This window comes from Nothobranchius furzeri, chromosome 11, assembly GCF_043380555.1.
Source record: "Nothobranchius furzeri strain GRZ-AD chromosome 11, NfurGRZ-RIMD1, whole genome shotgun sequence".
Taxonomy (NCBI): Eukaryota; Metazoa; Chordata; class Actinopteri; order Cyprinodontiformes; family Nothobranchiidae; genus Nothobranchius; species Nothobranchius furzeri.
This window is the reverse complement of record NC_091751.1, coordinates 40,014,864-40,079,496: the sequence shown is the minus strand read 5'-3', so window position 1 is coordinate 40,079,496 and position 64,633 is coordinate 40,014,864. Positions and strand designations below refer to the sequence as shown.

Below are 64,633 nucleotides of genomic sequence, written 5' to 3'. Positions count from 1 at the left end.
TCACTGGTGTGTGAAATTTGTCCTCTGCATTTGACCGATCCCCCGGGGGAGCAGTGAGCTGCAGACACAGCCACGCTTGGGACCCATGGTTTATTTCTTCTCCAATCTGAGTTATTTTCCTGTGATTCTTTCAGCCATTAAAGTACTTTAAACTTACAACTCTCATTCTAAGTGCTGACTGTCATTAATTTGTCTCTCTACAGGTGGGCAGTAAAGGAGTTGGAATACTGACCCATTCAAAGTGTGCAGATGTTGCTCTCTCACTCTCAGCATTTGTGCCCGGTGTTGAAGCTGTTGTTTGGGTCAATGGCTGCTCTGCCAATGCAGCTTTCCCTCTTTACTACAAGAATGAGCTCATTCTTCCTGCATTAATGTATGATGTCAGTAAAAGGGTGCCCACTGAGTCAGGGGCCTTCATTTGCAAATATTGTCTGAGGAATCCTCTAGAAAGAGAAAACAGGGCCACCATGATCCCAATTGAACAAGCCTCTAGTCGTTTCCTCTTTGTGGCGTCAGAAGACGACCTGAACTTGGACAGCAAGACCTACATGGACCAGCTGGTGGAGAGGCTGAGGAGTCATGGGAAGCACAATTTTGAGACCGTGAGTTACCCTGGCGCTGGACACTTCCTGAATCCTCCTTATGGACCGTTCTGCTCCTCAAGCTTTCAAGGTACTACAACCATCCCAGTTCTGTGGGGGGGTGAACCCAGCTCCCATGCTGCAGCTGAGGTCCATGCATGGAAGAAGATCCAGGAGTTTTTTAAGACTCACTTGAGCTGTGATGCTGCTCAGAGTAGATCCAAGTTATGATCGGTAGTTACTATGCTGCACACAGATGGAATCAGCTTCCCTATCACCCCAAATTTGCCCCAACTCTAGTAACTTTTAAATCAAAATTAAAAACCTTCATGTATTCATCCGCCTTTGAATAAATGTTTCTTATGCTGCACCTTCTGCACTGTAGCTGCTAACATTTTGGCTTTGCCTTTTATCTGTGCTCACATGGTGCTCTCACAAGGATGGACTTGGGCATTTTCAAGACATCACCTGTGTGGTGGCTGTGGTTGGCACTAAATGCTCTATGGATTATTATTGTGTTTTTCTCAGCAAAAAGTGTTACTTTTATATATCCTCATGTAGTTGGCGCAGTGATATTTTGGTCTTGTTGTATTTTGTGTCCCATTTTTTTCTTTCTCTCTCTTTCTGCAGGTCTAGAACTAAATTCTTGCTTGTCATTTATTGTTTATGTTTGTGAACACTCCTTCACCACCTCTTCCTTTGGTCTCCCCCTTTCTCTTGCACTTATTTCTCCATGACCGTTGGTATATTAAACAACCGAAAATATTTCAAAAAAGTTTTGGTATCAGGAGTGGTGTTATAGCAGAAGCTATAGTGCTCTGCCTCTGAGAATTAAACTGCAAGGCTTGTCTTTGGCATTCAGACATTGATTTTGATTACTTCACTGCCAGACAGGACACGGTATGTATAAAAAATAACAATTGTCAGTACTGAAGCTTGATGACAATTCTATTGAAAAAGTTACTGAACCATATTATCATGAGTGTGAATAAAAGTGATGCTTGTTTTAATGTCAGTAATTTTCTGAATAAATAAGTTGCTGGACTTGTAATTTCAGAAAAACCTAAAATAAATTAATGATGTAAATATGTTTTCATTATTCTTAGACAACTACACATCCACTGCCTGGCCAAAAAACTTCACCGCCTGGATTTACCTAAGCAAAAAGGAATGCGCCTCTTGAGCTAGCAACAAGTTATTTAACCCAACTGGTGAAATGAGCTGCTTCTCGTACAACCATGTGGAAAGACACATCTGGTGGTTGTGGAAAAAATCTTAGTCTGTGTGAGAAGAGTCAGATCATTGGCATCAAGCAGAGGAAACATCTAAGGAGATGCAGAAACAACTAAAACTGGGTTCAGAACTGTCCAATGCTTTATTAAAAACTGGTCTGATGAGTCCAGATGGACCCTGTTCCAGAGTGATGGTGCATCAGGGTAAGAAGAGAGGAAGATGAAGTGATGCACCTATCATGCCTAGTGCCTACTGTACACGCCTTTGGGGGCAGGGCTATGATCTTATTGGGTCAGATGGGTGCCAAATACCAATCAGAGGACAGAGATCAGCCACAGGCCATGCCTTCAGAGTGCCAAAACCCCCAACAGCCGATCGAGCAGAATCAGAAACCGAGCGTGCAGAAAGGCTGCCAAGCGCGCAGTGAGGCTGCCGCGCGCATGTTTTCCTCTGCCGTGTGCTCGTTGGCCAATGCGTGCATGCAGGTTTGTCGCTTGTGCACATCCTTGTGCGCTCACAGACACAGTTTACTTCCTCTCAGTGCACAAATGACCTCTCGCGATGTATATTTTCACTCAAATGTTCAAATTTTCACGAGTGAGTCACATTTGCGCTTGCATCTTTGGACCTGTGCACGCGGAATATGCGTGCACGGGTTTTGGCACCCATCTGACCCCATATAATCTGGGCTTGCTGCAGTTAGCCAGGTTCAGCAACAGGATGGGCTCCAAGAATGAGGTCAGCTGACCACCTGAATATCCTGAATAACCAGGTTGTTCCATCTTCCCTGATGGCACGGCCATAATCCAAGACGACAATGTCAGGGTTCATCGGGCTCAGATAGTGAAAGAGTGGTTCGGGGAGCATTAGACATCATTTTCACACATGGATTGGCCACCACAGAGTCCAGACCTTAACCAGAGGTGGGAGGGAGATCCAGGGTGTGTTGAGCACATTGACTCCTCAGGTACAGGGTCTTTGCCAGTAGGAATGGGTACCTTTGACATTTGAATTGATTTGGTACTAATTCCCAGTACCTACGAATCGATACCGGTACTTAATGGTACCAATTTTCGATACTTTTGAGTGTTTAATATTTTAATTCTCTTTTATAAATAAATATATATTTTTCTCAACATATACCCATATTTGATAAATATCACAATAAATAACATGCAACTGTTTGTATTTTAACATATTCCTTGTAGTTTTATAAGCTGATAATTAAACTGAAGCAAACATCTTTACTGTGAACTAAATTTACTGTGTATCTTCATTCCTTTTGCCATCCTTTTTCATTTTATTTTTCCTACTGGGAAGTTAGAATTTCCGAGGAGAAAGCGAACGCACCATTAGCTGATAACAATGGTGGCAATGGAAGCTAACATAAGCTAACGTTATCTTAAACAGTTTATTTAACTGCTGGAGCAGATTAAAACGATGTTGCCTCACACTTAGATCGTTGTCACTGGTTTCATCTTCACCCAATCACCCATCGCATTTAGTAAAGTGAAGCCAAACTTTAGAGCGCGTTCATGTTCTTCTAGTCGGAAATTCGGAGTTATGAGGAGAAAGCGAATGCACCATTAGCGAAACGGAAGCTAACATATCAAGCTAACGTTATCTTAAACATTTTATTTACCTACCGGAGCAGATTAAGATGAGGATGTCTCACTTAGATCGTTGTTGCTGGTTTCATCATCCCCCAGTTTCCCATCACATTTAGTGAAGTGGACCCAAGCTTTAGCGTTCGTTCTTTCTACCATGCTGCTCTGTTTACAACTTGCTCGCAGCGACCGACGACATAACGCTCTTGTGCATGCGCAGCTGTCTAGGCAAGTTCTCGTTATGAAGGACGGGTACCGAAACAAGGCACCGTTTCAAATGACGTGAATCGGTGCTCAGTCAGTACTATGGAATTTGGTCGGTACCTTAAAAAGTACCGAATTCGGTACCCATCGTTATTTGCCAGACCTTTTGATACAGGTTGTTAGGTCCCTGACCCGTGTCAGATCTTGGTCCATATTGCCAGCAGTAATTCGGGCTCATTCCCAGTGAGAGTTGTTACCCTGCCAAGGCTGCTCTTTGTCACCAATTCTGTCCATCACTTTTATGGACAGGATTTCTAGGTGCCACCAAGGTGTTGATGGGATTCAGTCTGGTGGCCTATGGATCAGGTCTCTGCTTTTTGCTGAAGATGTGGTCCTGTTGGCTTCATCAAAACGCGATCTCCGGCTTTCACTGGAGCGGTACACAGCTGAGTGTGAACCAGCTGGGATGATAATGAGCTCCTCCAAATCTGAAACCATGGTCTTGAGTCTGAAAAGGGTAGAATGCCTTCTCCAGGTCAGGGACGTGGTCCTGCTTCAAGTGGAGGAGTCTAAATATCTTGGGGTCTTGTTCAAAAGTGAGGGGAAGATGGAGAGAGAGATTGATAGGCTGATTGGTGCTGTGTCTGAGGTGATGTGGGCTTATATCGATCTGTCATGGTGAAGAGAGATCTGAACTGAAAGACGATGCTCTTGATTTACCGGTTGAGCTACGTTCCTACCCTCACCTACGGTCACAAGCTTTGGGTAGTGACTGAAAGAAGGAGATTGCGGATACTGAAATTAGTTTCCTCCACAGTGTGTCTCTGGCCAGGGAACGCTTTGGGATTCCCCTGGAGGAACTGGCCAAGTGGCTGGGAAGATTGGCCTCCCTGCTTAGGCTGCTGCCCCCACAGCCAGACCCCGAATAAGCGAACAATAATGGATGGATGGACTTAGAAAACACAGAATAGACATTGTAGCGGAATATAATTGGTATATTCTTACACTTTTATTAAGGTCCAGAGATATCACTGATCCAAACCTGAGCTGGATCATTAATCTTTGGACCGGGCCCTTAGAATCAAAAGAGGTTGTTTTTATTGCAGGGAATTTTATTCAAACACCTTGTATTGAATTAGAGACAAGAAGAGAGAGATGGGACATTTAAGAATATTTATTTTATAATTATTTGAAACAATCACCAGGACTAACTCTCTAATGATGGATGCAGATGAATGTAATGCTGAAGTGTTGGTGTGTGTGTGTCAGTTCAGAATCTCCATCTGGTGGAGGCGAGTCTGAGTGCGAGATGTTGTTTGCTCCTAACTGACCGACGATGGACTTCAGGAGGAAGACATGAGACGCTATCTATGTCGATCTATGTACCGTGCAGAGACTTCCGTGTTAGATCCGGATGCCAGGTCCTCGGACCCTCCTTGGTGCTGGAACTGGTGAAACAGCGTCGGCAGCACGACAAACCAGTCTATGGATCGTCTCCCGGTACAACGGCAGGTTTTCAGCATCATGTAGAGACCCCCCTTTTTGGGTCAGAGAGTTCAGCTTTTATTCTGAAGGAACCGTCGTCTTGTTGTAAAACGACAGAATTTTCCAGCTTGACAGTTCTGAGCTTAAAAGTAGAAAATACAGCTGGCCAGTCTGTACTTCACTTAGCGATGATGGACATAAGATGGATTTGAGAGCTGGTTGAGTACTTGGTTGGAACTCCGTTGGAACTGCGTTGAACTCCGTTGGAACTAAGTTAAAATGGCGTTGTTCTGTTTTATTAAGCTTAGTTGTTTATGATTCTTAGCTAATCGGAGTGGACAGATTAACTAAACACCACAGAACTCTGCCACGCATCAGAAAGGAAGTTCTGATTAGATGAGTGAACAATCTATCATGTGTTTACCTTATGGGAATCAGGATGTCTAGCTCAGTTAGCCCAAAGTCCTGTTATTCATTAAACACATAAATCATAACATTGTGATTTCACAGATCAGTCACCTGATTATTATTGACCAACAGTTGTTTTGATCAGCTTTATTAGAAATAAAGTTCTTCGATTAACTAATTAAAAGCGTTCTTCGTCCTTCTTCTGTCTTCTTTGCTGGAATGTAAACATCAGAAGCAAGCGCACGACCCAGGCAATTTATGCACACACTGTCACTGTGTTAAAGGGCAGCTGTTAAGGGCAGAAATGGCATATTCATAACGCTACAACATTTTGTGTGTAACATTTTTTAGTGTTGCAACAAGGTGATAAAGTTTATGTTGGGAGGAAGGTCGTGAATGGTGCCAGTCAATATTTTCTTTACAACGACCTTGGTTAATGATTCTGTTGAATTAAGAGACGTCTGCTCAATTTAGACAGAAGCTGCTCTCTAGAGCCAGGTGTTTGTATGATTAACCTGTTCTGGTGAAGGTGAGCGGGCTGAGTTTGGAGGTCACCATGGGAGCCAGATCCACCAATGAGAAGGCAGAAAAGGGAGTGGACTTTAGCAGTCCTGGGTGTAAAAACTAGGCAAGTGAAAGCATGAAAGTTGTCTCATTTAACAAGCTGCTAACAAATAACCCAAAATGTCCATTATGCACGGACGAAACATGATTTATTACTTATGTTATTTAAAATATAAAACATGCATTTACTGTAGAACCAACCAACTCACTGTAAAAGTATATTCATGTGGACAAAAAGCTAAAAAAGAACATTTGTGGAGAGAAGTTTTGTAAACAAATTATTTTTATGAAGGTTTTTTTTATGATGAGTACTTTAAGATAAACCACATAGTTTATGCATTTAAACAAAAAATTGTTAAATTGTTTCTTCACTGTGATCCAAATTCACCTAGAAAACACTGAACATGCTCTTAGTGTAAGTCATAACGGAAAAAACTTCATCATTGTATAGCAAAAGTCACATTGTCCTTGTCACAAGCTAACTAATACCATTGTATGAATCTTTATGAAGCCAAGTACATATTGTAAATATTCAGAAGGACATTCATTCTCTGGCACTTAAACCAATCTACACTGAACCCAGCTTAATGCTCATTTTGAAGTCCAAGCCAAATATGTAAATACTGACTAACCTTTAAGGATAAACTTTTAACCATAAGCCACATTCATCTTCCAGCTCTACCATTCTGTAACATCACTTCAGTTAAATATTGATTTCTATAACATCAAGTATCAGTGGAAAAGTTAAAGCCGACGTTGGTTCAAGTTTCTGTTGATTCCAAACAGAGATGTCTGCCCAGGTCAGACTGAAGCTGCTCCCTAGAGCCAGGTGTTTGGATGATGACCCCGTCCAGGTGAAGGTGAGTGGGCTGAAGTCGAGGCAGGTGGTCGCCATGAGAGCCAGATCCACCGATGAGAGGGGAGTGGTGTTCAGCTCCTCGGCCACCTACAGAGCTGATGGTAACAGGGAGATCGACCTGAACAGAGACACCTCACTCTGTGGGAGCTACTATGGAGTAGAACCCATGGGTCTGCTGTGGTCCATGAGGTCAGAGACCATGCACAAAAGGTTTCAGAAGACTAATTCTTCAAAACCACATGTGGTGAAGTTCTCTGTTCATGAAGTGAAGGGCAGGATGCTGGCTGAGGCCACTAATGAGAGGTTGTTCATGGGAGATGGATTCAGCCGGGTTCCTGTCAGTCAGGGGAATGTTTCTGGTATCCTGTTCACTCCTCCAGGTTTGTAAAGGATTTTCTCTTTTGGTTGTTTAAATAAATAAAAAATATCTGAACCAGTGTTGTTTGTGGCGGCCATTTTAGTTTCAGTCTTTTGGACAGAAATGCTTTTAGTTTTGGGACAGCGTTAGCTCAGGAGGTAGAGGGGGTTGTCCACTGATAGGAAGGTTGCAGGTTTAATCTCAGCTCCCACCAGAGCATGCTGCCGTTGTGTCCTTGGGCAAGACACTTGGTCAGAGGGACCGGTTGCACCTGTGCTTGGCAGCTTTGCCTCTGTCAGTGTGCCCCAGAGCAGTTGTGGCTACATCGTAGCTCATCACCATCAGCGTGTGAATGACTAATTGTGTTGTGAAGCGCCTTGGGGTGTTGTAGAACCCTAAGAAGGCGCCATACAAATAAAGGCCACTTACCATTTAGTTTTAGTTCACTAAAACTGAAAAAGATTTTGGTTTTAAGTTTTACAAAATCGAAAAAGAGTTTTAGTCTTTAACAAGTGAAGGTGAGGGTCGAACACATACACTGAGCTACTGAAGTGAAATTCTCACCATCATCACTTATTTCAGGGCTAAAGGAGTGTCACGTTCTAACAAAACAAACCAAAGTCATAAAATCATAATGATCTCAAAACAGAAATAGATTAACATCAGAAAAATTAAGTCATACATTTATAAAATATCATGAATCAAATGAAAGATGATTACAAACTTGAGTAAAAAATATGAAAACAAGAGATGTATGTGTTTAGTTCATTTTTAAAGGTGTCCAGATTGTTAATGCTACGCTAGGATAAAGGATGATCATTCCAAAGTCGGGGTGCAACAGTCTGCAAGGAGCGATCACCTCAACTTTTATATCTGGTCTTTGGAACTTCTAGAAGGTTCTGGTGTGTGGACCTGAGGGTTCAGGTTGGAGCATAAGGTTTTAACAGTTGAGTAACATAAAGAGGAGCTTGACCATGTAGAGCCGTGAAAGTTATAGTAGGGTTCTAAAATGAACTCTAAAGTTAACGGGTAACCAGTGTAGAGACATTGGAATAGGAGTGATGTGTGCTCTTCAGGGCCGTGCAGAGACCTTTGACGGGGCGGGTGCTCAAAGTAAAAAAAGGGGCACTTATAGAGCAATCCAATAAGTTAGAAAATTCAGATAATGAGACCCTTGGGTTCAAACAACATAATATAAATAAATCAGTTAGTGTCATTAGTGTTAATGTTAGTTCATAAATAATAGTTTTAGTTTATAAAGCTGACTTATACCTAGAGATGTTACAATCACATTTTTGCCCCTGATCCGAGTCCAAGTTGTTTGATTTTTGATTATCTTCCAATACTGAGTCCTGTTCTGATACCAGGTGGTGATGCAACGCATTATAAAAGAAGAAAGAAGTCGTCCTTCTGTCTGTATTTGTCATTTTGTTATTTTAGCCTGAAAAGGTCACTCATTCAGGAAGTACATTTAACAGGAATCAAGATACTTTATTGCTATTGCACATGTGTACAACCAAAGATATTTTGTGCTTACTAAAGACAGCTCTAGCAAGAGGTAGTAAAATAAATGTAAAATAAATGCACCACAGAGACTTATCCAGTGTGATCTACAGCTATGTTAGTTGAGATCTTTTTCCTGTCAATAGAAAATTCTTGATCCCATTCCATGATCTCACTGAACTTAACACTAAACATGAGAGCTCTGCTACCAACCTAACAACAACACCCTTTACACAAAGGCACCATCATCACATACGTGGCAGGAGTCGCAGAGAAACTTAGAAGAATCTTCTCCAAACACAACATCCCGGTAAACTTTAAACCCAACAACACCCTCAGACAGAACCTGGTCCATCCAGAAGACAAAACACCCAAACTGAAGCTCAGTGGGGTAGTTTATGCAGTCCAGTGTAGGAGCACTGTCCAGATGTTTATATTAGAGAAACTAAACAACAATTACACAAGAACATGTGACGACCTCTGCCCTGGCAAGCCTAACGCAGCTGACATACTCTCCTGGAGTCCTGAGAACCGCCACAAGAGGACAGCAGAGAGACTGATAGACAGCTGACTCCAATCACATCATAAACACCTGGATCCTATATTAAGTATCGCGTCAGACCCGTGCCACAACCCGTGCACGCGCATTGGGTCCACAGCGCGCGCGTGAACGGGACTCGCGAGCGAAAATATACATGGCGAGAGGTCATTTGTGCACTGAGAGGGAGCAAACTGTGTCTGTGAGCGCACAAGGATGTGCACAAGTGACAAACCTGCGTGCGTGCGTTGTCAACGAGCACACGGCAGAGGAAAACGTGCGCGCGCGGCAGCCTCTCTGCGCGCTCGGCAGCCTCTCTGCGCGCTCGGCAGCCTCTGCGCGCTCGGTTTCTAATTCCGCTCGCTCAGCTGTGAGGAGTTTTGGCACTCTGGAGGCGTGGCCTGTGGCAGATCTTCCCTGTCCTCTGATTGGTTAGTTTACCCCGCACTTTACTCTCTAGCTATCTATATAAAAAAATCTGAGATTCAGCAGTTGCTGTCATAGCTCAGCTGGGAGAGTGGGTGACTCTCACTCTGGAGGATCCAGGTTCAAGTCTGGCCACAGAACATAGAGTTGATGTCATATTATTCTTTCCTAATTCCTGTGATATTATTTTACAGTTGTGACCGTTCAACTGTCATTAAACGTCCGAATGTTTGCTGGGCAGTGTTTTAAAAAGTGCACATAAGCTAGATGGTTTTAACCAGGTAAAAATAGACTTGTGGGTGTAGGTATGATCAAGTTTAAAAAGTTCTTGCCTCATTAATGTATTGTTTATTTTTTTCAGCATTTAATTGACAAATTATCCTTTCAAATAATTAATTGATGAGTTACATAATTGTCCATTTAGAATTGTTGAATGGACTGAGTCAAGTTTGGTGCACTTTATATATTTCAAAACATGTTTTTTTTAAATTATGCATATAAATAATTTTAATGTTAATTTATTGAAATATTTCTATTTTTTCATTACCTCACCCTTGTTTTGACAAAAACAAGACCTTGCTGGATAATATCACGGAGAAACTATTTGTTCACAGTACTTGGCTCAGTGAGGATCTGTATACCAAAGGAGGAGATACTCAGAAATCTGTCTGCAGATTGTTACAACCCAGACTGGAAGTGGTGGGCTGTAATAAGAAAGGAGACCAAACAGAGGAGTGGGGGTTCAACAACTGATTTATTTAACCATTGGCAACGCGCGCACGCAGGTTTGTCACTTGTGCACATCCTTGTGCGCTCACAGACACAGTTTGCTCCCTCTCAGTGCACAAATGACCTCTCGCCATGTATATTTTCGCTCGCGAGTCCCGTTCACACGCGCGCTGTGGACCCAATGCGCGTGCACGGGTTGTGGCACGCTTTAAACGCCATAGCGGACGCCCTTCTCCAGGCGGATGGGATAATCAAACATCCTCCGGAAATAGGCCAACGGCTGTGGGTCTGGCCGCTGAGCGGTCATGCTTAGAGGCTTCTGGGCTGCCGCATGATGTGGTCGCCACGATTCAGAGTGCGCGGGCGCCCTCTACCATTGCGTCTTACGCTGCTAAATGGGCAGCTTTCCAGAACTGGTGCGCAGAACGGAATGTTCAAGCGCTCTCCTGCCAGCTGGCGGATGTCCTATCGTTTCTGCAGATACTGATGGACAGGGGCCTCGCATTCAGCACTGTTAAGACATATGCTGCAGCTATCTCATCATGTCATCAGGGTTTTGGAGATAGATCTGTTTTCAATCATCCCCTCACAAAACGTTTTCTAAAAGGTGTCAGGAGGAACAGACCTGTGTCCCGCCCGCTTTTTCCCCAATGGGATCTAACGGTGGTTCTGCGTGGCTTATCTGAAGCTCCATTTGAACCCTTGGACCAGGTCTCACTCAAGTTCCTGTCGCTTAAAACTGCATTGCTGCTGGCGCTAGCATCAGTTAAGAGAGTGAGTGACCTAACCGCCCTCTCAGTGGCTCCCGCATGCCTCAGGATCCGGGAGGATGGCGGGTCTGCTGTTTTATGCCCCAACCGAGCCTTTGTGCCCAAAAGCATTAATGCTTCCTTCAAATCCAGGTCAATTTCATTGGCTGGACTTTTTCCTCCTCCCCATAATTCTGAGGAGGAGGCGGCTTCTCACCTTCTCTGCCCGGTGCGCGCGCTTGCACGATATGTGTCACGCACTTCAGGGATTCGTCGCTCACAAAACCTGTTTGTGCACTACAGGGAGTCTTCCCTTGGTCAGGCGCTGTCGGCCCAGCGCCTTTCACGCTGGCTGTGTGACGCCATTTCCCTCGCTTACACATCATCAGGGCCGGATCCCCCCTGAGGCACTCAGGGCTCACTCAGCCAGAGGGATTTCCTCTTCGATGGCGCTCCTCAGTGGTGTGTCAATGGAAGACATTTGTCAGGCTGCTTCATGGGCTTCACCCTGTTCCTTTACTCGTTATTATTTACGAGATGTGTCTTCAGGATCCATCACTCGTTCAGTGCTTGGACCCCAGCAGGCTAAATGAATGCTTATGGCACCTCATTGGCCTTGCTGAGATAGATTTCATCCTCTTGTGGATGATGTTTTTTAGTGGGGGCCCCTGTCTTATCGTGCCTGCCTCAGTCTTTAAGCCTGGTCTGAGGCTGAACGTCCCCCACTAGAGGAGATTTGATTGGGTGTGTCCATTGGTTGTGTTAACCAGTGGGGCGTAAACCCATCCAGCTGCGCTTTATTCCAATAGCAGCTAGCTTAAGGGCTAAGACTAGACGAAATAGAACGTTGGTTACGTATTGTAACCCCAGATTCTATGAGTCTAGTCGCAGCCCTTAAGCCACTGGCCCCACTGGTTATGATGGGAATAAGAGCCATTGGAGGTGAGCAGTGGGGTCACTGCGGTTATATACCATGAGGGGGCCCACTATTGGTGGGCGTACATTTAAGCTCTTCATGATTGGCTGATGCGGAGATCATCCTTCCAATAGCAGCTAGCTTAAGGGCTAAGACTAGACTCATAGAATCTGGGGTTACAATACGTAACCAACGATATTTGGGATCTGATCTGACCTTTATAGTCGCATAGTAGTGACGTCATCAAAGCAACCAGTGGTCACGTGACGCCATCAAAGCAACCAGTGGTCACGTGACGCCATCAAAGCACCCAGTGGTCACGTGATTTACGTTGCCCTTAGTTGCTAATGCTAACGCTAACAGCTCAGCGCTGCTAGTCAACATTTTTTTAAACAAACCTTTATTAACAAAAATAGAATATACAATGTGACAATGAGGTTACAAGCTCACAGTTGACAACGAATAAGACAAGTGAGATGACAACAAAAAAGAAAACAAAAGTGCCAGGGGGATATAAAAAAGGTGGGTGTACAGAAAAATACCGATTACAGTAGCATATATCTAGAGAGAACATCAACACAGAAATAGTAATAAATCAGGATCAGATTATCTTCCAGCGGGTACATATTTCAGTAGTCTTCTGGTTTTGTGAGAACCAAATAGAGTCCATATAATGCTTGACCTCCACTAAGAAACAGTTAAAGTTGGGTTTGCTTTTAGGAAATTTATATTTATGGATATGAAATTTGGCCAAAAGAAATAACAGATTAATAAAAAAATGTAATAGAGTTGCTGTCAGCGGTTACTGGCCGGACTCGACGCTAAAACGACCCTTTTCTCATTTCTACAGATATTTTTGACCAATAAGGTATGTTTATTATTACACTAATTATGTATTTTATCAAAGCATTTATTTTTTGGAGCGCCACAAACATTTATCAACTTTATAATTTTAAAAGATATATTGCAAACAAAACGTAGAAAACACATGGGTTACAGATCGTATTTAGCTAAAATAGGTATAATTGTATAAAAATAAGTGTTTATAGAAAACACCTATCAATGAAAGAATGTGGTTTATAATTTGAGCACTTCTGTTCTCTGCATGCTAGCATAGATGCTCTTCTTTTTGTCTTAATATAAACTTTAATGTCAGTAGTTCCTTCAGATCTACCAAGCAGGAGAGATAACTGTTTCCAGGATTTAATCTTCAGTCTGTCTGTTCTCTCTGCCTGCTGTCAGATGGAACATGAGATGATCTAAACTAATTTAAAACACGTTTTTAATAACTTGGGGGAAAACATGTGATTGTAAATACATCTATAACCCTGCTGATTGTCCTTCCAGCCTAACAACTAGTGTAAAATAGTAACTAATTTATTAAAATGTTAATTTAAATAAAGCTATTTCTGGTTAAAACCTTATTAGAAAACAGCATATGTGAGTAAAAAAAAACATTTTTTTATTTATTTCTTTATTAAAAGCCAGAGATCATAACAACAGAGAACTGTGATAAGTTCAACCTGCACAAACATTTTAAGTCAGGCATTGACATGTTTTAGTCTCACGAGACCCCACAAAAGAACTGCTTCAGTGAGGTCAGCAAGCTCCAGACTTCTTCAGGACTAGAGGATCCCTCTCTCTGACACCAGAACCCGGATGAAAAGAGACAAAAACAAAGAAACACATCATTTAGCACCACAACAAGCAAACCCCCACCAACGCTCCAGCACCAGTACAGATGGGTGGTGTTTTTGGAGGGATTTTAGCTCCCTTACCATTCCTTTTAATACCAGTGATCCTGGAAAAGGCCCCATCACCTAGCCAGCTGCACCACTCCACTTACCAGCATTTACTCCTTCCCTGACCAGACCAGATGCTTCCACCCACCTGATTGTTGCTCATCACCACTCAGGATCATGTGAATACATGAAGATAGACATGAATGCAAAGGCAGCAGTTTGACCTGAAACTTTTTAATTAATGATCTAGTTATTTATTTATGCTGATATTTCATTGTTAATAATTCTTCTTGTTCTGTCGTCAAGTAAAGACTCTAATCCCAACCTGACCGTAAGTGATAAATTATTTAACAGATGCAAATGAACAGTCCTGCAGTAAGTACCAACGTTGTGAAGGTTCTGTTGTTCAGACGTCCTGATTCAGCTCTGGTTATTCTGGAAGACATGTCGTGTTACCATGGTTATCCTGAGTGTGTAGCATGCTTCAGCAGGTCACGGAAGTCAGCATCATGTGGCTTAACTGAAAAAATAAAATAATTACTCATGTTCATGATCACATTTTACTTTACTGATGATATGCCAAATGCTGCTGCTGTCTGTCAAATGATCCACATCTCTAACTAAACTCACCATGGCCATCTCAGAATAAAAACAGCTTCCTCTAGTTGGGATGGATTAGTAACTGGAGTTGGAGCGAGTAAAGAGCTGCATGGACAAATGAAGTTAAAAATGTTTCTCATGAAGATTTGTTTGTCCTCTACCACTCTGATGTTCACAGACGGACATTACTGTAATAGAATTCTTTCAAATATTTAAAACTGCGCTGAAAGTTAAAAAGCTGAATCAGACACTAGTTTAAACTCACTAAGAATTTATTCTGTATCTTTACGTGAAGGGAAAGATAGAAATTTATTAGATAGAAATAAAAGTTATTAAAACTTAAACTGCATCCTAATTATGTCTTATTACTCTTTCCCCTTGACAGATGGTGACATCCTCAAACTAAAGGGAGTTCTTTTGAATGCTTTCATTCTTTGAAGTTTCCTCATCAGAATCAACCTCTGTATCCAAGGTCTGTGTAACAATGAAATCTGGTGTATTTTGATTTGTCTTCTTCCCTTTTTTGAGTTCACTCAGATCCAGCAGGTCGTGGGCAAACCACCTGGACTTGACTGACATCTAGTGGTTCCCCCTCTCTCATTTGAAATAAACCAAATATATTCATGTAATATGTTTCAAACACTAAACAGAAGCTGTCATTATATTCAAAGTGATCGATTAACTTAATCAATGGTGATAAACTTCAGAGCCACTGCTTCAGCTGTTCTCTGTTTTAAACCCTTGTAAACTTCACCAAATGCACCGTTTCCCAGAAATTTCTGAAGAATATAAACTCCTGATTGCCCGGTAAGGCTGCATGGTGGTGCAGTTGTTAGCACTGTTGCCTCGCAGCACGAAGGTCGCAGGTTCGAAACTCGGCTATGGCCTTTCTGCGTGGAGTTGCGTGTTCTCCCCATGCATGCGTGGGTTTCCTCCGGGTACTCCGGTTACCCCCACAGATCACAACATGCCCTATAGGTTATAAATTGTAAGTTGCTTTCTTCTATACATTGTTTATCTGGTTTTATGAATGTTAAAAATCTCCTTCACAAGATCAATCCATTGTCTACTGTAATCCATCTTATTTATTAACCTAATCTATCTTTTGATTATTTCCTAACCTTTTCAGAAAGCATTTCCAAAGAGCTTATAATTAATAAATGAAAGTCAATAAATAAGAAAACAAAAGTTAAGAAATAGTGAAAATACAAAGTAATTTGCTGGGTGAAATTTTATTGCTAGTGGGCCGATTCCGGCTGACAGATTTGGGGGTGTTGGTTGTCTTACTTGTTAGGGTGCACATTTTGTATCTGTGTTCTGTCAATGTGGGCTTTACCTCAAAAGAACCTTGAAATCTCATCTCTACACAAATCGTATTTCACAAACCAGGAATACGGTATATATATATATATATATATATATATATATATATATATATATATATATATATATATATACATACAGACAGACAGACAGACAGACAGACAGACAGATAGATAGATAGATAGATAGATAATGGCCTGTTTATACTTTAAGTTGCTGTAGCTTATTAAATGTATTATCTATGAAAGATTAAATGCTTTGTGGAGTAAAATAACAGGAATTTCTGGGCCAAACCCATCCTATTTCATAGGCACATCTCTGGCGTTTATAACAAATCAAACCTTTTGAAAATCGGTTTAAAACTGAGCAAGTTAGTTTTAATTAAATAGTACATGCACCATTCACCCTAGTGCAAAGAAAGGGGTCAGCTGTATGAGGTAAGATGGCCGCCACGTTCCTGCGTCGCATCCCATTGGCGAACAGCGGGGAGGAGGCGTCTAGTGTTTTTATACATATCTATGCTGCTAATCTCGAACAAGGCCACTTGCTCGGCTGGAAATTGAACCGGAAGTTGTAGACTAGCCTCCCAGCGAAAGTGCTAAGTTTAGCTAGCCTTATGTTCAGGTATATATGTCGATGGTTCAGGCCCACCTTGTGCGCATTTTCTTGTTGTATAAATGAAAAATATTGGACCCCCAATTCAGAGTCTGGTCGTATACATTTTTCACCTATTCGTCTTGGCAATCGCAGTTTTGTCATGTAACCATACAAGTTATGTCGTTGTGCTACAAAAACATCGCGGTAACATTCAGTAAACACTCGACTTTTCCTTCACATCTTGGTAAAATTAATCGACATGAGCTTTTTACCATTTTTACATTTATTACTATTTTGGACTCACTAATCCTCACCGTAGAGGACCGAGGTTTCTGTCTGCCTCTGAATCCAAGGACGTGGATATGCCTGGTAGTTGCTGCTGCGTCAAGGACTGTCACAGTCGTTCACACGACAAGACGGGAGAGAAAGTGGACAACGGAGTCAAATTTTATCGCTTCCCGAAGTGGAGAAAACATCACGGTAAAAGTGTGGAGGAGCTCACAAGGAGACGCCAGATGGCGTGGATAGCTGCAGTGAGAAGGAAAGATCTGACTTTCAACTACATTCCTCCATCAAAGAGGGTGTGTTCTCTTCATTTCTACTCAGGTAATTTCATTTAACACAACTTTTAAAGGCTACACGTGAAGCTAACGTTATAAATGGCATATTACGTTTGTCGACAACCAGAAAGTAAACAATGAGGTGGTGAGTTCGTTCCCCTCATCTAAAAAAATGAAACATCTTCCCTTGGTGTGTGCGTGCGTGTGTGCGTGTTGTACATACTGATGACCATTTTGACCGTTTTCCCTACAAAGTGAGGACATTTTCTTGAGGTAAGATTATTAAACGTGAGGACATTTTCTTGGTCCTCACGTTTTTCAGAATCTTACTAGTAGGGATGGGCGATATGGCCCAAAATTGTTTTCACAATAATTTTAGGTATTTATTATGATAGCGATAAATATATGTGTGTGTGTATGTATGTGTATCTAGGAAGATATATCTTCCTAGATTTGTTGTATGAAATACAGTTGTGGTCAGAAGTTTACATACACTTGTAAAAAATATAATATAATGGCTCTACTGAGTTTCCCGTTATTTCTAAAACTGATTTTTCTCTGATAGAGTGATTGGAACAGATACTTCTTTGTCACAAAAAACATTCATGAAGTTTGGTTCTTTAAGGTCTTTATTATGGGTTAACAGAGAAAAGTGATCACATTTGCTGGGTCACAAATATACATACAGCAACATGAACTAGCAATTTAGGTGACTTAGAAACGTGTCAGTGAACTGAGCTTCATAGCATGGCCTCTTAACTTCTTGTGAGTGATTATGAGTGACTACAGCTGGTGACTTCTCTTAGGCCAGGTAAATAGGGCTCACTGGATACAAACGCCCCCAAACGATACAATGGGAAAGTCAAAGGAGCTCAGCATGGATCTGAAAAAGCGAATTATTGACTTGAACAAGTCAGGAAAGTCACTTGGGGCCATTTCAAAGCAGCTGCAGGTCCCAAGAGCAACAGTGCAAACAATTGTTTGTAAGTATAAGGTGCATGGCACTGTTTCATCACTGCCAAGATCAGGAAGAAAATGCAAGCTATCACCTGCTGCTGAGAGAAAATTGGTCAGGAGGGTAAAGAGTGAACCAAGAATCACCAAAAAGCAGATCTGCCAAGAATTAGAAGCTGCTGGAACACAGGTGTCATTGTCCACAGTCAAACGTGTTTTGCATCTCCATGGACTGAGAGGCTGCCGTGCAAGAAGGAAGCCTTTGCTCCAAAAGCGGCACCTTAAGGCTCGACTGAAGTTTGCTGCTGATCACATGGACAAAGACAAGACCTTCTGGAGGAAAGTTCTGTGGTCAGACGAAACAAAAATCGAGCTTTTTGGCCACAATGCCCAGCAATATGTTTGGAGGAGAAAAGGTGAGGCCTTTAACCCCAAGAACACCATGCCTACAGTCAAGCATGGTGGTGGGAATATTATGCTGTGGGGCTGTTTTGCTGCCAATGGAACTGGTGCTTTACAGAGAGTAAATGGGATAATGAAGAAGGAGGATTACCTTCACATTCTTCAACATAACCTAAAATCATCAGCACGAAGGTTGGGTCTTGGGCGCAGTTGGGTGTTCCAACAGGACACTGACCCCAAACACACATCAAAAGTGGTAAAGGAATGGCTAAATCAGGCTAGAATAAGGGTTTTAGAATGGCCTTCCCAAAGTCCTGACTTAAACCCATTGAAAACATGTGGACAGTGCTGAAGAAACAAGTCCATGTCAGAAAGCCATCAAATTTAACTGAACTTCACCAATTCTGTCAAGAGGAGTGGTCAAAGATTCAACCAGAAGCTTGCCAGAAGCTTGTGGATGGCTACCAAAAGCACCTAATTGAAGTGAAAATGGCTAAGGGACATGTAACCAAATATTAGCACTGCTGTATGTATATTTGTGACCCAGCAAATGTGATCACTTTTCTCTGTTAACCCATAATAAAGACATTAAAGAACCAAACTTCATGAATGTTTTTTGTGACAAAGAAGTATCTGTTCCAATCACTCTATCAGAGAAAAATCAGAGTTTTAGAAATAACGGGACACTCAGTAGAGCCATTATATTATATTTTTTACAAGTGTATGTAAACTTCTGACCACAACTGTATATGCAGGGATTAGAGCTGAAACAACCAATCGATTTAATCGATTATAATCGATTATTAAAATAGTTAACAACTTTTTAGTCATCGATTAGTTGTTTAATAATCATATTTTACTGCTAAAAGTCTATTTTTTACCACAGTCTGACATCGGTTACAATCTGTTAAATTTGCCACCAGTGTGTGGCAGTAATGAGCCACTGATCTACCAGTGGAGCTGTAGAAGAAGAAATGAGCCAATAAGTGCCCTCGGTTTTCATGACGTATCACGTTACTGATGCTCATCTTGCTGTGAGAGATGGCGGATCAAGAAGAAATACGGAAGAAAAATAGAAGCGACAAAACGAGAAATCCCGGACTAAAACCTCACGAGTATGGGAGCACTTCACTCTAGATGCCTTGAAAAGACGGGTGACCTGCAAAATATGCAAAAACCATGGCACGACGGAAGCACGACGTCCCTAAGTGAACATTTGAGACGAAAACATGTGGGGGCTGATGCAGCAGAGGAAAGTCCGGTAAGTAACAGAAAATAAACAAGCTAACGCAGATCAAATTTGGGAGCTGAGTTTGTTATAGTGGATGTTAAACATGTTTTTTTGCCGCGTCAGTCTACGGTGTTCTACTTCTGATTGACTAGATGCAATTGTGAATCTCCTCCGTGTTGTGTATCATGCGCTTGCCAAATTTAGCACGTCTGTTTATAAGAATGTTCTCGTTAAGAGAAAAACGGCACAAACCCATAACTATGTTCCTCATTCAAAAAAGGACAACTCCGCGGAGAAAAATATACAGACGAGCTGTGTCCAGGTGAATATAACGCAGCAGTTGTACGCTTTCAATTTTTAAATACAGGAGCTATTCAGAAAGTCCTTTTTTTACTATTAAAAGGCTGTTTTACTGTCTAACGCTATAAAACGCCTCACAACGCATTTTTATCAAAATAAATGATCACTGTATATTGTTAATTAATTCAAATAATGTAATATTGATTTAGTGTTGTAGTGTGTGTGCTGCTTTATTTTATGTGTACTTATTTCAGTCTATTTGTGTTTCTTATGCAGAAAAAAACAAGCAACGATGGACAACTACATGGGGAACAAGACACTCACCCCAGCAATGCATACCACTTACAAACTCTATTCTAGATTCTACATTATTTTTTATGGAATTTACCTCTTATATTTTGATGCCAAAAAATTATTCTGGACTGATATTTTGCACTGTTTAGCTCATTTGACACCGCTGACTGTGTTCATGTGCAATAAAATAGATTGCAGTCAACTGCACAATTCTATGTTTTTCTTTTTCTTAACTGAAATGTATTCATCACTTGTATAGGTTAAATAGCTAAACAATAACAAACCGATTAATCGATTAATCGAAAAAAAATAATAGACAGATTAATCGATTATGAAAATAATCGTTAGTTGCAGCCCTAACAGGGATGATTACACAATGGTTCAGATAATGACAAGTTTAAAATGTATACAGCTTCTGTATTTATTTGTACTTTTACTGTGCATAAACAGTAGCAAAAATAGTACAAAAAGCAAAAGAAAACCATTTCTCCAGTGCCTTCAGTTGTTTCAAAATTACAACGGAGTGCCACCGTAAGTGAATTAGGGCTGCATGATATTAGGAAAACCTGCGATATTTGATAACAGTGCTTAATATTGCAATATCGATATTACTTGTGATAAATGAACAAATACTAAAGTATGCAGTGTTGATGTCGTCTGCTCTGGGTTCAAAGCAAACAAAAACTAATGCATGAATTCCATTACAACATAACATTTTTATTGCAAAAATATGCAGCTGCACGTGCTACTGTATTAGTAGCAAAACAACAAACTGCATGCATGCAGTTTCTCAGTAACTTTAAAACATCACCACCACCATAAAACTTTTTCTGATGCTCCAAATACAGAAAACATCCCTTACCAGGGTTTTTGAATAAATAAAAAAACTCAGAAAATAAGTTTAAATGTTAAATAATAGTTAACATCACTTAAATGCCACAGCAAATTCTCTCATTGCTACTGAACATTTTCTCCACTTATGTGGTTATGATATAAGGCTGTTGCTGCAATTGGGAAGTGATCTGTGCTGGGCCAAACTAGGAGAATATTAAGATTTTTTGAGGGAAAGAGAAAAACAATTTACCTTTCAGAAGAGGAACTGGCAAAATCTACATGGAAAATATGTGAAAACGTTTGTTTTTAACCCCAAATTGAACAAGTTTACCTAGATCTTAAAAAGCAGCTCAGAGGATGAAACTGCAACTATGATTCTGATAACAAGCTAACAAATTGAACTAGCCCCTCTTAAGATAACCGGCTAGCAGAGCTTCTGACTGACAGTTTATGTGCAGCAGCAAACCAACTATCCTGATTAACAAGGTTATAAAAGCTCATAAATGAAAAATCACTTTGATGTGTGGGGGAACTTTTCCAGGCCCTCTTTAGCAGGGTGGGACTGGGAGGAGAGTGCTGTAGCCTTTTAGCTGGAAGCTAACCGGAGCCTGGGGCTTATGGAGCTAGGATTGGGACAATATTCAGCGTAACTTGTACCAAGTTTTGTAACTTCAAACATGTTTCATCACATGTAGCTTCGTAACTTGTAACTTTGGATTCGTAACTTGTAACTTTAGTTTTCTAACTTGTAATTCTCAATTCGTACTTGTATTTGTTGTTTTGTAACAGAAACATTGTGTTTTGTACATGTATTTTTTATTTTGTAAAATCAAACTTTTATTTTGTACATTTACTACTCATTTTGTAACGTCAAACATTCATTCAGAAACATGAAACTTTCGTTTTGTAACTAGCAGACTTCCAAATTGAAAAAATCAAGGTACAAGTTTGAAATCAAAACTCTCAAAACACACATTTCATTCTACAGGTACGCACCTCAAATCTACAGTGTTACAGATCTTTTTGTCTCGATTCTAGTGTCAGTGGGAGGAACTTGGGTGGAACCAATGAGAGCATGAGTCTTAGCTACCAATCACGTTTCTCGAATTCCTGTCCAATCATTGGGAGAGGAGGGCAGGGTTCTGTCAGAGCTGTAGAAAGAGAGAGTTAGGACACGCTTTGAACTCGCCGACTCGCGGTCACGTGGTTCAAGGAGCTCTCAGTTCCAAACATCCCACAGCGCCGTAAGTCAGTTTGAACGGCGTGTGGTGGGACAAATCACAAAAATTTAATATAATCACATTTCCCCTGGTGATTTGTGGTAATTATTGAATAATATTATATATTATTTATATATAATATAAATATAATATATATATTATGTCCTAACTCCTTCGTAAAGTAGCCTATTTATATTTTTCCGAGCATTTGTAGGAAGACAGACACCCGTGACTGTTCTACATTACAGGAACACGACAGTCCTAACACACTGTAGAACACATTTAGACCACATACATTACTATAATATACTATAGCAATAAATTTGATGTAGTAATGCAACACACTGCTCCAATATAAGCATATTTAATAATTTTAAGTCCTACAAGAAGCCCTAAGCTCGAGTTGTAATATCCATTTTGAAGTGTTTATTAGGGCTGGGGGTAAACGATTATTTTTAAAACGATTATTCTGACGATTATTTTATCGAATAGTCGACTATTCTAATGACTATTTAGAAAATTAATCTAATGATTATTTTTCTATTGCACAATTAACAAAAACCAGAAAATCTCAAATAAATTCCTCAAAAAAATTGATAAATTCTTACTGTAAGAGAATAAACACTACAGGCCTTCCATTTTGTATAACACTGCTTTTATTGTGTTGCGGTTGGTTATGTTCTGGTGACGTGTAGAACTTGGGAGTGCAGGCTGCTGCCTGAGAGGTGGTAGAAGATGGAGTGTCTCCATGCTGCTTTGTTTTGGTCACTTATGTGCGTGAGGCGAGTGGTCTTACGGGTTAAACCAAACTCAAGGTGATATTTTAAACTAAACCGAAAACCCACAACACTCTAAATGTAATAAAAAGGGAGATCTACACCACAAAAAAGATTAACTCTAAACCAAAACGTAACAGCTTATCCCAACGCAAGAAGCTGTTAGCGAAGATGCTAACAGTAGCTTTACCAACATTAAGTTCAAGTTACCAAGTTTAAATAAACCAAAAACACCCAGCAGCAAACAGACCAGCACGGAGGAGAGACTGCTACCACCAAAACAGCTCTCCTCATGTCTGAAAGAAGCTCCTTAATGAAGGGAGAAACGCTCCCGGTGATTTTCTACATCTGCGATAGACACGAAGCAGCGCGTCTGACCCCGGAAGTTGTTGTCCGTTGCCGGGAGACGAAGGGGCAAAACAGGAAAATAATCTAGTAGTGGACGGACGTTGTTCCGGGTCTTCGGTATTTGGCGGAGATGTTAGTGAAGGCGGAGAAGAGGGCGAACTACAGGAAAAACAGGCAGATTCCTCCTCTATTTACAAACTCCTGGGGATGCAACATGTGGGCGCGGTGCGTCGACTTCCGGATCTGACGTCGACAAATTTTTAGAATCGAGCCGTCGACTTCGTCGAGGCTTCGCTACAGCCCTAGTGTTTATTGAAAGCTAGAATTCTGCTCTAGCTTACCTTGAAGAAAATATGTATCTGTTTATGCTTTGAATGATGATCTATTATGTTCAGTAGAATACATTTTACAATCATTACTTTATATTTTTATGTGAAGACAGTACATGCATCTATAACCCCGTTTATCTGACTTCTATAGCAACTAATTAAAAAGAAATTTTCAATAAAACTGTATGATTCATCACAGTAGATAAAAAAGTGCTAACTGTGAAAAAATGAATACCAAACTTGTACAACATGTATAATAGCATTTTAATAAAGCTTTTTTACCAACATTATGTTAAGTCATTACATATGCACAAATAAGCTGAATCATTAATTATGAGCAATGTACTCAAGACCTAATGAAACTCTCTTGAATAATTTTATTTTGATTACTATTAAAATAAAATGTGTCTGTGGGTTAAAATTTGAAATGACTAATTTTAGGGTTGGATAAAATTTTGAAATGTAATTTTACATCTCTATATTTTTGGTTTAGTTCAATATTTCTATATGTACAAAAATAGTATTTTAATAATCCCTTTCTAGGTTGAATATCTTACATGGTTGGCTGCCTTGCATACAGCAATCGGTCTGAGGGAGGAATCAGAATTATGGCTTCCCCAAAGACGCAGAGACAAGAAGAAAATGGTTGGCTCAAGTCAGCAGGAGCAACCTCACCATGACCAGAGATCACAATAACAAAAAGCTGTGTGCAGTGAGTTTAACGTGCACTCTCAAATGTTTTCTATCGAGGCTCTACATGTTCTGCTCTCAACTGCACAAGGCTGCAATTAAACTGTTAAATGTGGCAGGAAATAAACTAATACACCACTCTACAGGCACATTTTGACGAGGGACAGTTTACTAAGCTTAGGCAAGGCAAGGTGAGACTCAGGGCTGATGCTGTGTTTGTTCCTCGCCCTGAACCAAGGAGGAGGAAGGACCCCGCAGTGAGAAGTACAGCAGAACCACTGCATGTTGATCCACTGACCAGTGACCACACATGTTGTACTCAAGTAAACTGTGGTACAAATATTTTGAAATATTAGACATTTGTATTTATTTTGTTTAAAAATTATTCTTTATTCTAACAGTGCCATTATAATTTCAGAGAATGAGGAAAGCAGCAGCAGCAGTGAGGCAAATGAGATGAGGGAAAGTGAGAGGGGACATGAGATGGTATCAGGAGAGAGGGACATCCCAGGAAGCCATGAGGAGCCGGCATCAGGGCCAGGAGGAGAAAGGAACAGGCTATGCAACCAGGAAACCCAGCTGGAAAACCTAAGGGAGGAAATAGAAAGTCAAAAAGGCATGACAAACACAAGAGGCATTAAATGGAGTAAACAGACAATCAAAAAGGCCGTACAGCTCTGTTTTTCAGTGGGTTCAACAGGCTACAGGTTTCTTCAGGACATGAGTATCCCTCTGCCTGATGTTAGAACCCTGCAAAGACAAATGCAGCCCATTAACTGGAACCAGGTGTGTTAGGAGAGGTGTGTGACATGCTCAGTTTGAAGGTAAAAAATCTGACAGAGATGGAAAGTGGCAATGGCAATCACTCCAGGCGTGCATCACTCCATCACAGACCAAACTGGGATTTGCCACCACCGTTGTTTCTGGTCAGCTCTCCGCTCAGCCACTATGAAAACATGAAGATGGACACACAACACAGTTTAACCTTTAATGGTTACATACGATTTTTGTTTTAGTAACTCTTTGACATTTATTTATTGATAATTGTGTTATTGTTAATTCTTATTTCTTGTCATTCCTTAATAACAAAATTGCAAATGCTAATATTATAAAGCAAGTGGAAATGAGCAGTTTTATGGAAAATTACTAATTTTTAAAAGTTATTGTTCGACTCCTGTTCTTGAAATATCATAATTTTATTCTTATTACTTGAGTCTACAAAACAGAACAACATATCCTCTTACGATCGTAATCCTGTTTGTCTCATGCTTCAGCAGTTTGCTGTAGTCAGTGTTATTAACTGAAAAATATTAAATAATTACTTGTCTTCACAATCACATTTTCTTTATTATTGGTCTCTCCATTTGTGCTTCCATTTCTGATGCATGTTCGTGTTGATACAGCAACCAGCAACGTATTGTACAAAAATCCCAAATAAAACTAATAATGTAAAAAGTTTATAACCTATTTCAAACTGTGGGGAATATTATTAAAATGTAGAATCAAACAAGCTGAAAGAAACCCGTCTACAGCTCGTCCTCCTGCTCACAATCAACAAGCTGCACACAGTTAGCTCATTAAAGGTTATTTAGCTAAAACTGGCAACATAAAATATCATCGTTGGCTTATTTTGGTACGAAGCGGTTAGCTAACGCTTCACAATGCAACAAAATGATGACATTTCATCAACTTACCGGAGAGAATCCTTCCGAAACACCAAAAATGAACTGCAGTCAATGCAGCAGCGGGGGCTGTTTGGAAATATTCGAAGCTACATGAACCACGTGACTTCCGCATTCCGTGTCGTAACTCTCTCTACAGCTCTGACAGAACCCTGCCCTCCTCTCCCAATGATTGGACAGGAATTCGAGAAACGTGATTGGTAGCTAAGACTCGTGCTCTCATTGGTTCCACCCAAGTTCCTCCCACTGACGCTAGAATCGAGACAAAAAGATCTGTAACACTGTAGATTTGAGGTTTGTACCTGTAGAATGAAATGTGTGTTTTGAGAGTTTTGATTTCGAACTTGTACCTTGATTTTTTCAATTTGGAAGTCTGCTAGTTACAAAACGAAAGTTTCATGTTTCTGAATGAATGTTTGATGTTACAAAATGAGTAGTAAATGTACAAAATAAAAGTTTGATTTTACAAAATAAAAAATACATGTACAAAATGAAAATTTCCTGTTACAAAACAAGAAATACAAGTACGAATTGAGAATTACAAGTTAGAAAACTAAAGTTACAAGTTATGAATCCAAAGTTATATGTGATGAAACATGTTCAAAGTTACAAAACTTGGTACAAGTTGCACTGAATATTGTCCCAATCCTAGCTCCATAGGAGCTAACGACATGGAGGTGGGTTGATTCACCGGCACGTGTCGGGGTCAGCCCGGTAAAAATGATTAACGACACCGAGCGGACTCACGTTCACGTTTGAAAGCAGCGCTGATTCCAGAAACCTCAGCACAAAGTGCGCTCATTGCTCTGAGCCAGCATGACGAACAAGGGAACGGCGCAGCTAAGTTTGCTTCGGGTGTTGCTTTCCATCCTAAGGGTCTACGTAGGGGTCGGGCGTATTATGTGAACGGACCCATCTGATTGGCCGCATATCAGATGGGCTACATTTGATTGGTCAAATAGTACTTCAGCGCAAAAAACAGAGCTGGTTTACAAAAAGCTGATGTATGACACGGATGAAAATGTTGAACCAAACATTTATCGCCGTTTTTGACGTTCTTTGCGATGGGCCTATCGCACGTCCCGTTGTCCCGATAACGATAATTTTTCTATATATTGTGCAGCCCTGCATCATATCCTTGTTAATGTTACCTGATAAAATATAAGCTTTAGTGTGAAACAATGTTAATGACATACTGTTAGAATGCAAATATAATACTTAGGTAGCTAAGTTGTCAACACCTTTTCCCATGGAACAATACATAAAGATAGTGCAAACACTGTATTGAAAAGTAAATATCCCAGCTGTCTTCAGACAGTTTACAAAATAATGCAAAATAAGACAATAAATATTAAATCAATAAATAAAAAAATAACTGTGTATTAAACTGTAAACACTGATACACTCTTGTAAAATGTAGAAATGAGGCTGACACAAACATGTCTGAAGTGCAACTTGTATAATACACATACTAGTGTGATTTGGTAGCTTTTAAGAGAGAACAGGGCTCACACCTTAAGATTTCTGGTCAAGAAGACCAGCATATTCACAGTAACTGGGTTCAGAAGAGACCTTTGGCATGTCACTTCATTTCCAGCAGCGATGAACACCCTCTCTGAGGGTGTACTAGTGGCAGGGATGCACAAGTACTTTTTGGCTAAACAACGATGTTAGGGAAGTTCACCTCATGTACCTTCCACCACGCAAGGGGACTGCTTTCACCATCTGCAAGTGGCCCATGCAGGTAGCTGTTTAATTCAGCCTCAGTTTTCTCTGCTTCAGAAAGTGTGTTCTGCTCTGCAGCTGGTTTCTTGAAAAAACCTCCAAGACTCTTCTTCTGTCTTTTACATGCATTCTCAGCTTCTTTTGATGATTCAGGTGACATTACCTGGGTGGCAGGGCCAGCTTCACTTGACATGACAGAAGGGGATTCCACCTCTCTGACCACTCTGGCTTTGATGACCAGGATCTCTTCTTGGCTCATATACTGAGTGTGGAAGCGTGGCTCAACAATCGTTGCCATGTTGATCAGTTCCTGAACTTCTTGGTCACCATACTTGGTGTTCATGTAGTCCAATATTGATCTTTTTATTGTCTTTGTGAGATCTGTGTCTTCTTCTTTCACTTTCAGCAGCTCACTGTTGAACAGGTGAAGGGTAGGCTTCAAGCATGACACCGTGACAAAGTTTTCAGAAGGAGGGGCATCTGTAAGTTCAAGAAGAGGCCCAAGGGCTTTGCTGACAGAATCTAAAATGTCAATATCCTGCCAAGTAGGCACCAGATGCCTGGTTGGCCTGTCAGCGGCCAGGATTTGCGAAATGGCTTTTTCTTGCTTAAGGATTCGCTGGATCATCTTTTGCCTTCATCCCCATCGTGTTGGCGATTCAGTCACAAGTTTGTGTGGTGGAAGGCCAAGTTCTTCTTGAGCATTTTTGAGAGCTCGCTGCTTTTTCCAGCTGTGCGAAAAAACACTCATGATCTTCTTACAGACTCCCACAACTTTGTTAATCCTGGTGTCCCTCATGCTTCTCTCTATAAAACAACAAAGAAACAAACAAAACAAAAGAAAGATTAAGAAAAAAGTTAAGGTTAGTTTAAATTAAAATAGATGTAACAAAAAAATGTTTAAAAATTGCATTTAATATTCACTCTTAATGCATATAATTTGAAGTTTATATGTGCATTTAATATTAAAGGTTAATTTATTTAAGCCTTCACACCAGTAGTCGATTTGGATTCAACATTCAGCTGAGACACGGTTCTTGAAATAGTAAATGTGGTTATCAATTTAAAAAAACTCTCAAAGTTTGCAAAAAATGTTAACTGTTGCATTTGACTATTGAATAGATTTACTCTGATAATCATAGCATTATACATGAGAAAGGTCAAATGGCATAGTTTGGCAGTGGCACTTCCATTTTAGAGACTTGGCCTGAACTTTATACATAAAAACTTTAGGTTACTGTCGTAACCCCGGTTCTCTGAGTAACATGAGTGAGATGTCTCACTATGGGATACGCCCCTCCGCGGATTCCTCAGAAGCACTTATCTCAATACGCCAATCCTGATTGGCCAGTGACCGTGACGTACGCGTCCCCCTGCTACTACAAGTAGCAAGCGTCCCCACGCACGCACTATTCAAGATAAACACCTCTTCTCGCTTCGCCCAGCAAGAAGGGTTGTCTGGTGAGACATCTCACTCATGTTACTCAGAGAACCGGGGTTACGACAGTAACCTAAAGTTCTCTTTCCTAACATTCATTTCGATGTCTCACTATGGGATATGGAGACTCCCGTATTGCCAGACAGCTTATCCAGCGATCACCAACCTACAGGGATATGTCTTGGCCCGCCAAAGACCCCACACTCAGAATCGTGTGAGTCATTGCAGGGACCGAAACATCAAGCTTATAGAAGCGTGCAAATGCAAGTGGAGAAGCCCAACTTGCTGCAGCACAAATCTCCTGGATTGACAGCCCCCGAAAAAGGGCCCAAGAAGCAGACAGGCCCCTAGTAGAATGGGCCCTGAGCCCAACAGGTGCCTGAATGCCCTGACAGGAGTAAGCCATAGAAATAGCCTCCACAATCCAGTGGGAAAGCCGCTGCTTTGTGACGGGTTTCCCCTTACGAGGCCCACCCCATGACACAAAAAGCTGGCCCCCCCTGCGAAGGTTCTCCGTCCGATTCACATACTCCTTGAGCGCGCGAATCGGACACAGCTTGTGCCACCGCTCCTCCTCAGGAGAGGAGAAGGGTGGTGGTTAGAAAGCTGTGAGGATAATAGGAGAAAAGGAGCCCACTACCTTAGGCACAAAGGCAGGGTTGGGCTTCAAGGACACCTTCATGTCACCTGGTGCAAACTGGGTGCAGGATGGGTGCACAGAGAGAGCCTGTAAGTCACTAACTCGCTTTGCAGATACCAAAGCCAGGAGTAGCACCACCTTAAGAGACAGGATCTTAAGGTCCAGGCCGTCCATAGGTTCAAATGGAGGCCCGGAGAGGGCCGACAGCACCAAGGACAGATCCCATGAGGGCACCAGGGGTCGGGACACAGGGAGAAGCCTGCGCGCGCCCCTCATGAAGCTACACACCAGGGGGTGTTGACCTGCCAATTTCCTCCCAAAACCCAAGTGTCGGGCGGAAATGGCTGCTAGGTACACTTTAATGGTGGAGAAAGCCTTCTTCCCATCCAACAAGTCTTGCAGGAAAGACAGAATGACGTTCACCGGGCATTGGAAGGGTGAGACCTCCCTGCCCTGACACCAGGCTTCAAACACCCTCCATTTACAGTCATATAGGGACCTAGTGGAGGGGGCCCTAGCATTCTGAATGGTTCGAATGACTGCCTGGGGCAGCTCTGCTGACACTAGCCCACACCCCTCAGGGGCCAGGCCCACAGGGCCAGCCGTTCTGGATGAGGGTGGAAGATCGAGCCTCCCGCTTGGGACACCAGGTCCCTGCGAAGCGGCAGTTTCCAAGGTTGGCCCTCCAGGAGCTGGAAAATGTCCGCCACCCAATGCATGGCTGGCCAGTATGGGGCCACCAGAATGAGAGTGTGGCGCTGGGTTTGTACCCTCAGCAAGGTGGGTGGTATCAGGGCCACTGGGGGAAAAGCGTAAAGCAGTCCCCTTGGCCAGTCGTGCGCCAGCGCGTCCACGCCGAGTGGAGCGTCTCGGTCGCGCAGGGAGAGGAACAGAGGACACTGAGCAATCTCCTTTGAGGCAAAAAGATCCACTACGGCTGTGCCGAACCGGATCCAAATCTGTTCCAACACTGCTGGATGCAGGCTCCAATCCCCGTACAGGGGTGTCCCTCTGGACAACAGATCCGCCCCCCGATTCAGAACACCCGGGACGTGGGTGGCTCTGATTGAGAGGAGATGCCTGCTGCACCATAGGATCAGTCTGCGTGCCAGCGTGTGTAACCGCACGGAGCGCAGCCCCCCCTGGCGGTTTATATAAGCCACAGTTGTGGTGTTGTCTGTTCTCACTAGGACATGATGGCCGGAGAGAAAAGGCAGGAAGCGCCTCAGGGCCAGAAAGACCGCGAGGAGTTCCAGATAATTTATGTGTCCCCCAGAGCTCTCTGCTCCACACACCCCTGACAGAGCGACCCTCCAGGAGCCCCCCCCCCCCCCCAACCTGACAGGCTTGCATCTGTCGTGATCACTTTCCTCACGAGAACCAACCCCAAAGGCACCCCCTGTGCCAAGAGGGAGGGGTGACGCCAACAGCGGAGCGCTGCGACGCACGCTGCAGAGACCGTCACCCTGCGCGCTCTGTGGCGCACTGGAGAGAGACCCAGAGAAGCCACCCAGCGTTGAAAATCTCTCATGTGTAGACGGCCGAGTGGTACCACTGAAATAGCCGACGCCATGAGACCCAAAAGCCTGAGGCATAACGCAAACCGCACCGAACTGTGTAGGCGGAAGCGCGCCAGGCAGAGCGAGAGCGCGTTCACGCGCGGTGTCGAGAGACGGGCCGTGAACGCCCCTGAGTCCAGATTCAGACCTAGAAAGGTTATTTTCTGGGAGGGGATTAAAGCGCTTTTCTGCCAGTTTATTCTGAAACCCAGACCACACAAGTGAGGGATCACAACCAGTGTGTTTGACGCTGCCTCCTCTCTGGACCGTGCCAGCAGGAGCCAGTCGTCTAAATACGTGGCCAGCCGAATGCCCCTCCCTCTCAGAGGGGCGATCGCCGCCTCCGTACACCTGACAAACACCCTCGGGCTCAGCGAGAGGCCGAATGGGAGCACGGTGTATTCGTAACACACTCCCTGAAAGGCAAACCTCAGAAATTTCCTGTGTGGAGGGTACACGGGAATATGAAAGTATGCGTCCCTCAGGTCGATTGAGGTGAACCAGTCGTTCTGGTGAATCAGTCGCAAAAGGGATGAGAGCGTGAGCATTTTGAATCTGTACTTTCTGAGGCATCGGTTCAGGGCCCTCAGATCCAGGATCGGGCGAATCCCGGTCCCTCCCCGTTTCGGGACCAGGAAGTACCTGGAGTAGAAACCGCTCTGAGACCGATCGGGAGGCACAATGCATATCGCTCCCTTCTCCAGCAGGGAGGAGATTTCTCCCTGAAGGATGTGAGCTGACGTCCCCTGGGCGTGGGAGAACACTACGCCGGAGAATCGAGGAGGAACAGAAGCGAATTGGAGCCTGTAACCTCTCGAAATAGTTCTCAGCACCCAACGTGAAGCAGAAACCGCTGTCCATTCCTCCAGGTGAGTGGAGAGCGGTGACACAGCCGTGACACACGGAGCAGCAGCTCCCTCCAGAGGTTGTGGGGCAGCGGTGCTCGTGGCAACCACTGCGCATGCGCGGGGGCTTTGTGCTTTGACGGCCCAGGCGTACGGGGATGACCCTTGGCTGGCGGGTAAGTCCGCCAGGGGCCGCCCACGCCTGAAACTGCTCATGGGCAACATTTTTATTGATTTTTGCTGCGCCCTTGACATTTTGTCTGGATGCGGCAGCGAACTTTTTAATGCTCTTTGAGCGTGACATGTTTGTGAAAAACAATGTGAGTGCTTGTGACGTGTGTTTTGAGCCGGCACAGCCGGCTGCACGTCCTGGCCCCACCCTGGACCGCTCGGGGACTCTGCCGGAGGGGTTCCGTGAGGGGGGGAGAAGGCACCATGGCAACATCGAACAGGAGGAGCTGGCGAACGGGGAACTGCCAGCTGCAGCGTCCGGAGGGAAAGAACTCCGTCAGGCTGCCCTCTTCTTCTTCCTCACCTGCTGACCGCCGGGTCGGGTGGGTTGTCCCGGCGGCGGAGCGGCTTGGTTGCCGGATCTCTGAGGCCAAATTGGTCGAGGCGCTGAGCCCGAAGGAGCTGGTTGGACAGCTTGAGGCTTCGGGCGCTTTGGGATCCGGAACTGAGGCTGGGCTCGGACAGCCGCCTGAGGAAGGTTCGGCCGAGCCTGTAGCGCCGGTGAGGGCTTACGGGGAAGGCAGAGATGAAGGGCTTCATCCTCTTTCTTTTTGGCCTCACACCGTTGCTGCATTGATGCCAGGGCAGAGCCAAAAATGCCTTCAGGCATGATTGGCATGTCCAAAATGTCCTCCTTCTCTCTATCAGAGAGGTTGGAGAGGTTCAGCCATCGTGCACGTTCTTGAAGCACCGTCATGCCCATAGCTTTTCCCGTGGCCTGGACCGCACAGCGCTGCACACGCAGGCAGATGTCGGTCAGTACGGTGATTTCCTCCCACACCTCCGGGTCCGGCTTCGTATTCATGTCCTCACAGAGCTCGGCTTGGTACGCCGAGAGCATGGAGGAGACATTCAAAGCTTGGACGGAGATGGCGGCAGCCTTGTACGCCCTCTCGTTCAGCGCCGACTGGAAGCGGTCCGCCTTCGCGGGGAGAGCGGTAGGCCCGGAGGAAGTTGCCGAGAGCCGTGGGTGCAGGTGGGCTGCAACCAGCGGTTCCATCGGCGGCATGCGAAGCATGCCAGCCTTCTCCATCCCCTCGAAGTACAGCGAGGAGGCTCCTTGGACAGGAGACCTGGAGCTGAAAGGGTGTTTGTCCCAGGAGGACCTCACTTCTTGGAGAAGCTCCGGGAAGGCGGGAAGGAGGGGCTTTGCCGCTCTTGTGGCCTGAGGCAGCTTCTTTCCATCGTAGCGGGATCTGACAAGCCTCAGTGACCATGGTGGGCCAAGGGATGTTGAGCCTGTTCGCAGCGCGTCGGCAGACTGACTGCATGTCCAGGTGGGCGGCCGGAGAAGCCGCTCCATCCCTGGGAGAGGACGGAAAGCTAGGCATGGAGGCCTGAGCGATGGGGAGAAAAACGTTGTCATCCTCGTCCTCCTCTGAAATGAGGAGTTCCGAGGTGCCCTCGTCGTCTCCGTAGTCCAACTCCAACACGTCCTCAACGGGGTGGCTCGGACCGGCCGGTTCGAGCTGTGAGCCCCAGCTGAGTTCGGCACACGGTTCCGGCTCCGGGAGGACATGTTCGCTGGCGTCCCCAGGCGGTGGCCCAGGGGCTGGCAGGCAAGGGTCCTTCCCCGACAGGCTAGCTTGGCGCGCTAGCCGCCGGCGAAGGCTCTTCAGGCTGAAGCAAGCACAGCTCTCACATGACCCGGGGACTTCCAATGCCAGCTGGGCGTGTTCCAGCCCGAGGCAGCTCGAGCAGACCTTGTGCGGGTCTGTGCTTGAGATTTTGTTCCCACAGGTACAGAGGCGAGCTCCTGCGCCGTCGACTCCTCTGGTGGGAGGAGCGGCTTCCATGTAGGCTAACTGGTGTGTTAGCAGTGAACGAACAGATGCACTGGAGTGTGAAGCTGCTCGTTATGCCCCGAGCCTATGGTGAAGGCCAGGACAGAAGGACAGTAAGTTAACGTTCGGCGACGGAGAGAATATTTGAAGGCTCCGTCTGTGAACAGTTGAGCTAACTTACCTCAGAGATAAGCGACCACCGAAGCAAGAAGAGGTGATTGAATAGTGCGTGCGTGGGGACGCTTGCTACTTGTAGTAGCAGGGGGACGCGTACGTCACGGTCACTGGCCAATCAGGATTGGCGTATTGAGATAAGTGCTTCTGAGGAATCCGCGGAGGGGCGTATCCCATAGTGAGACATCGAAACGAATGTTAGGAAAGAGAACCTGATATTGTCTCCGAAATTGTTGATCCTCCGTTTGTTAGAATTGAAATTTGTAAGTCAAGATGAGCAAGCCTCCTAAAAAGAAGCTCAGGGAAATAGCATTATATTTCCATTAGCTCATGTCTACTATAAACATTAGCTAAAAGAAATAATTACTGTTCAAAACACTGCCTATCGCCTTGTCACATTACTAATCCAGAATACAATTCATAAACACAGTTAATATTAAGCTCATGTTTGCTCAGTGTGCATGCATTAAATATAGAATAAACTTACCGATAGCAATGTGTTGACAATAGGGATGCACCAATACGATACTGGTATCGGTATCGGCACCGATACCAATATCAGTATCGGTAAAAGTTAACCGATGCCAGGAACCGATACCAATGCAGTTGCTTGAAAATGGCTTCACTGTAACTTGTCATTTCTGTTCACCTAATTTTTTTAGTTTTGTGATGATTTCCATTCATATATTTTACTTTTTGTCCACCTGACAGCCTTTTCCTGTTGAAAGCAGAGAAGAAAATAAAATCTGTATTCCAAATCATTGCATTTTTTTGTGTGGTAGAAGTATCAGTATTGGTAATCGGTATCGGCGAGTACTCAGATCCAAGAATCGGTATCGTATCGGTTTGGAAAAAAGTGGTATTGTTTCATCCCTAGTTGACAATGGCCAAAGCAGGAAAGTCTTGTCCACTTGTTTAGAGAGACTGCTTTTACTATATTGGCCCCACTGTCTGTTGTTAGGCACACTTGGTTCTCATCATTTAAATCCCATTCTTGAAGAAACTGCTTCAAGCCACTCGCAATGTTTTCCCCAGGGCGATCCTCTGGAAAGAAACTTGTCTGGAGAAAACGACTATTCAAACTCCAGTCACTTGCAATGAAGTGGACCGTAAGGCTGATGTACGGCTCAGTCGCTCTGCTACTCCACATATCTGCAGTTGAAGCATAACAATCCACTGTAGACAGCAATGTTTTTATCTTACCGCGGCACTCTTCATATAACGCTGGCAGGGCTGTTTTGGAAAAGTATTTCCGCGAAGGCATGTTGTATCTTGGGTCCAGTTTATGAATCATTCACTTGAATCTTTCTTTTTCCACCATTTGGAACGGCAACATATCTTTCGTTAACAAAACGTCACTGCGTCCGTCAGTTCGTTCCATCATGTACTTTTCTTATCGTAAGGGATGGCATTAGCAAAAGTGCTGGTAATTTTCATCTGCATGGGGGTTGTCTTACTCCGCCTTAGTCCACTCGTAGTTGATGCCTCCTTTGCCTCACATATCTTGAGACTTTCCTCATACTCTGGTTCAGTGTTGGGCAAGTTACTTCAAAACTGTAATGCATTATTTATTACTTGTTACCCTCATTTTAAAGTAATTCATTACATTACAATATTACTGATTTTAAAATGTAAGGCATTACACTACTTTTGCATTACTTTAAGTTACTTTCACCAAAACAACTTCAGTATGAATCTGGTCATGTGACGCTCAGTGAGCTCATGACATATATGTGGAAGGTGATGTGGTGTCTGAGCTAGGATTGCTGTTAAAAACAGTCAGATATAATAACAGTTCTTTATTAAATAAATGCAACAACAATCAGTACTCTCAGCACGCTGCCATCTTATATTAACTGAGCAGGGAGTGAGGTGGTGGGGGCTCCAAGCCTATATTTGCCTTGGTCCCCAAATGCCTTGATACGGCCCTGGATGTAGCACTGACTTCTGGGGTGATCTGATTCTATCACATGTATAAATATTAAATGCTTATATATTATTGCTTTTCACTGGTAAAAATGTGTATTTGGGATAAATCTACCTATTTTTTTCTTTTCAAGCACTTTGTTTTGTTTTCTTGATTTTATTTTAATAATTTCCTGCCCTTTCTCTCTCTAACCTTCCTGCATGCTGCATCTTTTCTCAGTCTTCCAGAAAAAGCTGTTTCCTAGACTTCTTTCTTTCGATCAGCCAAAGGAATCTTCACATGCGCGGCGCTCCAGCAGTAATGAGTTGAAATCACCGGGGCACTGATTATGAACTCAGCTGAGGCAAAGCACGTCAGAAAAGCACAAAATACCAGAGAATATGCGCTGATATGAACGATCGCAGGTGAATTATTTTGTTTTAGTGGAGCGATTTTGTGAATGTTACAGCGGCCGCGTGCGGGACGCAGCTGAGCCGTTATCGCGGCGTCCTCTCTGCCCGCAAAGCTGAGTCCATAAATGACTTAATATATGCAGATACTGGATCTTTCTTCGGGTTTCCCGCAATTTGAATTTTTAAGGAACACATCTTGATTCTGGGTTTAAAATGCATTGTAATTACCGCGTTACTGACAATTGTACCGAGTAAATATTACCATTTTCTTTCCCTGTAATGCCTTACATTACCACATTACAGCAAAAAGCAATGCATTACAGTAATTAATTACTTTTGTACCGCATTACTCCCAACACTCTGGTTTGTGTTTGAGGTGGTGGAAGAAGTTGGATGTGTTTCCATCCTTCGTAGCCACAGTTTTTCTGCAAACTTTGCATAACACCGTAGTCTGCTCCTCATCTGCATTTAGGTAACCAAAAGAGTTCCAAATTGCTGAGGTAGCTCCTCGCTTTTTAACAAGCTCCTTCTCAGCGTCACCTCCGCCTTCCGCCATGCTTGTTTTCACTCTGCTCGTGAACCAGGCGCGCACAAAACTTCGTCATCAATGGGACCTATCATTATTATCGCGAGAAGTCAAAATTTTATTGTGAGGAGAATTTTCAACGGTATATCACAAACAATAAGATATCACCCATCCTTACTTACTAGTTGGTTTTAGAGGTATGGTGTGAATTAAGGTTTAGTTAAGGTTATGGTTAGGAATCAGTAAAAAGGGTGGCGAACATTCTACAGTTTATTGAGGAGGTCAAAGGGTGGATGGCTGCAAAATTTTTGAGCATAAATGAGAGCAAAATGGAATTAATCTACTTTAAACCAAATGGGGCATCAACCATCTCCCCTTCTCCTTTGGACCTGTTTCACCTGTTCCTATGACGGTCACCACTGACTTAGGTGTGAAGGTTGATGCAGAGCTGAAGTTCGATAAGCAGATCAACTGTGTGGTGAAGTCCTGCTTCTTCCAACTAAGGAAGCTGGCCTGAGTCAAGTCGGTTCTGGTGAGAAGTGATCTGGAAAGACTCATTCATGCGTTCATCACCTCAAGGCTTGACTTCTGTAATATGTCTAGGTGAGTCAGGGTTGTATCAATAGACGTTAGTTAGTCCAAAATGCTGCGGCTCATTTGCTAACGGGCACTTGCAGGCATGAGCATGTAATCCCTGGTGTTGCCTTCTCTGCACTGGTTTCCAGTTGCTTTTAGAGTTTGTTTTAAATATTGGTGTTGGCGTACAAATCGTTGAATGGACTGGCTCCTTCCTATCTATCGGACATGCTCGTGGCGTATGAGCCAACTCGTCGGTTGAGGTCGGCTGACCAGCAGCAGTTGGTGGTTCCAAGAACAAGTCTGAAGCTGGGAGGAGACCCTTTTCTGCTGCTGCACCTGGACTTTGGAACCTGCTTCCAGGCAATATTATGGGCCATTCCCATCTGTACCGGGTCGGCCCGGGTCGGCCCGGGCCGGGTAGCGTAGGTTGTTTACATATCTGGGTGGCCTGGTATTTTTCCGGGCCAACCAAGGCTCATTCTCAGCCCTCTTCTCGAGAGGGTCTGCTTCAGGCCGACCAGGGCCAACACACTCACTGCTGACAGCAAATTCACACCTTCCATTAGAGCAAGCCTCTGATTGGTGGGTAGAATCAGCCCACATGGGCTTAAGACAAGGATGTGTGGAATCAACCGGGCCAGGCTGGGGCCGACTGGGGCTACCCGGCCCGGGCCGACCCGGTACAGATGGGAATGGCCCATTAGACAAGCATCTTCTCTGGTCATTTTTAAGTTGCTCCCATCGACATATAAATATTGGACAATGGGTTTCCATAGGCTCCAATAACACATTTTTGAAGATAAATGGGAGGTGGCCACCACCGCCATTTTGACCGTGTCACAGGTTCCGTCAAGCCCAGACAATTCCACAAAAGGGAAGAGGGGTGGAGCTGAGGGTGGGGCTGTAAGGCTAGATCAACTGAAGACACCCTGTCGAACTGGCTACAAGCTAACCTGAAGCTAACCCAAAGCTAACGCGGCGGTGGGGGCTAAGCTAATGGAGGTAGCAACCTAGCTACAACCGGAGTTAACTGTGTACAACACCAGAGCTTCTGAGTCAGAGATATGCCGGGCTGACCACTGGGTAAAACCGGGTGGAACACAGAGGTCTCCCGAGAGCTCCACAAGCCGGCAGCCGCACAGCAGACAAGTGCCGCTGCGATCTGAGATGCGCAGAGCTGCCGCTGGGGAGAACCGGGTGGAAAGGTTTCCATCCCAGAGCTCCCCAAGCCAGCAGCCCGCACAGCAGACAGAAGCCGCGATCAGACAGAGATGCGTTGAGCTGCGGGGAGGGGAGAACGGGTGGAAAACATCGGTCTCCCGAGAGCTCCACAAGCCGATAGTCGGAACCCAGCTCCACCAACATGTTATATTTCAACCCATTTTCTAAAGTGCAGCATTATGTTAAATGCACTGGGTTTTACCCTATTACATTTAAATGTCATGGTTAAACAGTACATGTTAAAATCTAAGCTCAGCTCGGCAGTGACCTAAAATACATAAATATAATTTTACTTACCGAAAAAAATGAAGTGGAGACTCCTTGGACGCTCTATTAGTGCAATTAATGCCACAGCAAGTCATTTTGTCCAACAATTGCACAAAAAATATCCAAAACAGAATACACAAACACAGAGACTCAAAATGCCGGAGCAGTTTCCAAGCCAGGCCGAGGCTCTGAGTACTGAGGCCTTTCCACGGAGCTAGCTCTGCGGTCACGTGGGTCTGATGCTCATTAATTATACAGAATTTTAGGCTTTTAATACACTTAAACAGAAGAGTGAGAAAAAAATTCACCCCCCTCAGAGTTGTCATGAGTGTAAACTAGATAATTTAAACAAAAAACATGTTTTGGTACCAGGCTGTAAACATGTTTATTTCTGCTGTGAAATTGGTATTTTTAACTTGGGAGTCAATGAGCATTTGCTCGCTTCTGACACCAGCCCCCAGCGGATGAGGGTGGAACTGCTATTTTTGGTACTTCCAGGATTGCTTCAATTTTAGAGCCGCATTGTGGGGGCTTGGTCGCTCCTCAAGACTCATTATTATTCAGTGGCTTTTAACACTGACTGATTATTCTTATCCACTCCTGTTTTGAAGCAGTGTTGCGTTTAATTTCTTTTACAATGTTTTGTATGTTAATTATGTCTGTATGTTTTTATCTGTGTGTGAAGCACTCTGGTTGACAGTGTTGTGTATAAAGTGCTATACGAATAAAGGTGGATTGGATAGATCAGTACTGGCTAAGGTTAGACACATCAGACATGGTGCAATCACAAAAATGAATGGAAGTCAATGGGGGGTCCTCACTATGATAGAAAGACAGGTGTGTGTGTGTGTGTGTGTGTGTGTGTGTGTGTGTGTGTGTGTGTGTGTGTGTGTGTGTGTGTGTGTGTGAGAGAGAGAGTGAAAGAGAGAGAATTTCTGTTGAAATCGATGTAGAATAATAAATATTAGTACATTACTATTGATGTTGGTCATTGTCTGGATCTGCTGCGCAGTTTTCACACTTCATCCTACCACAATATTGTTTTTACTTTTCCAGCATGAACGAGAGCTCTAATGTTTCTTCTTTTGTGTGTCACCATCTTAACGTTTACAGGAAAACCAGCTGAGGAAACTCTGGAGACACATCCTGACTGGGTACCCTCTTTGCACTTGGGCCACAATGAAGTGAAAGCAAACAACATTGAGAGATTTCTTCGTCAAGAAAGGCGACAAGACGTGAAAGTACCCACTACAACGCAGAATGTGGGAACGTGGGCTCCTCTTGTGGCAAAGTGCAAAACAAAAGACGAACAGGAGGGGGTACCTCACACAGTCGAGGTGGTGCTAAGTGATGATGAAGAACAGATGAACCAAGAGGATATTGGTCTTCTGCGAACTATCGATGATGAAAGTACAGAGGATGTAATGTCTGACCAACGTAGGCATGATGAAATCAGGAATCTGCTGGAGGAACACAAACATCTGGAAAATGAATTTGCTGAGCTCAAACTGGCAGAACAATACCTGAAGGATGATGAGAAAGTGAAATACTACACGGGGCTTCCGAATTTCTCCACCTTTCAGGTTTTGCTGCACAATGTTATGCCTTTTCTTCCTTTCCTGCCTCATGGAGAAGCAAAGCTGAGTCATTTTCAGATGGTCCTTCTCACCTTCATGCGTCTGAAGTTGGGCTTACCGATGGAGCACATCAGCGGTCTGTTTGGTCTGCAGCCTGCTACTGCTAATGCTGCGTTTGAGGACACCATTAGTGTTTTGTATGCATGCCTGGCTTCACTAGTGAGCTGGCCGGACAGAGAGAGGTTGGGGAGCAGCATGCCTCAACAGTTTATGGAGACATTTGAAGGAGTCTTTACTGTTATTGTTGAATGCTTTGATGTTTCTATAGAAACACCTTCAGATGTCGAGGCAACACTTAGGCTGAAATATCTTATCGGCATCTCTCCACAAGGAGTTATATCTTTCGTTTCCAGCGGGCTGACTGGGTGCATGAGTGATAGGGAAATCGCCCAGAGCTGTGGTTTACTCGACTATCTTCTCGTGGGTGATATCGTGTTGGCAGGTCGAGGGTTTGATGTGGAGAAAAGTGTGGGAATGATGTGCGCCGAAGTAAAAATGCTGACCAATGGTCGCCATCACCTGTTGCCAAAGACCGCAGAGGAAACTAAACGGGTTTCACATCTCAAACCCCAAATCCAGAAAGTCATCGGTGTTGTGTGCAACACGTACAAAATATTATCCTCAGACATTCCCGTCAGGATGATCGAGTCCTGCGAGGGTGAGAGCGTGACGTTTCTAGACAAAGTTGTAACGGTTTGTTGTGCTGTCACAAACATGTGTCTAAAGATGGGTTCAGTACCTGCAGGAGGCGAGTTCCTGAGTAGTCTCAGTACTCATGGATGAGTTTATGATCTAATGACCCTCACTTTCAGAGTCAGAAGACTCCAAAGCATAACATTCATTCATTCAGACACTGGTGATGATGATCTAAAACGTAGCCACAGCTGCCCTGGGGCACACTGACGGAGGCGAGGCTGACGAGAACAGGCGCCACCCGTCCCAACCACCACCAGCAGGCAAGGTGGGTGAGGAGTCTTGCCCAAGAACACAGCGGCAGCATTCTCTGGTCGGAGCCGGGATCGATCCTACAACCTGATTACCGGACAACCTGAGCTACTGAGTTACTGACTCATATTAAACTCTGCAACCATGGTCACTCGTAAATTAATGTTTTATTATTTACACTGTAAAAAAATCTGTGGAAAACCAGAAAATGTTCTGATAATTTTCTGTCTGGGTTCAGTTTTTCCTAATGCTGATTTCAGTAATAAAATATAAAACTACAGGTGAAATATCTGTGAAAGGTCAAAGCTAAATTCTCATGTCATCCATATTTGTAGTCTTATGTGTTTATTATTAATGTGTAAATCATATAAAGATGTTAGGAATTTATAAAAATTCTCCTTGAAAATACCTCAAAATCCTAAATTTAGTGCAAAAAATGGAAACCTTGTCTAACATGAGGGCAAAAGCATTAGCAGCAGTAACCAGAATAAATCAGTAAAGGTTTAAAACGGTATTTTTTTTAATGTTTAGGTTTCTGTTTAGTGTTTAAGATTTAAAAAAAGATTTTTGAGTTGTTTACTTAAATACTTCTGAGGGTTTCTGCTGAGATTATTTGGAATTTGACTGATTTTTACCAACACAACCCCTTAAGACAAGTCAGTAAATCAGCAACATTCATTTGCATCAGATGACACTAAAATGGAATAACCCCACATTTCAATCTTTTAGACATACAGCTGATTTTTTTGGAGGTGAAGTAGAAATCTGCTCATTTTGAACTTTTGCTTTTTGGTCTAAATGTTCTGGCTGATGGCCGTTTATATCGTTTTGTTGTTAAAGAAAGATGATAATTGTATAAATGTCTCATTTATCCTATTAAATTGTTGCTTCTCTCATTACTTTGTGATTTTTTATAGGACACATACATTCAAATGCCAGCTGTTTAAACATTTAAACTTTTGAGTTTTTAATCAACGTTTAAAGGCTGAAGTTTTCTGCTGTTTCGAATTTTTTGTACATTCTCCACCTATATTCTGAGCTTTATTACACTTGTTGGTGATTTTTGCTTCTAAATCTTTAAATACATTCAGCTCATTTTGACAGTTTAGCTTAGTTTCAGCTTGACTTTAGCTATTCAGCAGCTTCAGCCATCAGTTTCCAAATTTAGCATATGCTGCTAATTTCACAGTTCAGCTAAATGTAAAGATGAAACTGTTAAACTTGTCCTACTGAAATAACAGGTGTTTAGACAATTTAGCTGTCCAGATTTTTATACAATGTTCACAGATTTCAGTTTTCTGCTGTTTAGGATTATTTTTCTCTATTATTCACTTACTTTTTGTGCTATACTCGGTTGTTGGTGCTTTTTGCTTCTACATCTTTCAATACATTCAGCTCATTTTGACAGTTTTGCTTAATTTCAGCTTCAGTTCAGCTGTTCAGCATTCAAACAGCATTTCTGCAAGAAATGCAATTTATCTAGTTTAATTTGAGGTCACAACTATTACTAGACTTGATGTGACTTTTGAGATTGGAGCAATTTAAAATTGCATCAGTACAGTTCAGCCCTTAGGTAATTTAGTGCAGGAGACAACCCTGAGTTTGTCAGAATGCTAGTAGTTGAGCAAGCAAACTGGTAAGATAATTATTTAATACTTTTGGGAAAAACTAGTTAAAATTATCTAAAAATATCAGCTGGAGCAAACAAAGATGGATAAACGAATGGTGACAGAGGGAAGATGCTGCTGAAAGAAATTCAACTTGTTTTTATTTAGTTGTGCTTCCGTCCCAAACCCTATGGGTGATAGTTCCACGTAGTGCTACGGTCCATGTACAGTGGGGCAAAAAAGTATTTAGTCAGCCACCGATTGTGCAAGTTCTCCCACTTAAAATGATGACAGAGGTCAGTAATTTACATCATAGGTACACTTCAACTGTGAGAGACAGAATGTGAAAAAAATCCATGAATTCACATGGCAGGATTTTTGAAGAATTTATTTGTAAATCAGGGTGGAAAATAAGTATTTGGTCACTTCAAACAAGGAAAATCTCTGGCTCTCACAGACCTGCAACGTCTCCTTTAAGACGCTTTTCTGTCCTCCACTCGTTACCTGTATTAATGGCACCTGTTTGAGCTCATTATCTGTATAAAAGACACCTGTCCACAGCCTCAAACAGTCAGACTCCAAACTCCACTATGGCCAAGACCAAAGAGCTTTCGATGGACACCAGGAAAGGAATTGTAGACCTGCGCCAGACTGGGAAGAGTGAATCTACAATAGGCAAGCAGCTTGGTGTGAAAAAATCAACTGTGGGAGCAATTATCAGAAAATGGAAGACATACAAGACCACTGATAATCTCCCTCGATCTGGGGCTCCACGCAAGATCTCATCCTGTGGGGTCAAAATGATCATGAGAACGGTGAGCAAGAATCCCAGAACCACACGGGGGGACCTGGTGAATGACCTGCAGAGAGCTGGGACCACAGTAACAAAGGTCACCATCAGTAACACACTACAACGGCAGGGAATCAAATCCTGCAGTGCCAGATGTGTTCCACTGCTGAAGCCAGTGCATGTCCAGGCCCGTCTGAAGTTTGCCAGAGAGCACATGGATGATACAGCAGAGGATTGGGAGAATGTCACGTAGTCAGATGAAACCAAAGTAGAACTTTTTGGTATAAACTCAACTCGTCGTGTTTGGAGGAAGAAGAATACTGAGTTGCATCCCAAGAACACCATACCTACTGTGAAGCATGGGGGTGGGAACATCATGCTTTGGGGCTGTTTTTCTGTTAAGGGGACAGGACGACTGATCCGTGTTAAGGACAGAATGAATGGGGCCATGTATCGTGAGATTCTGAGCCCAAACCTCCTTCCATCAGTGAGAGCTTTGAAGATGAAATGTGGCTGGGTCTTCCAACACGACAACGATCCCAAACACACCGCCTGGGCAACAAAGGAGTGGATCCGTAAGAAGCATTTGAAAGTCCTGGAGTGGCCTAGCCAGTCTCCAGACCTCAACCCCACAGAAAATCTGTGGAGGGAGTTGAAAGTCTGTGTTGCTCGGCGACAGCCCCAAAACATCACTGCTCTCGAGAAGATCTGCATGGAGGAATGGGCCAAAATACCAGCTACTGTGTGTGCAAACCTGGTAAAGACCTATAGTAATCGTTTGACCTCTGTTATTGCCGACAAAGGTTATGTTACAAAGTATTGATTTGAATTTTTGTTATTGACCAACTACTTATTTTCCACCCTGATTTACAAATAAATTCTTTAAAAATCCTGCCATGTGAATTCATGTTTTTTTCACATTCTGTCTCTCACAGTTGAAGTGTACCTATGATGAAAATTACTGACCTCTGTCATCATTTTAAGTGGGAGAACTTGCACAATCGGTGGCTGACTAAATACTTTTTTGCCCCACTGTAGGTGAGGTCTCTCTATATTACTTGGATCCTGGTGAGCATAAGTCTGTTGTGGAGTTTTCTCCTTTTTATGATAACATCTCTTTTGCTCTTTGTCCAGCTAAGGTGGATCATGTTACATTCAATGTTCTGACCATGGTTCGAGTTGGTGTGGTGAACAGGGTGCTGCGTGAGTTGTCGGCAGATCCTGGTCTCAGGTTTCAACCAGTGTCTTACTCCTGGCTGGCTTGCTAATATGTAGGATTTGGTAAATTGAGTGCTTTAAGAGCTCAATATATATTACCTCTACTTATGACCAATAAGCTGTGATACTCTGTCTAAAAATAGAACATCAACTCTGCTTGGTCTTCACTGTGTTTATCAGAAGATTCTAGGATTCTTTCTTAAAGAATTGTTCACACTTCGTTTTGATTCACAAAAGAGTCAGGTTTATAAAAGTAAGAATTTATTTTACAAACAATTAACATGACAAGTTAACTAAGCATTTACTGTGATGGATGGAACTAAAGATGATGTATGAACCTACGTGTGAATGCTGTGTTAGTCAGAACTTCCTTATCTAGGAGAGCTGAGTTCTGGATGTAAAAGAATATGGTTTGCGTTAAACTATGAAGTTGGTTATCAAAACACATCATATGCAATCTGTCATGTCTACGTACCCACTCAAAGACCCTCGAGATAGATCCGGAATGTCGAAGTCCTCGAACTTCCAGGCACCGAGGTCTGTAGAAGAAACTGCGGCCCCACTAAACCGGTCTTAGATTTGTCTCCAGGTCACAACAGACGGATGGAACCGCGCTTCTGGGACTCTTAAGGAGTCTAAACAATATTAGCTTGTTCTGCAGGAACTGTTGCAGTATCAGCTTCGCAGGTGCAAAAAGATTTTGACGACGTGTCAAAAGCTTTGGTGGGTTAAAGAGGGTTTTGCTTCAGGTGGCCTGTCTGAAGCTTTCTCTAGAACTGAGAGATCACCCGAGAGTGATCCAGTTTTGATGTTCTCATGTTATGATTTGTGTTGCCAACCAAAGGCTGACAAGTTTGAGAAATATTACCAAGACAACTCAATAACATGCCTTCTTTGATATGGAGGCTCTGACTGGGGTAAAAGACTATTTATGTGTCATGAGTTTAACTTAACCTTATTTTGTCCTTGTGTGAGTGCAAATGGTTATGACCTTGTCATATAAACATGCTGAAACGTATTTCAATCACTGTAATCATAACATAACATTCATTTCACACTTCAGTCATTGAGCACATATTAATGAAGCATTTCATTATATTATAATTATTATAAGTAGCAATAAACAAACATTTATTTAATGATTATCTAGCTTATAAGTTGTAGAAGTTCATATCTGATTTAGGAAATCATTCTTTGACTTAGTAACTGATCCGAGCTGAAATGTTCCTTGTATGGAGGCATGAAGACCTGAAAGATTGGACCTTGAGGAGAGAATGTTATTGTTGACATGACATTATCTGTGTTCAGAGCTGCAGAGACTCTGAGCTCCAGCTGATGGGATGAAGGCAGGCCAATTTAAAGGGGACACATGCAGTCTTGTGTCTCATTTTTGACCAGGTTGAATGGTCAAACTGTACCTAAAAACTGACCATTGCTGGACATTACATTAGTAATCAGGATTCAAGTGACTTAGTTGGTCGTGACGATCTGCAGGTTTTACTTTCTCTGATCCAATGTTTTTTATGCACTTTTCATTTAAAGCTGCATAAACAAAACGTCCTTGCACAATGGTTCTGTTGGTAGCACTGTTATCTTGTAGCAAGAAGGTTGCAGGTTCAAATCTAGGCTTTCTTAGAAAAGTTTGCATGCTTCTTTTCCTCCTACAGACCAAAAACATGCGTGTTATGTGTGTCTAGGTGAGTGTGTGACTGGATGTTTGTCTCTGTGTACATTAGACATGTCCAGGCCAGGGTGTCCCCTGATGACTGCTGGAGATTTGCACCATTCCATTTTCCCCCCGGAGCCTTCATGAGTTCATCTTAAACATGACATCACTGCTCACAGAAAAGGGATAAAAAAAAACAACCTGACCGCTTAAAAAGAAATGTAACAAAACACGACATATTAGAAAAATCTAAACCAGTTACGTCTCCCTGGAGATGGGAGAGAACGAGTTCTTGAAGGCAGGGCGAGTCCTGATCTCCCTTCTTGATTTATTAAGCAGCTTTATTAAAACCTTTTCTCTTCCACTCATGTTCTTTGTGTGTTTGCTCCCGATCTGTCATTTCAGGTCTTCAAATCTCACGTCAGCCGCTGGCTTTATGAGGAGAGGGATTGTTTGTTCTGCTGCCCTACCTGCACCAAGAGGAGAGGCATCAAGGCTGAGGTCATCACCTTTAGCTTTGATTACAGCACACATTCGCTGTGGCGTTCGATAAGCTTCTGCAACTTCACCAGATTTGTTTCCATCCAATGTTGCATTAATGTGTCACCAGCATCGTGCATTGATGATGGTAGAGTCTGACTACTGTAGCATATCCCAAAGATTCTCAGCAGGGTTAAGGTCTGGACTCTGTGGGGGCCAATCCAGGTGTGAAAATGATCTCATGCTCCCTGAACCACTCTTTCACTATCTGAGCCCAATGAATCTTTTCATTGTCATCTTGGAATATGGCCGTGCCATCAGGGAAGATGGAATAACCTGGTCATTCAGGATATTCAGTTAGTCAGCTGACCTCATCCTTGGAGCACATCCTGTTGCTGAACCTAGACTTGACCAGCTGCAGCAAGCCCAGATCATGACACTACCCCCACAGGCTTGTACAGTAGACACTAGGCAGGATGGGTGCATCACTTCATCTGCCTCTCTTCTTACCCTGATGCACCATTACTCTGGAACAGGGTCCATCTGGACTCATCAGACCAGTTTTAATAACGCGTTGGACAGTTCTTAGCCCAGTTTTAGTCGTTTCTGCATCTCCTTTGATGTGTTCTCTGCTTGATGCCAAAGATCTGACCCTTCTCACACAGACTAACATCTTTTCCACGACCACCAGATGTGTATTTCTACATAGTTGTTTAAGAAACAAGAAGCAGCTCATTGCACCAGTTGGGTTAAATAACTTGTTGCAGGTGAAAGATAAACACCCTGCAGTAATTATCCAATAGGACGCTCCTACCTGCTTGCTTAGTCACATCCAGAAGGAAACTTCTTTACATTTATCACTCAAACTGATGCGTTATTTGGGTTTAAAGCGTCTTTTTTCACATTCTTTATAGAAAATGTTCTTATAATAGGGTAGGTCAGGTTTTCACAGCATCTGTCTGCATTCCTTCGTGGGGGTTTGTTGCCACTCAAGGCTACCAGGGCGTCAGATTTGGATAACAAGAATTTGTTTGGGTCAGGCTGAGATAATTTTCCTCTCTGCCTTCAATCTTTAAACTGATCATTCCTGTCCTTCAGTGAAGCCAATTTTGGGTTTTTAAACTTGTCCATACCGTCCGGTGACACTCTCCGAGATGACATCCATTTTGCGCACTAATACCAGTATCGCAGCTAGAACATTGTCCAGCTTACGATTCACCTCGAGTAACGTCCCAGTCTGAGAATTCTCCACACGGACGGTGCTTTCAGAGGGTGCGGTCGCCCTCCAATCGCTCCCGTCTTCCCAAATTTCCAGAAAACCAGATATCCTCCCACTCCAATCAGGAGAAATCCAGTGATCATCAGGCCGAATATCCACACGTCTTCAACATCCTCAATGGACAGCTGGAAGAGGCATATGATCTTCCATTCCTTCCAGGAATCCAGCTTACACCCCGCCGGGTGTGTCCCCTGCGGGCATGTGGGAGCCCCCTGCTCTGTTCTCATTGTTGAAAAAATCTTATCAATCACGTTGAATGACCAATTTATCAAATCCATGGTTAAAAATAGGGTTTTTCAGAAGAAATGCAGAGAAGCGCTCTGTGGGCAGACAGGACAAAGAGCCTTGGGAAAAATGATAAGGGAGCGAAAAGAGAAGCGTCTGTACTCCGCGAGTGCCAGGATGATAAGTCCATCCATCCATCCATCCATCCATCCATCCATCCATCCATTCATTCATCCATCCATCCATCCATCTGAGAGGTTGTCCACATGCTGATGAGTTATTCAGGTTCATTAGTTGTTATTTTAACTATCTAGGAGAATTCCTCTGCTGTTCCTTCTTTCGAGTGTGAAGCAGCTGGGATGAGAATCAGCTCCTCTAAATCAGAGACCATGGTCTTGAGTCGGAAAATGGTAGAATGCCTTCTCCAGGTCAGAGATGAGGTACAGCCCCAAGTGGAGTTTAAGTGTCTCAAGGTCTTGTTCATGAGTGAGGGAAAGATGGAGCATGAGATCGACAGTCCGATTGGCGCTGCGCCTGCAGTGATGCAGGCGTTGTACCGGTCTGTCGTGGTGAAGAGAGTCCTGAGCCAGAAAGTGAAGCTCTCGATTTACCGGTCGATCTACATTCCTACCCTCACCTATGGTCACAAGCTTTGGGTTGTGACTGAAAGAACGAGATTGCAGATACAAGCGGCCAAAATGAGTTTTCTCCGCAGGGTGTCTAGGCTCTTCCTTAGAGATAGGGTGAGAAGCTTGGTCATCCAGAAGGGGCTTGGAGTAGATCTGCTGCTCCTCCACATCGAGAGGAGCCATTTGAGGTGGCTCGGGCATCTGGTCAGGATGCCTCCTGGACGCCTCCCTGGTGAGGTTTTCCGGACACGTCCAACCAGAAGGAGGCCGAAAGGGAGACCCAAGATACGCTGGAGGGACTATGTCTCTCAGCTGGTCAGGGAACACCTCAGGATTTCCCCAGAAGAGCTGGTCCAAGTGGCTAGGAAGAGGAAGTCTGGGCATCCCTGCTTAGGCTGCTGCCCCTGCGACCCGACCCTGGATAAGTGGCCAAAAATGGATGGCTGTTCCTTCTTTCAGGCTGCTCAGCCTTCTGCCTGAGGGAGTGAGGGTGTAAACATTTCAGGTGTTTTTTCAGCACCTGCAGGTACAAATGAACATCATCAAAGAACGTTAAAGGACTTTAAATACAAGATTCTTCAGTCAAAAGGATATTTTGCACATCATTTTTATTAAATCTGTCTTTTATTTGGTCAGAATAAAATATTCTTTAATTGTTATTGTGCACTCATTTCATTATGAACCCTTTAGCTGTGCAGTGATGGGCTTGTTGGAATTTCTTCTGCAGCTCTGGATCCATTTTTAAAGTTGTTGTATTCTTATTAAAGAAATATTACTCTATTTATTATTAAATTTAAAGAAAAAATTCTAACTTCAGATGTTTTATTGTTGCTCTTTTGCTGCTTTGAAGGTGTTCAGTCCTAATTCGCCCGTGAGAAATGAAATGTGACATTTTTACATCTAATCATCAAAGCAGATCATTTTGTGAAAAACTGGATCAAAAATGATGTAGCTCATCACCATCAGTGTGTGGATGTGTGTGTGAAGGGATGAATAATAACTGTAGTGTAAAGCGCTTTGGAGTCCTCTGGCTCTGAGAGGCGCTATACAAGTGTGGGCCATTTATTATTATTTATCAAAAGAAGTGAAATAATTCAAGCAAAGTCAACATGTTCATCAGGGGCCATTCCTTTTTTTTTATTTATTTTTTTACCGTGTCCTGTCTGGCTGTGAAGCAAGCAGAATTGATGTCTGAATGCTGGCGACAAGCCTTACAGATTTATTCTCAGGTGGAGCATCAAAGCGTTTGCTTTTAATGTCACGCCTGATACTTAAAACTTTATTGTTATTGTTGTTGAATGCTTTGTAATTCCGACCAGACACGGAGACAGAGGTGAAAGAGAAAGGAAAAGGTGGGGAGAGAGAGAGAGGGGGGGGGGGGGGGTCCACAAAAATAAACAGTGAACAAGAGTCTGCTTCTAGACCTGCAGAGAAGGACAAAAAAAAAAAAAAAAACAAAAGGACAAAAAAAAGAGACACAACAACAATACAACAAGATCTAGCTATCACTGCGTCAACTTGATGAAGAAAATATATAATCAACATTGCTTAACTGAAGAATCACGATAATACATCACAGTGCATTAAGTGCCCACCATAGTCTTAAGACCTGTGTTTAACGTGCCCAAGCCCACACTTTTGAGAGCACCATGTGAGCACCTGTGTGTGTACACGCGCTTGTTTATGTAAGGATTCTCTATAGGAGCGTCCAACAGAGAGTGTGAGGGACCACAGATCCGCCCCCCAAAGATGTGCAGGAGACGGGGCGAGCTCCAAGTCCCAGAGATCCAGGCGCTGCCCCAGAACACAGGAACCCCAAGGAGACTGCAACCAGGAAGGCCCCCGCCCCCCTCGAGAGGCACAGAGGATCACCCCGGGGGCCCACAACCAGCAGCCGGCAGAGTCCCGGGAGACATCAGCGGCAAGCCCACAGGCCCGCCCGCAGCCTCCCACCCCCTAGCCGGCTGAGCCCGGGACCCAGCGACCTGGGACCCAGGGGCGACCACCCCCGCCGGGGACCCAGCAGAGCCCAGGGACCCAGACCCCACCAGGCAGCCACCGGGATCTATCCGGCAGATGCCAAAATCTTAAACCCCCAGACCCGGTTGCCACGAAGACTCAGGCAGACCATGGCACAACCCCTCACACCAGGTGTGGCAGGGGGAGGGGGGACAGAGATCTATATCATCAAGAGAAGTTCCAGGAGAGGGGAGGAGTCAAAGGCCCCACCTGACATACACAGTCATACACAAACACAGTCACACGCTCCCTCCCTCATGCTCACACATGCACATACAACCCAAGACTTACAAAATGCATGCCGGACACCCACTCATGCTCCCCATACACACCCTATTCACTCTGGTCCCAGTACTGCTGCACATTGGGTACAACCATCACCGGTAACCAGAGTTTGACCCTTTCTGCTGGGGTGCTGATGAGCAGGCTCCCCGCCCAACGCTGAGCACAGCAACCCACCACCCCAGACCCCAACCAGACGGCCAGATCTCCCTCCTAGCCTCCAGCCCCAGGAAGCCTAGTGACAACAGAGGTGGCTAAGACCCCTAGTCTCCCTCCGCTTGCTCCAATATAGTGTTGTGTGATCATGAGGTGTATTCCATGGCTGTGGTGAGTGGGCAGTGCGGGCATCATCCGACCTATGCCAGCTGATGCCACCGCACCACCCCACTTACACCCTCAGCCATCAGTGTCTAAGTGCATTTTAAAATTGGAAGAGGGGAACCGGCACTCAGGAGGAGGCTGAAATATCCCCCTGCCAAATGCCGTTGATTGTGCTCACTCCCAAAGCCCTAAGTGTGTGTTTGTGTGCATCAGGGGCCATTCCATCAGCTCGTATGTCCCTAAACAGCTACATTATTTCAAGATAGTGGATGACCGTGGAGCGTCGACCACAGTTTATGTATTTAAAAATGTAAAATTTCAAGTCGAGAATAATTTTTAGAATTGATGTTGGTGAGAAATATAAATTCAAAAGGACAACTTTTTGAACTGGAAACACAGGATTTGCAGTGAACAAGTAAAAATATCACACACTGGGGCTTTAAGAGATGAAGCAAAGCTCAGAGATGATTAGAACATAAACCAGCATCACCACCAGAAGTTAATGATCTTTTTCTGAGAACTTGTTAGACTTCATTTTTCTTGTTCCTGTTTATTTTTAGTCTGAATCACAACAATTAGTCATATTTTTCTATTTTATTTGAAGCGTTCACCTGCCTTTTCTTCCCTGTTTGGACTAAATAAACTCAGGCTTATTTTGACCTAATTTGTCATTTTATGTAAAAAAGTTCTATTCAAACAGTTTTGGGACCTTTTCTGAACAGGTGATGTTGGATTCTCAGCAAAGGAAAGGTTCCTCAGACTGAAATACATAACCAGACGGTTTACCCTGTCAAGGTTTCATGTCAGAGAAGTTTGAGGATTTTCATTTCATATAAGTTAGGAGGTGATGTTTAAATGTGGGGATTTTAGTTTGAAATCTTATTTCCTGCTTTGGTTCTCATAGAAGTTATGCAGTACTTTAAAAAAACTCAAGGTGGTGCTACAGGTAAACAAAACAACACTCATGTTAGAAAGGTTTGTAGCAGATCATAAGGAAAACTAACTAACTCTAGATATGTGAATAAACATTTCTAAAACTTAAAAAAAATTCTATTTTTTTCTGCAGTAGTGCAGTTTTTTTAAGCCCTCGACTAGCAGGAAAACAAGTTAACAGAGCAAATTTGAGCCTATTTATTTTATTTATGCATGTGCCGATTTTGACAGGAAAAACAAAACAAGAAATTTTAAGTAAATGAAAAAAAAATCTGAAAAAAATGGGGATGAAGTGAATTCTCTACAAACCAACATGATTATCATTAGTAGTGGTATCGTCATAATTTCATTTTTATTGTCGTCCTCCTCAAACCCTTCTTTTTTATCCTCATCCTCATTTTCTTCATTACATTATAACCGTTTTGCCCCAAACAAATAAAAGATGCAAAATAGGACATTGCTTTTTATCTTAGTTCAGAAGTTAAATGGTTAATTAAAAAAACAACAAGATTTACCATAAAAACAACTTTGTGATGCGTCCAGGGTTTCCTCCGTCTCTCTTCTAAAGGTGACCAGCTCCCTGTGACCCCGTGACCCTTACTGGAGGAGGTAGTTACAGAGGATGAAACACAAATTTCTCAAAAATCTTCTTTAATTGATTTTTCACCAAGTGATGAATTATTTTCATTCATTCGTTGCGACATTAGCAGCATGTTGTGTTTAACGGTCAACTCAGACATTTATGTTATGTATGCTGTTACCTTAATAAAAACCAGCTCAAAGCCTTGGTGCTGCTCTTCTGTGGAGGAACTTTTCTTCACAAATGACAAAAAAGCAGGTTTGTGTAGAAAATCCTGATTATTTGGGTTGATGATCACTCTGAATCCTCTTATCACTACTTTGAGACTTTTCTCTGCTGCCAGCCGCGTTTTTCCCCTCACACACTTTATTTTTGAGTCAGAGATAAAAGCCCAAGTTATTACGGCTGCTTCCCTGCTTCCACCTGCCAGATGAAAAGAACTTGGACGGATAGAAGAACAAATGGCTGAAAGAGGCTTTTATGTTATTTCGATTACAGGAACACCAGAATGCAGCTCCATTTTCATATTAAAATATCAGAGCGAGCATGATTATGAACTCTTTGCATGAACAACACACACAAAAAACCAAAAACACTGTAGCTCCATCCTCGCTCTCTGGGTCTGGACTCATGTTGTTCTCATCATTCCTGAAACTAAAAAGGGATTTAATGTTTCATTTAGTAAACACGCACAAAGAGAAGCACAACAGAAGCAAAATAAGTCTGCAGAGTTGGTAGAAGGCAGAGAAGCCTCACATGAATCTGCATGGCCTCATTTCTAGAGCTTATGACAGCAGAGATGAGTGTTCAAACCTGGGGGAGGAGTTCAGTCGTTATATAATGACTCCTGCAAGAATAAAGAGGGAAAGGTGTCAAGAGGGAAATCGTTCCATTACGTAACGTCATCACGAGAGCAGACAGTTTATTTACACAGCAACTTCAGATTAAAACTATAATAAAAAACAGCTGAGAGAATCAGCCACCAGTGGTTGAGACGCTCCAGGTTGTTTAAAGAAAATCCTTCCAAGTTTCCGAGACTTTACTGCCACATATGGAAGTGTTTCCCACTTATGGTGCGTAGAATCCACAGCTCTCATGTTTTATTTGATCCCAAAAACAGAATTCATGACCGACTTAGCTCCTGCCATGGACATCCCCTAACTGTGATAAAACCTAATTACAAATAACTGATTTTAAAACCATTAAATCCATCATTACTTCAATCATCTCCTAAACATAATACAGGTATTTACTTATGTGTTCAAAAGAATAATTTGATATTTTCTGTAGGAGCCTCTGGTCTGAGCTCATATGACATGTATTTGGGTGAAAATAAAGCCTTTTTCTCAGTTAAAGATCACATCATGCCTCAATAGGATAAAGGGACTAGATTAAAACATGTTTGTCAGGCTAAATGTTTTTTCTGTCATTTTTGACCCTTTTAGAACAACTTATTAAAAGGTTGTTTTATTTCATCTTAATATTGAAACAAGTTCCAGTTTTCTGTGATTTTCAATTAACCTTTTTTCTCCTCATAGTTAGTTTTTTCTCTTTTTACCTAAAATGATAGAAACACAATCAAATAAAATAAGATAAAATGTATTAGCTTAATTATTCAATGAGCAGAAGGAACAGCAGTCTAAATTATTCCCTCACTCCTATTTTCATCTTTATTTGATTTGCTCACATAAAATCAGTAAAAAGCAGATCCATCTGCCCCCTAGTGGTCACTCAGGGTTATGCATTGGCTGCTTTGGATGACCCTGAGTGACCACTGCTATCATATGACCACCCGCCTGCTATCACATAAATAGGTAAACCAACAAGTTAGAGAATTTGGAGCTTCAATAATGTATGTTTTGTGCATAAAGTACCGGTTTAAACACAACCCACCCTGTAGTGCGGTCCTGATGCAGACTGAAGCATCCTCATCAAGTAGACAGAGCTTGGTGCTGACTGTGTAAAACACACTCATCCATAACAGCTGCTGGCACAGAGAGACTGAAAGAAAATGGATGGAAAAATATGCAGAAATCTGCATTCTTGATGAAGATCAACATGTAGTTGAAAACACTTGAGAGTCAGTTTGATGAGCCTCTGATCATCTCTGTTAACCCTTTAAAGACTGAGATGTGTAATACTGCCACAAAAAAATGTAGCTTTTTAAAACTAAATAAGACTAAAAGATCAGCTTTATTTTCTTATGAAATTATGTGATGGTATAATGAAAAAAAATTGGCGCTCACTACCTGTAGATCCTCCACCAGAGGGCAGTAAACACGTATAGGACAGGATTTTTCAGGTTTCTGATGCAGGTATTAATCATGGTGCTCCATCAGGATGATTCAATGATGAAGTGGCTATGAAAGTCTCTAACATGAGTCTAAGGGGTTAAACCCGACCATTAAAAGCAAAAACACTACAATAACTTTTTTTCAGTATTTTAATTAAACTGATTGTGTGGGATTGTAGATGCCACAAACAAGAAGCAATTATTCAAACCAGCAGTTTTAAATTAGATTGTAAAACTGAAAAAAATATTTTTGGGTTTTCCAGCAGCAAAGTGAAAAATGTCTCTGCCAAAAATGACCGAGCATCCTTCCGTATTTCACTTTAGTTGTCAGGTTTCTTAATCCTGTACCTTCCTTCTACCACCAGCACCTCCTTAAAACCACCATTTCACCCTCCCACGTCATGTCCAGCTCTCACCTGTGTCTCTTTTCTGTTACGGCACCCCAGTGCAGTCTAGACTCACATTCTAGAGCGGATAACAAAACAACACTAAGTAATCCGAAACAACGTTACAACATAGTATAGCTGTAAATATACAGATGTATTGTGGGGATACAAAATTTATAAATTGGTTCTACCTCATCCATCTAAATTCCTCCACCAATAACACGTTTCGGAACAAAAGCAACTATTGGACAATCCAGTTGTCTGTCTTGCTGAACCGCTGCACTTCCTGGGTCCTCCACTCATCACACACTCACATATTTAGCAGCAGAACACCAACAGTTCTCCTCTCAATGGCATCAGAGAAGGAGAAACAGCTGGCTGCTACCACTCCAACTTTAGGACAAACTACCAGAGTCCCAAAACGAAAAACAATATCTGAAGTCACGGACAACAAGAGATGTTTAGACCTAAAAAAAAAAAAATCGGCGACTGGTGTTTAGCGTTATCTCGTTTCCTCTGGCATCATGGGTTTCTGGTTCCAGCAGAAGCATCTTAGGGAAGATACCCAAGGTGAGGGGTGAGTGTTCCACAACCGTGTTTGTGTTTAAAACCTTGTTCTGTAGAATTGCTATAGCAGCTTTGAAGCAAAAAAGGGTGCACACACACACACACACACACACACACACACACACACACACACACACACACACACACACACACACACACACACACACACACACACACACACACGTACTCTGGTGTCTTTGACATTACTTTGGACTGTGGTTGGCACTAAATACACCATGAATTCATTATTGCCAGGTGATTTTCAATAAACATCACCACTCCCGTATATCCTTTTGTCGTTGGGTGCTGTGATATCTGTTCTGTTGCATTTTATATTTATTTATTAGATGTGTGTGTGTGTGTGTCCATTTTTGTCTCAATATTTTTGCAGGTCCAGAAGCAGATTCTTGTACCTCTTGTGAACTTTTTCCCACACTTCTCTTCCTTTCTTCTCTCCTCACTCTCATTTCCATCTCCATTGGAATTAAAAATGACCAAAAGCAATTCTAATATAGTTTTTACACCAGGTGAGGCATTATAGCTGAATCTATAAAAACTGTGAGGCTGGTTTTTGGCACTCAGACACAAATTCTGATTGCTTCACAGTCAGACAGGACATGTCTAGAGGTGTGTAGCTAATCTGCACAAAGATATTAGTCAAATTCTCCCAAACAAAAGATCAACTTGTGTTTTTCTACAGTAACAGAACACTTAGGAATAATTTATTTAACCATTTCAAAATGAAGAGTGCAATGAAATAAAAGATCCTGCTCCAAATGATGACGTTTTAGAACTTAAACGTGTGCATGATGCACAAAAACACACATTGCTGCCAGGATCAGCAGGAAGGACCGTAAACAGCTCTGGTATTTTTTTAATCAGCTGTGTGTTTTTGTGTTTGTATGTTTGTGTTTGCATGTAGCCGGAGAGGTCTGGAAATAATTAAGATAAGGGCTGGAGGGAAAGGTGCAGGGTGGGGGAGGATGACAGGCATCTCCTGGTTAAATTTAGCTCGAGAGGTATTTGGGAGGCAGTTCACTTCCTCTGCTGGTGTGGAAGAAGTTTTCAGCATCTGAGATGATTCAACAACTGATACAACAAATACAAGGGATGATAAAAAGTGATCTTTCAGACAATTTATGGTTCATTTACCAATGAATGCATGAAATGTAACCAATTTTCTTTCTATATTCACTTCACTACAAGTCCTCGTGTTTCAGAAGAGTTCCTTGCACGTTTATAAAACCTCTGAACCAATTCATCTTTCAGTTGGACTAAAACCCAAAAAATAAATGATTGTGAAGGTTTTTTTTTCAAACTATGACAGCATGTGTGTGGTGAAAGCTGCAGGTAGACAAGCCTGCAGGAAAGAAAAACACAGACATGTGGCTTTAATGTGGAGCAGGTCTGCAGGCGGGACCTCCATGGATCCTCGAGACCTTGAACACACACCTTGGGATGGAAAGCAGCATGTCTCTCTCTCTCTCTCTCACACACACACACACACACACACACACACACACACACACACACACACACACACACATACACACACACATTCCTCCAGCCTGATATCTAAAGTATGCGCCTGCGGTTTGACTTCAGCTGGAAGCGGAGCGAGGCTGAGGAGTACAGTCAAAGGGTGCAGGTCTGATAATGACTCCAGTATGGTTTAAATCTCCCTGGAGGAGATCTGACCTGGATGAAATCATCTCCCAGAGCAACAAGGTGGAGAGCAGATATTAAAACAAGAGGAAGTCACGTCTAAAAACCAAACTGCACAACAAACTCAGCACCAGAAATTATTCCTAACTGTACTTTGAAGTGTTAATTATGCATCTTTAGAGGAAACACTTGAGGTGTGTGGTAGGGATTAGTGAAAAATGCTTTTGTCTTTCTCCAGAGAGAGGGAGAGGCACTGCAGTTTTCTCGCCATCAGATCAAAGCAACAAGCAACGATTTGACAGGACTGATGTCTGAGCTATGAAACATACATCACAGGATTACAGGAGGAAGAACGCACATGAAGAAAGAGAAATTTCAAGTAGCTCCAGTCAGATTCTTTAGACTGAGCTCACAGGAAAACTTACCAAATCATTAAAGATTTCCCATCCAAAACAGAAAATTTGAAGACACACACACACTCACACACACACACACACACACACACACACACACACACACACACACACACACACACACACACACACACACACACACACACACACACACACACAAACACACATGTGTGTGTCTGCCTAAACTACTTTCACTCCCCATTGTTTTTTTAACACAAGGAAACATCTTTTAATCAATTCACAGACGTAATTTAAAAAAATCATAATAAAATCCCATTTTTTTCTGAATTCTCTGAAATAGTTTTTTCTCTGTAAGTCTTTTGTTTTTTTAATATAATTTCTTCTGTTTCTTGGCTGCTTTTTGCCTTCCAGTCCTGGTCTTCTGATTGCATTTCCTGATTTTCTCTCTTGCTTTTCTTTAATCCCCATCTGATCTCATGCATCTAATTACTTTGCTTCTTTTCAGCTAACTGCAAACCCTTCAACTCCTTTGTGGTCTCAATTTCACATCAAACCACTTCTAGCCTTAAAGTATCCAGATTGGAGCATCAGGATTAGTACCTTCATCAGAAACCTGATATGTCCAGTCTTATACACGTCTGCTGTCCCCTGCTGGAGGATCTGCAGGTGGCCAGGGCTAATTTAACTGTTATAAACATTTTAACTTTGCTTTATAACATTCAGCAATAAACAGTTCTGTTTTTTTTGGTCAATTGTCTGATTTATTAACCTTAATTCATCCCTGCCTCCTACCTGTATAATCTTTGTACATTTATGGATGCTTTATTCATACAAACAGTTTTAACTGGGACTATTTAGGCAGGAGTCTGTCATGTTTTACATGCAGCTGGAGAGTTACTGATCCCTGAAATTCAAATAATATTCAAAAGAAAACAAATGTTTTGGAAAATGATGGAAAAACCATAATTTGACAAGTCGTTTAAAGTCTACTGTTAGGAAACTTTCCAGCAAAGATTTGTTTCACTTGAAAAATGCACACAAATCAAATCACAACATCGGTGTCATGATCTCTGAAAAAAAATTACTTCTACTCAGAAAATTCTCACATGTGCATTTATGTTCTCTCTTCATCATTTTCTAGCAGCATAATAAAAAAAGTTGATTTTGCATCAGATTGTTGCAGCATTATATTTTATTTAAAAAAAGTTTAAGAAAAACTTTTTTTACAAAGTTCCATATATGACTTCCTGCTAAGAGAGCAAAGGTAATTTCTTTCTTCTACATGATTTTTTTTGTTTTGGACTTAGAGAAATCAGATTACTTTTTAGTCCTACAACCAAGAAAGCATCGCTCCAGGTGAACATAGAAATCCACATGTGTTAAAGTGATTCTCCCACCCAACATAGGTGTAAGGTTTCCTGCTGTTTGAAGCAAACACACACACACACACACGCACACGCACACACACACACACACACACACACACACACACACACACACACACACACACACACACACACACACACACACACACACACACACACACAAACTGTGAAGATTTCTCTATCCAGCTGGAGACGATTAGCGTTTCTCCAGCCCACAGGAAGTAAGCCATCATTCCAGGCTGACAGGTACATGGAAGAATCCCACCGACTCTCTGCTCTGCCGTGCCGGGCACACATCAGCTCTGTGATCCTCTGCAGCTTTCTGGCATTTGTCAGATCATCTGGCTGATCAGCTGAAGGAAAACACCTTGCATTATGGGCTCGTTTGGAAAAGTTGAGATGGATTCCAGTTGAGAGGCTGCACGGATTCTTTTTTAAACTTGTCCGTCAGTTCCGTGACAATCAGTTTCACAACCATGCAGATCTCATATCCCAGTAAGACTTCTGTTGGATCCCTAAAGGAATCAAAACTTTCCCATCATTGTTCCATTATCCCGTTAGAGCAGGGCCTAGAGGAACACTGCAGCAGCTCTGAATGTAAAAGATCAGTAATTCATTCTTTTTTTCCCCGTCATTCTTACTTTTATTTCCTAAATCACCCTTTTTGGAGTCTTCTAAGGTGAGAACCACTATTTGCCAGTTAGATTAAACATGCAAATGTTAGAGAATCCTTGAAAGCATCTGAAATTATCTACAAATTAAATATGCTGTCGTACTATTATCACAGCAATTTCTTCTGCATCTACATTTATAATTTAATTCTTTATGCAATTCCCATGTTGTGAGTGCTGCAAGCGAAAGTAGGAGACTTCCTGCAGCTGTGGATATGAGCGCCTGGTCTTATTGCGGGGAATTCATCAAAATTTTCCTCTTTGTTTTGATGTTCTGATTATCTCATTTCATGCATTTGGTATGTTTTTCAGTCAGTTTCTTCTTTCTGTTTCTAGTTTCCTTCAGTCATCCTTCTCACTAATCCTCCCACACCTGCCCCTCATCAGTTCATACTCCTCCATCTTTAAGCCTGGCTGTTTGGCCCCGGTTGCTGCAGAAGGCCAGTTAAATGTTGCATATTGAGCAAAACTCACATTTTACATCATTGTGCTGCCTCTATAAAATACTTGTGAAACAAACCCTTCCATCTGTTTTCTGTCAGGGTTTAGTTTTAGGAATCAGGCGCCTAAAATGAGCTGTTTCAAAAAGTTCCTAATTGTGATGTCACGAACAGAAAATTATAATAGAACCTTTTAATTCAAGGTTATGTTCAGGTATTCTTTTTATTATGAGATCCAATTCTCCCATAGTTGTTTCCTTTACATGCAACCTCCACCAGACTCCAGAACCAACCATGATCCCAACTGACCTGCATGCGACAAGAATTTGTAACAAAAGTAAAAACTGATGGTCCCTGCGTCATCTTCCCACCTCCTAGGGTGCCAAATCATGACGCACGTCACATTTCAATTATGTAAAAGTGAGACCATTTAAACCAAGGTCACTTCTAAAAACAACAGAGAGGAGACAGGTTTCTGATGTGGGACATCAGATGAAAGTGACCTGTGTCAGGTTTGAATCAAAAATGGATTTATGTTGTTCAAACATCACAAAGAAATAAAATAGAATCGTCTTTATGCCTCATATGGGGGAATAGAAAATTAGATTTGGGCCACATTTGCCTTCAGTGTGAATGTAGCCAACATTACAATTCATTGGTTTGATTTTGTTGTTTTGCACAAAACTTTACCCAAATGTTATGAACTGGATCAGACTTGGAAACTAAAGTTACCTGAATTTAATTGAGCTACAATTTAAATAAACATGTTTTATTTTCATTAAATGTGCAAAATGGCAAAATATAGAATAACTGAAATTTTGTATTTTAAAGATTTTCCTAAATATTATCCATCTGGGTTGATCCGGGTCAAGGCTTGGTAACAGTGACAGCGCAGATATGTTATAAATGCACTTCATGGTGTTTTAGAATGATTATCTGTTGTTGCTTGGCTTCCTGGGGCTGGAGGCTAGGAGGGAGATCTGGCCGTCTGGTTGGGGTCTGGGGTGGTGGGTTGCTGTGCTCAGCGTTGGGCGGGGGAGCCTGCTCATCAGCACCCCAGCAGAAAGGGTCGAACTCTGGTAACCGGTGATGGTTGTACCCCATGTGCAGCAGTACCGGGACCAGAGTGAATAGGGTGTGTATGGGGAGCATGAGTGGGTGTCCGGCGTGCATTTTTGTAAGTCTTGGGTTGTATGTGCATGTGTGAGCATGAGGGAGGGAGTGTGCGACTGTGTTTGTGTATGACTGTATATGTCAGGTGGGGCCTTTGACTCCTCCCCTCTCCTGGAACTTCTCTTGATGATATAGATCTTCGTCTCCCCTCCCCCTGCCACACCTGGTGTGGGGTGTGGTGCCTTGGTCTGCCTGAGTGTTCGTGGCAACCGGGTCTGGGGGTTTAAGATCTTTGGCTTCTGCCTGGTCAATCCCGGTGGCTGCCTGGTGGGGTCTGGGTCCCTGGGCTCTGCTGGGTCCCCAGCGGGGGTGGTCGCCCCGGGTTGCTGGGTCCTGGGCTTGGCCGGCTAGGGGGTGGGAGGCTGCGGGCGGACCTGTGGGCTTGCCGCTGATATCCCCCGGGACTCTGCCGGCTGCTGGTTGTGGCCCCCCCGGGGCGATCCTCTGTGCCTCTCGAGGGGGGCGGGGGCCTTTCTGGTTGCAGTCTCCTTGGGGTTCCTGTGTTCTGGGGCAGCGCCTGGATCTCTGGGACTTGGAGCTCCCCCCGTCTCCTATGCATCTTTGGGGGGCGGATCTGTGGTCCCTCACACTCTCTATTGGACGCTCCTATAGAGAAACCTTACATAAACAACCGCGTGTGTACACACACAGGTGCTCACATGGTGCTCTCAAAAGTATGGGCTTGGGCACGTTCAACACACGTCTTAAGACCTGAGAGTAAATCTGTAAGGCTTGTCACCAGCATTCAGACATCAATTCTGTTTGCTTCACAGCCAGACAGGACACGGTAAAAAAAATAAAAAAGAATGATTAACATTACAGTGAGACAATATGAAACATGCATAATTAATTCTGCATTATTTGTATGATAATTTAATTTTATGTTTCCAACTGAAGAAGAAAAAAAGATAATTTCTATAGCGTCTCTCAAGATAAAAATCACGAGGCGCTTCACAAAAAATATAAAAAAGAATTTAGAAAATGATTAAAAATATATTTAAAATGAGCAAAAAATAAACAATTGTGATTAAAAAATGTTAATAAAGAGAGAGAGTGAACAGGAAAGAGGCAAATCAGTAGATCCTGAGGAAGGTGGAATAGGTGGGGAAAGCAGAACAAGGAGAAGGTGAAGAAGGTCATGCCAGCCTGAACAAGTGAGTTTTCAGCTGCTTTTTAAGGAGACCACTGAGTCCACTGATATCAGGCTCAGGGGGAGAGAGTTCCAGAGTCTGGGGGCCACAGCAGCAGATGATCTGTCACCTTTGGTCTTTAGCCTGGTGCTGCACAACCAGTAGGCTTTGATCACTGGACCTCAGGGACCTGCTGGGGGTGTAGGGACTAAGAAGATCACCAATGTATGATGATGCTTGTCCATGTCCCTGGTCCATAGACATAATGTCTAGTTTGTGATGCAAAAAGGGCGGAGCCCTCTATTTTAGAATCAGTGCAATGTCAGTAGTAGAATGGGATAAAAACATTTTGCAGGTTAAATTTGATGGTAAAAACATCTTTGTTGGTAATGTGCTGCAGCACTTAAAGCAGATCAAACTGGAATGAAACCAGTTCCACAAATCTCCCGCTTTGAACAACAAGCTACAGATTAAAGGTGGTCTCTTAGGGTGCCCAGTATGAGAAGACAGGGAGAGCTCTAAATATCAAATGTCATTTATCACTTGGAGCTACATGTATGTGTGAAGTCAGATGTGAAGCCACTTTCA

General features: G+C 42.9%; 3 protein-coding genes across 3 annotated transcripts in view; all 3 read left to right on the top strand.

Moving 5' to 3' along the window:
* Nucleotides 1-1,667, top strand: part of LOC107372874 (acyl-coenzyme A thioesterase 1-like) — a 5,817-nt gene extending 4,150 nt beyond the window's left edge. Inside the window, exon 3 of the mRNA XM_015941074.3 lies at nt 204-1,667. Coding sequence (XP_015796560.1) covers nt 204-812 — 609 coding nt within the window. The 3' untranslated portion in view covers nt 813-1,667. The remainder of the gene's footprint in view (nt 1-203) is intronic.
* Nucleotides 1,668-6,593: 4,926 nt separating this feature from the next.
* On the top strand, nt 6,594-7,329 carry LOC129157488 (acyl-coenzyme A thioesterase 1-like). The gene has a single exon (XM_054736695.2). It carries the CDS (start codon nt 6,871-6,873, stop codon nt 7,327-7,329), a length of 459 nt encoding a protein of 152 aa, XP_054592670.1. The 5' UTR covers nt 6,594-6,870.
* Nucleotides 7,330-16,026: 8,697 nt separating this feature from the next.
* LOC107374586 (uncharacterized) lies at nt 16,027-42,828 on the top strand. Its single transcript, XM_054736696.2, has 2 exons — nt 16,027-17,028; nt 40,464-42,828. The coding sequence occupies exons 1-2, from the start codon at nt 16,785-16,787 to the stop codon at nt 41,768-41,770; spliced, it is 1,551 nt and encodes a 516-aa protein (XP_054592671.1). The 5' UTR covers nt 16,027-16,784; the 3' UTR covers nt 41,771-42,828.
* The last annotated feature ends 21,805 nt before the right edge of the window (nt 42,829-64,633 follow it).

What these genes read in the sequence shown, in the direction of transcription:
- LOC107374586 (XM_054736696.2), top strand. Translation starts at nt 16,785, where the DNA reads ATGCCTGGTAGTTGCTGCTGCGTCAAGGACTGTCACAGTCGTTCACAC. An exon ending in TTCTCTTCATTTCTACTCAG is followed by an intron (nt 17,029 to 40,463) that starts GTAATTTCATTT and finishes TAACGTTTACAG; the next exon opens with GAAAACCAGCTGAGGAAACT.
- LOC129157488 (XM_054736695.2), top strand. Translation starts at nt 6,871, where the DNA reads ATGTCTGCCCAGGTCAGACTGAAGCTGCTCCCTAGAGCCAGGTGTTTG.